Source organism: Garra rufa, chromosome 24, assembly GCF_049309525.1.
Source record: "Garra rufa chromosome 24, GarRuf1.0, whole genome shotgun sequence".
NCBI classification, from domain to species: Eukaryota; Metazoa; Chordata; class Actinopteri; order Cypriniformes; family Cyprinidae; genus Garra; species Garra rufa.
In genome coordinates, this window is record NC_133384.1 from 31403005 (window position 1) to 31475093 (window position 72089).

Consider the following 72089-nt stretch of genomic DNA (forward strand, 5'->3'; position numbering starts at 1 on the left):
GAACTTTATCATTTTAAATTGCTTCCTGACGAAAACGAAAGAACTGCACTCCATTAGTTCATTCTAAGTAACCTAAGCAGGTAGCAAAAATCTATTCAAGCGATGGCAGAAAACAACTTATTCATTGGACAGCAGGGCACTGTGTACACAAATACATCCGACAGGAAGTGCGGACAGCAGCGGTAAACATCAGCCGTGGCCTGGATTTACTGTACTAATGTCAGATGGAGAAAAAAATACCCCGATGCGCTCTGAAGTGACAGGCTTGATTCGCATGGATTGCGTGGATTTATTTTGTTTCCTCCTTTTGTCCATGACAACTCCCATTATTTTAGGATCACTAACCGAGACGTAGTCAAATCCCAGTGATTCAAAACAAATTGCCCTGGATCAGCCACATTATTTTAGAATGGCTCATCTCTGCAGTACGATTCCTGCGGGATGAGTCGGATTACATCCACCCTCCTTTCTGCTCCCTGTATGGTAATTGTGCTGTAATTTGTTGAGGTAAAATGTCTCAAACTATGATCATCAGATTCAAATTAGGGAAATCAAATTCACTATCATCAATCACACGAATATTCTCCAGAAGGACTGACAAGATAAGGCTCAACAGCATAACCATGGCTTTTTAAACAGTCTGGGTTTTAGAAGCAGGCTTAATTTCTCATTCATTTGCTATTTAATAATTTTGGAAATTTTCTGTATTCTGTAACAGTTATAACCCTTGAACCAAATCAGAGATGAACCACAACATTTGATTTTGAAGATTCAAAACTGTGTTTCGAAGGAAAACAGTGTAATACTTAACAAGGGAACGACTTAAAAGTGGTGTGATCAGTGTTGCCCAGTCCATGGTTTTCCCCACGGAATTGGGCTACTTTAACATTATTGATGTGGATTGTGTTTCATATCCGTGGGTTGAAATGACCAGAGTAATGTAAGATTAAGTTGCTGGAATGCGAATTTTACTACTTTTGAGTAGCATTTGGGAGGGTTTTTGTTGTGAAAACCTGGCTCAAATTTGTCTGTTTTAACAGTTACTTGGGTTACTTTAAAATTATGATGGGTTGTTTTTTCATGTTCGCGAGTAGAAACGACCCCAATAACGTAATAAGATGCTGGAATGTGAATTTTACTAGTTTTGAGTAGCAATTGGATGGGTTTTGTTGTGAATATCTGGCAACCCTTGTTGTGAACAAATATGTCATTTCAGCGGTTTGGATGTTAAGCAATTTAAAACAAGTAATCACTAATATGTTTTTTATTTAGGTAGCTAACTAACAATAGCTTATTTTACTAAGATCTAAAATACCAGAAAGGAGCCATCCATCAGCATTCCCATTCATCTCAATGGCAGTCGCCATGACACAAGTCAAGTCAAGTCAAGTCGAGCTTTATTGTCATTCCGCTACATGTGTGGACATACAGTGGAACGAAATGTCGTGTCTCGCAGGACCACGGTGCTACATAAATGAACAAACATAAACATACAACACTTTTTAAACCTATATATAGCTTACTGAAGCTGTAATCTAACTATACATAAACTATAAATAATTAACTATACACGCAACCCAAGACAAGGCTATACAAGTACTTTACATAAAACTATACAATATTTGTGCAAGATATTATATTTGTGTGACACAACTTGGTTGCCGTCATTTTTGCATCTATCATTGCTGCTGGAATGCGAATTTTACTAGGGGAACCTAGCCCAAAACAAACAAACAAAAAAATTTGTATATTACCTAGCAGAAAGTGATTTTTACCAGGGTACCACCCACCGAAACATGACTGGGATATTTTTGAATAGCAATTGGGCGGGATTTGTTGTGAAAACCTGGCAAACCTGGTTGTGACTATTCAAATATGTCTGTTTTTAGTGGTTTTAATGTTAAGTAATTTCAAACAAGTTAATCACTAATTTGTAATTTATTTAGGTAGCTAGCTTACATTATTATTACATAAGTTTTGCATGAATTATTGCCACTGGAATGTGAATTTTACCAGAGGAACCTAGCCCAAAAAAAAAAATTATTTTACCCACTGAAAAGCGATTTTTACCGGGGAACCACCACCGGATTGCGTTTGGTTTAGTTTTGAGTAGCATTTGGTTGGGTTTTGGCAAAAAATGTGTATTTTAGCCCTGAGAAAGCATTTTTTACCAATTAACCCCTATTTTGGGTTGATCATTTTTTGGATCAATCATCGCAGCTGAAATGCGGATTTTACCAGGGGGACCTAGGCAAAAAATGTGTATTTTACCCACCGGAAAGCGTTTTTTACAGGGGAACCCCTCACCGAAATGCAATTGGGCTACTTTGGAGTAGCAATTAGTCGGGTTTTGTTGTGAAAACCTGGCAACCTTAAGTGTGATGGACTAAATATGTCTGTTTTTAGTGGTTTTAATGTAAAGTAATTTCAAACAAGAAATCACTAATATGTATTTTATTTAGGTAGGTAGGTATTTTATTTATAATTTTCACCACTACTCACTACAGTCTTCAGTGCCACATGACCCTTCAGAAATCATTCTACTATGCTGCTCAAGAAACACTAAAACCATCTGATTATTATTAATGTTACCTACTTATCAAGCCAACATTTTTGACAAACTTTTCTTTTCTAGTTAAAAAAAAAAAAAGACAAACAACAGTTGTACAGTTGGTCCTCAATTTTTTTTTTACAGGTCCACCAACTGAAATCTTTGAGAACCACTCCACTATACGAAATAAGCAATGAGTTTCAGTACAGGCTCCATTTCACCCATTCATGCAGCTTTAATTACTGAACATTATCAGTTCTAATACTGCTGCTGTACTGCATAAAAATGCATGAGATGTTACTGGCACAGGCGGGAATATGATCATTCTGCTCACGTTACCTTTCAGCTATTACCAATTATTTCTGCTGAATAAACACTGTGTCAAGGGAGGAGCCACAAGGTGCATTTTCCTACAAATTAGTCAGGAAAGGACCTGTCCCCCTTCACACGAGCGACAGCGTAATCGATATTCTTCACTTATTTTAATGTCTAAAGCACAGCTACGGGGACAAAGAGCCAGTTTGGTATTCAGCATTAACTGCTCAGAGTTGCAGTTCTGTAAGTTTTGGATGTCAAGTGAAATGCCAATGCAGGAAGTGCAGGCCGTGGCAGATTGTGCAGATTAGAAGACTTTCATGAAGATATTCATCCCAGACAGGGCTGTTTTTTTTTTTTAGACAAACTAGGCGGTTGCCTGTTAAGAAGACACCAAGAAGGGAAACAGTCCACCTACAGGGCATCACAATGGCCAGAAACAGCCGGGAATTCAGGTCTTAGGTCTGGTCTTGAATGTGTGTGTTGAAGCTCGGTAAGAAGGTTGTTGACTGACTGCGGTAAACCTAGAGAGGAAACAGAAAAAGTGATCTGAGCGTCTTTTTGGAGATCTAAGAACAAACTTTTAATTTTTCAGAAGCACAATTCATCACAGTGCATTACTCAAGCCGTTTGTGAGGGAAAATGTTGTGTAATGTATTATTAGTGATGTGGAGTATTTATATAGCAGTCCTCTATTGTTACTTGCTCTGTAATGCAGAATGTACTGCAGTGCATGACCTTGTCTAGTTCTTACAAACACCTTACAGAACCCCTAACCCAAGTCACCCCACACTGTTTGTACTACTTCAGAGAGTGTTTTTACTCTCAATCAATTTTCACCTGGCAGACGAAAAATGCAAAAAAAAACAAAAAAACTAGAATATCATAGAGACTTGCAAGCAAGCTCTTTAGCAACTACTACTGTCTGTGTCTGTCTATCTATCTATCTATCTATCTATCTATCTGTGTATCATTCGTCTGTCTGTCTATCCATCCATCCATCTATTTTTTGTCTATCCATCTATCTTTTGTCTATCATTCATCTGTCTGTCTGTCTGTCTGTCTGTCTGTCTGTCTGTCCATCTATCTTTTGTCTATCATTCATCTGTCTGTCCATCTATCTTTTGTCTATCATTCATTTGTCTGTCTGTCTGTCTGTCTATCCATCCATCCATCCATCATCTATCTGTCTGTCTGTCTGTCTGTCCGTCCATCCATCTATTGTTCATCTGTCTGTCTGTCTGTCTGTCTATTGTTCATCTGTCTGTCTGTCTGTCTGTCTGTCTGTCTGTCTGTCTGTCTGTCTGTCTGTCTGTCTGTCTGTCTGTCCATCTATCTGTCTGTCGTTCTTCTGTCTGTCTATTATTCATCTGTCTGTCCATCTATCCATCTGTCTGTTCATCTATCTGTCTGTCTGTCTGTCTGTCTGTCTGTCTGTCTGTCTGTCTGTCTGTCTGTCTGTCTGTCTATCTGTCTGTCTGTTGTTCTTTTGTCTGTCCATCAGTCCATCTATCTATCTATCTATCTATCTATCTATCTATCTATCTATCTATCTATCTATCTGTCTGTCTGTCTGTCTGTCTATTGTTCATCTGTCTGTCCATCTGTCTGTCTGTCCATCAATCTATCTGTCTGTCTATTGTTCATCTGTCTGTCCATCTATCCATCTGTCTGTCTATTGTTCATCTGTCTGTCCATCTATCCATCTGTCTGTTCATCTATCTGTCTGTCTGTCTGTCTGTCTGTCTGTTGTTCTTTTGTCTGTCCATCTATCTATCTATCTATCTATCTATCTATCTATCTATCTGTCTGTCTGTCTATTGTTCATCTGTCTGTCCATCTATCTATCTTTATATTGTTCATCTGTCTGTCCATCTGTCTGTCTATCTGTCTGTCCATCTATCTGTCTATTGTTCATCTGTCTGTCCATCTATCCATCTGTCTGTCCATCTATCCGTCTGTCTGTCTGTCGTTCATTTGTCTGTCCATCTATCCATCTGTCTGTTCATCTATCTGTCTGTCTGTCTGTCTGTCTGTCTATCTATCTGTCTGTCTGTCTGTCCATCTATCCATTTGTCTCTTCATCTATCTGTCTGTCTCTGTCCATCCATCCATCGATCCATCCATCCGTCTATCTGTCTGTCCGTCTATCTATTGTTCATCTGTCTGTCTGTCCATCTATCTATCTGTCTGTCCATCTATCTATCTGTCTGTCTCTGTCCATCCATCGATCCATCCATCCGTCTATCTGTCTGTCCGTCTATCTATTGTTCATCTGTCTGTCTGTCCATCTATCTATCTGTCTGTCTATTGTTCATCTGTCTGTCTGTCCATATATCCATCTGTCTGTTCATCTATCTGTCTGTCTCTGTCCATCCATCCATCCATCCATCCATCCATCCATCCATCCGTCTATCTGTCTGTCCGTCTATCTATTGTTCATCTGTCTGTCTGTCCATATATCCATCTGTCTGTTCATCTATCTGTCTGTCTGTCTGTCTGTCTGTCTGTCTGTCTATCTATCTGTCTGTCTATTGTTCATCTGTCTGTCTGTCTGTCTGTCTGTCCATCCATCCATCGATCGATCCATCCGTCTATCTATTGTTCGTCTGTCTGTCTGTCTGTCTGTCTGTCTGTCTGTCTGTCTGTCTGTCTATTGTTCATCTGTCTGTCTGTCCATCTGTCTGTCTGTCCATCCATCGATCCATCCATCCGTCTATCTATTGTTCATCTGTCTGTCTGTCCATGTCTGTCTGTCCGTCCGTCCATCCATCGATCCATCCATCCGTCTATCTGTCTGTTCATCTATCTGTCTGTCTTTCTGTCTGTCTGTCTATCTATCTGTCTGTCCATCTGTCCATCCATCCATCCATCCGTCTATCTGTCCATCCATCCATCCATCCGTCTATCTGTCTGTCCATCTATCTATCTGTCTGTCTATTGTTCATCTGTCTGTCCGTCTATCTGTCTCTCCATCCATCCATCCATCCATCCGTCCGTCCGTCCATCTAGCATCTATTGTTCATCTGTCTGTCTGTCTGTCTGTCTGTCCGTCTGTCTGGCTATCTGTCGGTCTATTGTTCATCTGTCTGTCTGTCTGTCTGTCTATCTATCTGTCTGTCCATCCATCCGTCTATCTGTCTGTCCATCTATCTATTGTTCATCTGTCTGTCCGTCTGGCTATCTGTCGGTCTATTGTTCATCTGTCTGTCTGTCTGTCTGTCTATCTATCTGTCTGTCCATCCATCCGTCTATCTGTCTGTCCATCTATCTATTGTTCATCTGTCTGTCCGTCTATCTGTCTCTCCATCCATCCATCCGTCCGTCCGTCCATCTAGCATCTATTGTTCATCTGTCTGTCTGTCTGTCTGTCTGTCTGTCTGTCTGTCTGTCTGTCTGTCCGTCTGTCTGTCTGTCTGGCTATCTGTCGGTCTATTGTTCATCTGTCTGTCTGTCCATCTATCCATCTGTCTGTTCATCTGTCTGTCTCTGTCCATCCATCCATCCATCCATCCATCCGTCTATCCGTCTATCTATTGTTCATCTGTCTGTCCGTCTATCTGTCTCTCCATCCATCCATCCGTCCGTCCGTCCATCTAGCATCTATTGTTCATCTGTCTGTCTGTCCGTCCGTCCGTCCGTCCGTCCGTCCGTCCGTCCGTCCGTCCGTCCGTCTGTCTGGCTATCATTTATCAATTGTCTGTCTGTCTGTCTGTCTGTCTGTCTTTTGCTCACCTATTTATCATTTGTCTATCTATTGTACATCTGTCTGTCTATCTATCATTTGTCTCTGTCTATTGTTCATCTATCTATCTATCTACTGTTCATCTGTCTGTCTGTCTAGCTATCATTTATCAATTATCTGTCTGTCTGTCTGTCTATCTTTTGCTCACCTATTTATCATTTGTCTATCGTACATCTGTCTGTCTGTCTGTCTGTCTATCGCTCATCTGTCTGTCTATCACTCATCGGTCTCTCTACTTATCTTTTGACTATCAATCGTCTGTCTATTTATTTTTTAATCTATCTATCTATCTATCTATCTATCTATCTATCTATCTATCTATGCAACCACACAGCAACTAGCCACTCAGAACACAAACGTTTCACAAGGCAATGACCCCCTTTTTCTTTTCAGAAAATGTTCAGATCTAGTTTCCTATAAGAGTTTGTCCTCATAAATATTTCAACTCACACATTTTTTAAATTCCTGTGGCTTTGATCAACAATTTTTTATATCATCAAAGCCATAAAAATTATTATTAAATTACAGCACACACCAGGCACCCTGAAACCCCAGTTTCACTGGCTCCGTCTCACCTACTTTCCCTCTCCACCATTATTCATGTAGGTAGGTGTTAATTTAGGTCTTATGTAAAGTGTTGCAGTGAGACTCAGGAGGTTCGGTTTTATTCCAAGGCATTAACCCAAAGCTTTAGCAGTATAATGTGAATTAGCATTTCATACAACTTTTTCATTGAGCATTACAATAATTACTGGTACAAGCCGTATTCTGAAATATTAGCAAAATTATACTGCATTATTAAGAACCAAGACTTGCATTGTACAACATTCACAATGCACATCATGAGAGTTAAAATGATGATGACGGGTTCTTTCATTCACAAAACGACCGTTTAAAAGTTCAAAGTTGCCAGCTCACAATTTCGCCACCTAATTTCAAATCGGCACGCTCACAAATTGATTATTTTAACATCAAGAGAAACTCTTCCTCGTATAAAACCACGGTACTTAATGAACAGATTCTTATTTGCCCACTGGGTGTCTTCTGACACTCTCTGAAAGAGTGCTCATTATTGACTCATTAATGAAAATCTTAATTAAGAACATCATTCACGGCACTGCCATTCAAATGTGTGCTTGTCTGTTATGAGAACGCCTAAATCTTCGTTTAACTTCTAGTTAAATGAAGGCAGTGCATGATGAACATTTATACATCTCAATGAAGTGGTAATTGGCTGTTTGTGTCTCAGAAAATGTACCCGCTGCAACTAATCACAGACACACATAAGAATCGCTCAGCGTAGCAAATTTGCAGTCTATTGTCTTTCTGTGCATACTGTTGGCATTTTTTGTGCATTATGGACTTCTGCCATATAAACTAATTTCAACCACTCCTGGTTACTTTCTCAGAGCATCATAGATGTATCACAATCAAAGGCATATAATTATAACAGGACACTTATCATTAATACAGACAATTTGCATAATCACATAATGCTCTGTGTCATTTTCATATAGGATAATTATTATGATCATTACTGCAAGTCTACTTCTTACTATGGCTCATACTGATAAATCCCAACAGCTAAATAAGAATGAAAATATCTGAAATCAAATTAGAACAATATTTGTACATTTTCTCAACCACCTAGTAATGACACACCACTCCTCAACAAACCACACAATTTGACATATAATTCATGTTTGTAGCCCAAATGGTGTGGGACGAGTCACGCAATAAAGTTTAATAGGCTTAAGGATTTGATTCAAACTTCTCCAGACAGAACAGGTGTTTTCAGTTATGATGTTATGACTTAAGAAATTCAAGTGATCACTAATTAAACAGAGAGAGGAGAAGAGAGATGCACATATGCTCGCTCATACCCAGCAAGTCTGGCAGCTCACCTTTGCCATCTTCTGGTTAAAAATAATAATGGAAAAGCAGTTGGAGATTAAGACTGTAGTATCCAAGACAATTTTCAATTATCTGATCTGACATTTCGCCACATAAACAGACAATTTTTTCAGTTTGAAATTAAACAAGTTCTACAATGACCCGGGGTGATATTTGTAAAGGAGAGGGTTTTTATCAGTAAGTCTATTTCACAGCTGACCTGTCTTCCCTGAAAATCAAAAAGCTCTCTATAGCCAATAAATTGGTGGCTTGAGCTTTTCGAGCTCCAGATAAAATGCTGAAAACTATAATTTTCCAAGCGCTGTAGGCACAAATCTCACTAATAATCAAACAACCCACGTTTCCACGATTCAACCCTCCCATCTCAAAGTGTTTGAAGTCATTCACAAGCCATTTTACTTTCAAAGAGTGAAACAAATGGGATATTTACTGAGGAGAAAGTATGTTTTAGACAAATACCATATGAGTGCATTTTTGTTTTTCATATTGTTTTTCTATGTAAACCTGCTAGATGGACGTGTTTGACTGTTGTGCTCGTGTCTCACTCTGGCATCTACTGTTGTTTGCCAAATTATGCTGTCAAAATCATGCCGTTTCAGAAGAAATCAGCTTGAGGCCAAAATATTTTAGAATATTTGCATATTTTGCATCACATCTAAGTTCATCACACACATGCTGACTAACAGAAAGCTGCTTGGTTTGAATGATTTCTAAAAATCTTGGGTTATTTTTTTAACTCAAATGCTGGGTTGAGCTTTTTGGGTCAATTTTTTTGGGGGGTTATTTTTTCAGTGTTTGGGTAGTTGTTGTATTACTCAGATCCTTGGTCAGAAGTAACCCAGCGGTTGAATTATTTATCGCAGGAATTTTACATTGAGAGAGTAGTTCTAAGTGCCATCAAATTGATTCATTTGTTCGGTCAATGATTTGACCAAAATTTCTGCCTGTGAAGTTTCCACTAACAAAAAAGTCCATCACCATGTACAAAACCATCCTTCTAGCAACACATCAAACCATGCAACATTACAGTAATATTATTATTAAGATTAATGTTAAGTCATCTATAACTAAGACAAGATGGCAGCAGCTTTGTTTGTTTGAAACGAGAAAGAGTGAGTCAATAGAAGTTTGTTTCTACCACAGAATAAAAAAAAAAAATGTTAGAATTTAAAAAGTTAATTTGTGACTTAAGAATTCAAAGATGTGCGAATTTATATTTAGCAATTTTGAGAAGCTCAAAACTGTAAGATGTTAAACCCTAGCCTGGGTTTTCGCCCGCATTTTATTCACGTTGTTGACGTTGTCATGACGTGGTCTGGCATTATCCAGGCTAGTTAAACCCTGTATTACCATTAATACAGGCCTAAACTAACAATGACAAAAAAAAAGAATTGCAATATTTAAATTTAGAATTCTGATGAAAAAAAGTAGCATTTATGGGTTTATAACTTGAAATCGCGAGTCCCAACAGTTAAACTGCTCAGTGTTCTTCACAGTTAGTGTTCTTCAGGTCCTCCAGGTCCGACAAGTTTATTGGCTTTTCAGCATTTTTGTGTATTTGAACCCTTTCCAACAATGACTGTATGATGTTGAGATCCATTTTTCACACTGAGGACAACTGAGGGACTCATATGCAATGATAACAGAAGGTTCAAACACTCACTGATGCTCCAAAAGGAAACATGATGCATTAAGAGCTTGGGGGTGAAAACTTTTGGAATTTGAAGACCAGGGTAAATCTAACTTATTTTGTCTTCTGGGAAATATCTCCAGTAGCTTCTTAAGGACAGTACTAAATGAAAAAAACATGATATTTAGGCAAATTAAGAAAAATTAACACACCCTCGTTCTTTTCAAAAGTTTACACGCCTGGCTCTTAATGCTTAGTTTTCCCTTCTGAAGCATCAGTAAGCATTTGAACCTTCTGTAACAGTTGCATGTGAGTCCCTTAGTTGTCCTCAGTGTGAAAATATAGATTTCAAAAATCACACAGTCACACCTGATTAAAAAAAAAATACCATGCATTTTGTATGATTCCTCTTATTTTGGTATAATAATTAACATTTTGCAGATTCTGCAAGGTGTATATAAACGTTTGAATTCAACTGTAATTCAAGGAGTCCTGTAATAGACAATTAACTGTAATTTGTGAAACAACAGCAATCTTTATATTAAAACATATGATTAAGGTAAGATCAGACAAACATTCTAGTATGAAATCTTTTTCATATGTCTACGATAATGCTTTGAAAATGAACGAGGGAAGTGTCGGTGCTGCAGGCAGTCAGGATTTACACTTCCCATAAAGGAGAGGCGTGGAGCGAGACGTTTTCTGTGGCCTGTGTACAGTATCCTGTCTTATCTCCACCTCTCAAACTGCTCTCTCAGGATTCCTATGACCGTAAAGCAGCTCTCCTGCGTGAATTGAAGTGCCTTAATGCCTGCAATGGCATTTTAAAGCCATTTCAGGGAGACCGTGAATTTGCCATCATATGGGTTGAGACATTACGATGGCAGATCTGGCCGTAGCTAAAACTGACATTAATGCAGAATGGAGCACATTATTTGGATGTTTGTTTCAGTCGTATAAGGTCTAAGGTAAATGCTTTTAGATGCGTTTATTGATTTCTCACTCTGAGAACATTTAAGGCTTTCAGATCTACTCAGTTGTGCTGTTTTGTCTTCGCAAAGCATCTTAGACGAGTTTGAAAACATAAACAGGTGAAATTTCATTTTCTTTTCCTTTTTTCCCCCCCCCATTTACAAGAATAATATTGTTTATCCGCCAGCTATTTTAGTACATGCCATTTAAAGAAAAAAGGCAAATAAACAAAAGAAACCATTTCGGCTGAAATATTCAGAGCTCTAGAGAAACAGCTCTGAATTAAACATGCAAAATTATGCATGACAATGTAATTTTTGAAATGACATGTATGAAAAAATGTTAAATAGGAAAGGAAAGAAAAGCAATTTTCGCTATCACAGCTCATATCTGCACCTCTTTATCACTGTTGGCTAGAAAAAAAAGAAATTTGCTTATAACTAGAAGAGAACATCCAGTGACGAACTTTACCTAATCTTGCCGTGCCTGCACAATGAATATTGAAATGACGTTCAGCCCAAAGGCTATTTTGCTTGGAAAATTAAATTATTACATGCTTGCCAATGTAGCCCGAAGCTGTGACAACTTAGATTGGTCTAGATCAGTGGCTCTCAACCTTTATAACTCCAAGGTCTTCCTTTGTCAAAGTCGATTTTCGAAGGCCCCCTACACAAACCGTGATATTTTTTCTTATGTAGTTTTGCTGAAAATAATGAAAAAAGGCCTCTTTTTTGAAGTGGTTTTGCCAACAGAATGTAGGCATGTCAGTACATTAAAATAATTGATTATATTATAAGGAAAGGAAAAACAGACCTAAGAAAGCTGTAACGCAGTGGAAGGTCTGTTTTTTTTTTTTTTTTTTTTACTGTGGACATTCTTCACAATTTATTCCTGTGATTTCAAAGCTGAATTTTTAGCATCATTACTCCATTCACACGATCCTTCAGAAATTTCAGGTTTCTTTGATGAATAGAACGTTCAGAAGAACAGCATTTATCTGAAACAGAAATCTTTTGTAACATTATAAACATCTTTATCATCACTTTTGATAAATGTAAAGCATTCTTGCAAAATAAAAGTATTAAAAGCTTTTTATTTCAGATAAATGCTGATCTTTGGATCTTTCTTTTAATCAAAGAATCCTGAAAAAATGTACTCCATTTTAAATATTGATGATAATTAAAACATTTAGCATTTTACAATGATTTCTGAAGGATCATGTGACACTGAAGAGTAATGATGCTGAAAATTCAGCTTTGATTACAGGAATAAATTACATTTTAAAATATATTCAAATAGAAAATAGTTACTTTAAATAGTAAAAATATTTCACTTTAAAAAACTTGACTGATAGACACACACATACGTTTTATAAACATTATATAATATTTTTGTTATGAAAGTAGTCTCTTATGCTCACTAAGGGTTATAATCAATTAACCTTAATATCTTAAAATGTTCCTTTAATAAAATTGCATAATATTAAACATAATTTTAAGACATTTTACATCAATCTAGAAAGTTAACAGAGTAAACCTAGTGGTAATACACATACACTTCTTGTTGGAGATAAAAAATAAGTGATGAAAAGAAAAAATAGGACAAACATACAAAGGAGTGTGATCAGCCTAAAGAAATCCAAACTCTGAAATAAAATATTTTGTTTGGTAATTCTAGTTTCAATATTGCTAGAAAGGCAGATGGAAGGAAAGTGATTTTTAAGTTAGAGCATCTTTGTGTCTTTCTGATGACAAAAATTAAATGTTTCCATTACAGAATGAATCAAATGTGTGGTTGCCATGGATACGGAAGCTGTGGAATTCTGTATTCTGCAGCCATCTAGTGGCTGTATATGAGTGGGATCCAAAAATGAACATGAATATGCTACTGGGGCATGTTGTCACACCATATGGAGTAAGTTGTCACAATGGAACCTGATTATTAAACAATTATTAAACATATTTATACATGTACACGTGTTTAATAATCAATACTATACACTGTCGTTCAAAAGTTTGGGATCAGTAAGACTTATGTTCCTATGCTCATCAAGACTGCATTTATGTGATCAAAAATACTAAAAAAAACAATAATACAGCAAAGTGCTATTACAATATAAAATTATGTTTTTTATTTTAACATACATAAAAATATTTATTTTTTCTTGCGATGCAAAACTGAATTTTCATCAGCCATTATTTCTCTCTTCAGTGTCACATGATCATTCAGAAATCATTTTAATATGCTGATTTATTATTATTTTTTTCCAGAACCTGAAATACTTTTTTCAGGATTCTTTGATGAATAAAAGTTTAAAGCAACAGCATTTATTCAAAACAGAAATATTTTCGAACAATATAAGTCTTTGCTATCACTTTTTATCAATTTGACACATCCTTGCTGAATAAAATTAATAATTTCTTTAAAAAAAAAAGAAGAAGAAATATTTACTGACGCCAAACTTTTGAACAGTAGTGTAGTGTATATTGTTAAAAATGATTTGTATTTTAAATAAATGCTGTTATTTTTAACTTTTTCCTGAATCAAAGGTTCAAAATAAAAATTATAATAAAGATCTAGAAAGATTTCTGAAGGATCATTGTGACACTGAAGACTGGAGTAATGATGCTGAAAAAATCAGCTTTGATCACAGAAAAAAAATTGATTTTTAATGTATATTAAAATAGAAGCATGTTATTTTACATGGTAATTATATTTCAAAGTATTACATTTTTCTGTATTTTTGATCAAATAAACACAGCCTTGATGAATATTAGAAACCTCTTTAAAATACATTAAAAATCTTACCGATCCCCAACTTTTGACAGCAGTGTATATATAGCAAATAGTAATATAGTAAAATAAAAAATGTGATCATGTGCTCAAATTAAAATATTATGATGATTAAAAACAACACTATAAAAAGGTCTATAAAAATAAATAAAAACAAACAACATATTTGTTTCAGTCCAATGCATCTAACCAATGAACCTGTGAGCATAAAATCAGAAGTGAAAGAGGTATTTGCATGAGCAGGGTGGAGAGATTCTCCCAGAATAGAACAGCACTGGTGCCAGATGTTCACTGCCCCAAAGGGAGCACGATTTTACATTCATAAATAAATGATGCATGCGACTCCTACCTGTCATAGGGGACTCAGATATGGCTTCATTCCCAGGGGAGACCAGGACCTACTGGGAAGAATGAGGATTGCCTGGCTTGTGGGATTTCGTCATGTGATAGTCTGCAGACAAACAGCTCTCCTGTCTGCCAGCATTACTCGAGCCAGTTTAGGATGGTTTTGCAGCTGTATGAACCATTCTGCTCACTTTCTTCAGCCCTCAGTCACCTCTGACACACACATATGGAGGAGAAAAGCAGAATATAGATCAGTTTTATTTTATTTTGAACTGACTTAAAAAATGAACACTGCAAAACAATAATTGGAAGGACATCAAGGCAATTTTAAGCAAATGGAAACAGGGCGCACAAAATATTTGTGTGAGATTATAATATGCTCACAATTAAAGGATAAAATAGTATATTTCTGAAGAAAATTATATATGTTTATTCAAACTATCATCAATGGATGTTAAATGTACCCTAAATTGTTAAATGACATATATTTAGTATATTTCAGTTAACTACACTGCCGTTCAAAAGTCTGAGATCAGTAAGATTTTAATGATTTTTAAAGAGATCTCCTATGCTCAAAGTAAAACAATAAAATAATAATAATCTTATGAAATTATATTGCAAATTATTTGCTAACAGTTTTGTATTTTAAAATAGTTTCAAATGTAATTTATTTCTTTGATGCAAAGCTGAATTTTCAGCATCATTACTCCAGTCTTCAGTGTCACACGATCCTTTTGTAACATGCCAAAAATCATTAAGATATTTAGTAAAGATCATGTTCTATGAAGATATTTTGTACATTTCCTACTGTAAATATATCAAAACTTATTTTTTGATTAGTAATATGCATTGCTAAGAACTTCATCTGAACAACTTTAAAAGCTATTTTCTCAATATTTTTTTGTACCCTCAGATTGTATATCGACCAAATATTGTCATATCCTAACAAACCATACATCAATGGGAAGCTTATTTATTATTAATGTGTAAACCTATCACATATTTAAATAAAATGTTTTAAAAAATGTACACATAAAATTAGACCAAAAAATTATGCATGTATAGTACAACTTGAATTACTGGTTTCATTTTACAGCAATACTAAAAACATTCTTTTTACAGATTTAACAAAAAAAAAATGATCTTAGGTCATTATCCTTCATACTACTATTTTATGACCTAATATTGTGCACTTTTAAACAAGTTAGCAAAACATGATTATATATAGATTTATATTTTATAGATAGATAAGATAGATAAGATAGATAGATAGACAGATAGATAGACAGACAGACAGACAGACATACACATACATACATATATATATATATATATATACACATACATACATATATATATATATATATATATATATATATATATATATATATATATATACTAACTTTGTGTTGTTTCAAGTGAAGATTATTTTTATGGGAACAGCACAATTTGCATTATCATTTCAGTGGAGCGATACTCTCAGCTATATAATCCTGTGACTTTAACCTCATGACTATGACATGTTTTTGTCCATCAAATCGCAACAAAAATGGCATTTTTCATCTTTCTCACCATCTTTTTTGTCACTGGATCTTTCTGTTCAAGGTAACTTTCAGCTTTAATCTCTTAATGGATTTACTCTGCTCTTCTTTTGTTATATGTTAATGTTTTTGTACTTTGTGTCTTAATAATTGTATTATCATTAATCATTAACAGACTCCAGTCAAGTGACTGCGAGAGTTACTCAAAGCCCTTCGAAGAAGACTCTTGAATCAGGACAATCAGTTACAATAACATGTACAACCAATCTTGATGTTGGTAACTGGTGTAGTAGTAAATATTGTCTTAGCTGGTACCTCAAGAAACCGGGAGATGCTCCTAAACTCCTCATCTATGAAGGAGATATCCGATATTCTACCACCCCATCTCGATTTAGTGGAAGTGGATCTGGTCAAAATTTCCAGCTGGTCATCAATGGAGCCCAGAATGAAGATAGCGGAGAGTATTACTGCTTTGGTGATTTAGGTGGTCATAGATTCACACAGTGATAAAGACCCATACAAAAACCTTCTTCAAGAACCTGCTTTAATAAACTGCAGATTGTGTAAGAGGAAGTGAAACAGGTTAGCAACACACAAACACAGAAATAGTGAAGCAGATATTTTATAGGAAACGTCATGTTTCAGTGGATTAGAAATAAAACGACAATAAAAACTGTTTTATCAAACGGTACCAAGAAAAGAATAGTACTAAAAATGTCACTGACCCCAAAAAAAGATAGTTGTGTGGGTTTTTCCCCTTCAAGAAAATTAAAGGTTAACCTGTGGTGCATTGGTTCTTTAGGAACCGACTCAGGGATCTGATTATAATTGAATCTGCTATATGACCGACACTTACAATACTGATGTGTACTGGGCATCCTTTATCTATAATCCTCCCACAGAGCCGGCCCAAGGCATAAGCGAACTAAGCGGCTGCTTAGGGCCCCGTGGCCACCAGGGGGCCCCCAAGAGTACATGAAAATACATCGTTTTTTAATTTTTTTTATTTATATATCTATAATATTTCAACGGATATCATATTGGTAATGAAAACCATTTTTATTTCAATTAAAAACTACAACGCAATATTATTTTAACTGGCTGCTGCAGGATGCATGCACAGTTGGAGTATGACAGCCATACGATGCCTGACTGAGGTAACTTTAATTAATCGAAGCAGCAGCGTCACTGCAGCAAAACAATTAATAACGTCACCAAAAAGGACATATCTTTCTGCTGCAGAGAAAAGAAAATGGAAGAAATCAGAGGAAGAGAAAAAACAGCAAGATAAAGGTATATTTAAAAAAAGAGTATAAACTAAATGAGGCTAAATTGCAAGCTAACGTTAGCTGGCTAAGTTAGTTAATTAAGCAAACAAGAAAGTTAATGTTTAAATTAACATCCGCAAATTTAAGCTTTGCAATATTAATATATAATAATACAACATATTACTTAGCTGGATTAAGATTCAAGTTTTTGCATTCTGTGTAAAAATAACTTTCCTAGGGTATATTTTGGTAATAAAAATAAGCTTCTGTTTCATAAACTTGGTGCTAATAATAAAAATAAGCTTCTGTTTTATAACTTTGGTACTGATAACAGTTTAACATTACTTACATTGGCCTACGTTTGGGGTCTGTGTTATTATATCATTATGTCTTAATGTTTTAGGTGTACAGATGGCTTGCTGCCATATATATTTTTCATAAAAAATACCCTGTTTGTATATGACTAATTTGTAGTTCTTTGGCATTTAGCTTTATATTTTATTATTTATTATATTTTTTATTTTATTTGTAGTTGATTGTATTGCACTTTTTACATGTTGCAAAAGTTTCTGACCAAAAGTAAAGTGGTTAATGTTAGCCTAATATTTTATTATTAATTTAATTTGTAGTTGATTCTATTGCACTTTTTACATGTTGCAAAAAATAATAATAATTAAAGTAGTTAAAGTGTTTACAGTAAGAGCATTGACTACTAGCTTATTTTGCTACACAAGTATGCCAACTGGTACTGCAAGACTTTGAATGTTAAAGTGCAAATTAACACCTGACTACTCTTGTGGGTTTGCTATTGTTACAATTAAAGATCATAGCAAGGGTAAAAACATGAAGTAAGTAAGCAACACAGCTACAAAAAAATTTAATTTATATTGGGTGTGTTAGATTTATAGTGTGCGAATAATAAAGGATTGACAATAATTAGTCATAGTGGTGGCACAGAGGGGCCCCCAAATAAAATTCTGCTTAGGGCCCCCTGAAGGCTTGGGCCGACCCTGTCCTCCCAAATTGCTACTCAAAACTTGCTCAATTGTGTTTCGAATAGGCGCCCACCATTAAAAATCGCGTTACAGAGGGTAAAATAGGCGTGTTTTTTACGCAGGGTTTACCTTGTACAATTCGCGTTCCAGGAACTAAATATGAAGTTATTGGGGTCGCTTCAACCCGCGGACATGAAAAACAATTCGCAACAACAGAGTTAAAGTAGCACAATTCCGTATGAAAACTGCAGTGCAGACTTGGCAACACTGAATAGCACGCACTTCACGGGTCAGACGAAAGCCCGCATTTTTAACAGCTGCGTTGTGACGCAAATTGTATACAATGAAGCAAGCGATTTCCCTAAAAATCATGAAGAATAGCAAGCAGTGTTGAGGAAAGTTATTTTTAAAGTAATGCATTACAACAGGGGTGCCCAACCCTGTTCCTGGAGATCTACTATCCTGCAAAGTTCAGCTCGAACCCTGAAGAATCACACCTGAACCAACTAATTAATCTCTTAAGTAGCACTTGATAATTAAAGACAGCTGTATTGGAGCAGGGCTGGAACAAAAATCTGCAGGTAGGTAGATCTCCAGGAGCAGGGTTGAGCAGCCCTGCATTACAATATTGAGTTACTCCCTAAAAAAGTAACTAATTATGTTAGTTACTTTTTATGGAAACTTGGAAAGTATTGTGTTATGTTACTTTTTAAATCTGGACAGGGCGTGCTTGTTTTTTAATAATAAAAAAAAGTTCTAGTTTTTGCAAATGTAAAATCCTTTTCTCACCAAAGGCCTCAGGCTTAGAGAAAAGTAAATGTACCTCTGTACAGTAGACAATAAAAAAAAAACAAATGTTAGATTATCTTGAGTAATTTTTGCGTATTACTATGGATGAATTGGAACATCGAAGGTCGGCAGCAAAGAAATCGGTTAATAAAATAGGATTAAATGCATAAAGCAAATTTGTATTACTTAACATATTTAATCATTTCAGGTTTGCGTTGAATTTCACTGTTTTTGTTCATTTTGAGGAATACTGTATCTGTTTTTAATCTGAGTGAGATTAATTAATGCATGTTTACATTTATTCTAGAACTAAAGTAATTACTCTTGATTTCTCTCAACATTGGGAGAGCTTTTAATCAGTAAATGGGGGGGGGGGGGTAACTGGGTTACTTATTTGAAAAACTCAGATATTTTTGTGTCAACAAAAAAGTAATGAGTTACTTTACTAGTTACTTGGAAAAAGTAATATTATTATGTATAATATACTTATACTTATACATATACTTGTAATGCGTTACCCTCAACACTGGTCGCAAGATGGGTTTTCCCATACCCGCTGTGCACCTTTTCTTCCTGTAAAAGCAGACACTGCCATTTGTAAATTTTATGGGTCTGGCTTCAGGTCTCATCCACATCCAGCTATTTTGTTCAAAACAGCTGGCTTTGCTGCTTCATATTGCAAATTTGTGTCTTACCATATTATTTTAATGTATCACCTTAATTATGAGCACACTGGTTTGTAGTGCAAACAGTTTTACTGTTAACTGCACGTTGTTATTCGTCTCCTTATTTCCCAATAGAGGGCTTGCACGATTTTGTATAACGATTTGGTCACTTAACGTTACATGGATGAGCGGCCATATTAGCGATACTCGAATGTAAACAACAACATGGATTGCATGATTAATGTACTACTGAATACGTTGTTCTACTAATTTATGCTGTCTAAACCACAGAAAAAACACGTGGAGCTGCTAAATCATTTAGAGAAGGACTTAGTAAGCAGGAAAGGGCACAATATTTTGACAAACTAAAGTAAATAGGTGGTAAAGATACGTACGAGCAGTATTAATTAAGATAATAGCCTAATATTTCACCTACCTGACTGGAAATGATAAGAACAAAAACAAATGTTGTCAAGATTCTTGGCCTGGAAATCCTGGTTCAGTTTGGCCAACCACACTCTTCTCCTTGAACTTTTGGCAGTCTGTAGTACTCCAAAAGTTTTTCCCAGTCCGACCGATTAGTACAGCCCAAAACATGACAATTATTGACCATTTTCAGCAGCAATAATCAGCTAAATATAATAGTTTAATTTGGTTTACTGGCATTGTTGATGTTCGTTGCCGCAAATGTGGCCGTTTGATAACACGTCATGAAAACAATAAACAATTTAGAATATTTTAAACAAGTCTTTAGCATATTAATTAATAATCATAAGACATAAAACAGTGATAACATTTTAGAAAGCCTGAAAATAAATTCAGTCATTTTAATAGAGACAGTTTAACTTTATTCACTTAAGTAAATGCTCATGACAAAGGACTTCTTAGTGTATCCCACAGAAATGTACATCTTAATGCATTCCACAAAAGTCATCACCGAAACCATGTAGTCAGTTGGTTAGCTGGTTGACTAACCAGTATCCATCTCATTTCTCACATGTGTGATCTGTATAAAATGTGGTTTGTTACTGTTTTATTTTCAATTAGTGTTATTAGACTCCAGCAAACAGCGATGTTTATATAAGGCAATACATTCCTGTATATGCGAAACACTCCAGCTGCATATTAAGACATTCTTGTGATAGCTGACAGGGACGCACATTCATTTGACTGGCCTTAACCACATACGATACATTTGGAAGATAGCATTTGACAAGCTAAACGACAGATAACTCTCAAGAAAATGTACATCATAATTGACCCTTCAATCCAATCATGCCATAGCAACGCTAAGTTTAGTATTTCCTCGGGACAGTAACATCATCTACGCAAGTAAGTCAGTGTTAATGCTTCTACCTATGCTACCTCAGATTAAAAAAATGTGTCCAAATGCAAATCATAACACAAATAGGCATTTACAATATAAGAGCATTAGCATTAGTGTAAACTGTTTTAATGGCAAGGCAACAGTTTGAAGAGAAACTTAAGCATAACGTATGTTTATATACTTGCGTAGAGTATGTTTCTGGCCTAGAACTGTGTTTAAGCCACAAAACAATTGGCAATATTGAACTTTAGCAAATTAGTTTTTTCTAAACATCTTTTGAGCTCTACCAAGCAGACACCTCCAACACCACATATGCAGAATTGCCCTTAAGCATCCCATGGGATTGTGGGAAGGACGGTTCCTACAGTGACACCTGGAGATGCTGGACGGAGACTCAGGGAGGTTTCTGGTGCCTCCTAACCTGGCCAATATTGCCATTTAGACCTTAATTTCAACCATCCGTGCTAACTGACAAACTGGATCATTCGTTTCCATTGTCCTTCTTCTGTTGGCAGGCCTCCCTCTCAGGTTCCACTGGCATGTAAATGTCCATCGCCATGGCAACAGACCATTGTCATTCATATGGTTGTTATGGCACTAGCGGACCCACGGTGTCGGTTCAAAGCGTCCTCCAGAAACGCCACTATCTTGTCGCCATCCTCCTGTGAAAAGGAATATAGCAAAATACGGGCATAGAACAAGAAGTTGAACAAGAAGTTGTTGACCATATTAAAAATAAGAATTCTGCAGTATGTAAAGTGAATCAGTCTGGTTTTAGTCTCACCTCACTGATGAAAGAATGATGGATAAGTTCGTTGACCAAATCTCTGGAACTGTCATCTGAAATGTCCACATACACATAGGATTTAGTACATGATATTTTACCAATCCCAGAAAACTGTAACTTCAAATTATAGTCATTATAGTTGAACACTGATTAGCATGTTTGAATATTTGAAAACTAATTTCAAAGCTACATCATTAGTTGAAAGTTTTTGAACAGTAAGATTTTTAATGTTTTTAAAGAAATAATGTTAATGTTTTTTCTACTCACCAAGCCTGTATTCATTTGATCCAAAGTACAGCAAAAATGGCAAAATTGCAAAATATATTGCTATTTAAAAAAACTGTTTCTATTTTAATATATTTTAAAATGTGTTTTAATAGCTTAATTTTTAGCATCATTACCCCAGTCACATGATTCATCGGAAATATTTTTTTTATTATGTTGTAAACAGCTGAGTAGATTTTTTTTTTCAGGTTTCTTTGATGAAAAGAAAGATTAGAAGAACAGCATTTATCTGAAATTGAAATCTTTTGTAACATTATAAATGTCTTTAACATCACTTTTGATCAATTCAAAGCATCCTTGCTAAATAAAAGTATTAATTTCTATTATTATTATTATTATTATTATGTTAGTTAACAGCTCAGTAGAATTTTTTCAGATTTCTTTGATGAATAGAAAGTTCAGAAGTTTCATCTTTGGATCTTTCTATTCATTAATGAATCCTGAATGTACTCAACTGTTTGTAAATATTATTAATAATAATAATAATAAAATGTTTCTTGAGCAGCAAATCAGCATATTAGAATGATTTCAGAAGAATCATGTGACACTGAAGACTGGAATGATGATGCTAAAAATTCAGCTTTGATCACAGAAATAAATTATATTTGAAAATATATTCAAATAGAAAGTGGTTATTTTAAATAGTAAAAATATTTCACACTATAACTGATTTTTCTGTATTTTGGATCGAATAAATGCAGGCTTGGAGAGCAGAAGAGACTTCTTTAAAAAAACATTAAAAAATCCTACTCTTCAAAAACTTTTGACTGGTAGTTTAATACAATACATAATTTTTGTTCCAAACCAGTGTTGTTTGAATATACTATTATAAAATTTAGTAATATGTATATAAAAAAAAAATGACAAAAGCACCACAGAATTACTAAAACTTAAGTGCAATCATTTATTATTTCATTTTATTTTTATTTAGCTTTTATTTAGTTGTATTTTGGTTTTAGAACTGTTTAGTAAAAAAAATAAGTGAGGTCCCAAAGCAACATTTCTTCATCTAATATTTATATTTTATTTTATTCCAGCTTTATTTCATGTGCTAAAAAATTCAATAAATCAAATTTAATAGTTTTAGTTAACAACATCAACAATAAGTATTACTAAGTTCTGAGTCACAAAGCACTAAGGTTTAACTTAGTTTGAATTAAAAAAAATTGTATGAATTATACCTTCACTGAAATATCACAATTTAAATTTCAAATTTTATGGCACCCTACAATGCAGTATTGTTTGAGTGGCATTGTTTTAGCCACCATTGCACTTACATGGTGAAGAGATGAAAATATTTGGAAAATATAATTGAAAAAAAAAGATACACTTACGTGGCATAATATCACAGCTGAGCTGCCGATGAAGTTTATCATCCAGTTTCAAGAAAAGAGTGAGCTGTGAAAACAGATTTCAATTTAATTGCCTCTGATTCAAAATATGTTGCCTTTAACATGAGTACAATAGTCTAGATTATCATTAATAACAATTAAAACAAATGTAGATAAATCAAAAGACACAAAGGACTAAACTGAGAATCCCAATCCCATTCTAATACCATTGTGTCACTGATGAAGAGCAATCTTAAAGAGATAGTTCACCCAAAAATAAAAATTACTCACCCTCATGTCATTCCCAAACCGTTGATGAACTTCGTTCATCTTCAGAACACAAATCAAGACATTTTAGATGAAATCCGAGAGCTTTCTGACCCTTCACAGCAAATGATTTCTTCTCTCCTCTGGGAGTCTGCTGCCATTAATGAGAGTACCATGACAGCTTGCATCAGATATATCTTAATTTGTGTTCTGAAGATGAACAAAGGTCTTACATGTTTGGACACGAGGATGGGTAATTATTAACAGAATTTTCATTTTAGAGTGAACTAACTCTTTAAGTGAATCTTTCTGAGATATTAATTGCTATTCAAGCAAAATAGCCTGTGTACTAAACTGTGACCAACTCACATGGGTTTTAGTGGTTTCTTCATTAGACTCCAGGTTACAATGCATCTGCACCACCTAGAACAATAACAATTTAAGATTAAACAGGAAATAACTTGAACTGCACTTAACTATCTTAAATGTGTATTGATGAGAACACACACCTTCCTGGTTTCAGCTTCTTGTGGCTCAGGCGTGGGGGTCTTCACTGCCTCCACCTGTTCTTGGGACATGGAGATGGCACGAGGAACAGGATGGGGTCGAACAGATGCGAAATTCATCAGTGGGTAAATGCCATTCCTGAATGGGAAATGCAAGTAAACATTATAAACTACAAAACCACAGCCTACTTTTTACCATTATTACTTTTATCTGGCAATACTTACTTCACATCCTCCAGAAACTTATCCAGCTCCAGAGGAGAAACATGAGAATACCTGCAGGACAGTAGAAAGCAAACAAAATAATTTATCAAACTTACATCACTGTACTATATTACATATCATATCATATATCAAATCATGTCAGATCAGATGTCATAGTACTATTATAATATGTGACCCTGCCTGGACCACAAAACCAGTCATAAGGTTAAATTTTACAAAACTGAGATATATACATCATATAAAAGCTCAATAAATAAGCTTTCTATTGATGTATAGTTTGTTAGGATAGGACAATATTTGGCCGAGATACAACTATTTGAAAATCTGGAATCTGAGGGTGCAAAAAAATCCAAATACTGAGAAAATCACCTTTAAAGTTGTCCAAATTAAGTTCTTAACAATGCATATTACTAATCAAAAATTACATTTTGATAGGTTTACAGTAGGAATTTTACAAAAAATCTTAATGTAACATGATCTTTACTTAATTTCCTAATGTTTTTTGACATAAAAGAAAAATCAATAATTTTGACCCATACAATGTATTTTTGGCCATTGCTACAAATATACCCCAGCGACTTAAGACTGGTTTTGTGGTCCAGGGTCACATATTGTTTAAAAGTTAACATTTTTCAAAGAAGCCTCTTATGCTTACCAAGCCTGCAATTATTTGAACAAAAAATACAGTAAAAAAATAAATATTATTGCAATTTAAAATAACAGTTTTCTATTTGAATATATTTTAAAATGTAATTTATTCCTGTGACGCAAAGCTGAATTTTCAGTATCATTACTCCAGTCTTCATTGTCACATGATCCTTCAGAAATCATTTTAATATGCTGACTTGTTACGCAAGAAACATTTATTATTATCAGTGATGAAAACCCAAGTTGAAGTTTACCCAAAAATTACATTTGTTAGGATTCTTTGATGAATAGAAAGTTAAAAAGGGCAGAATATATTTGAAATAGAAATATGAATTGTTTGTTGTAATTGTTTTTACTTTCTATTTGGATGCTTGCTTCATACAATTGTTTATTTTATTTTATTTTTTTATAACAAATAAAATCTTAGTAACCCGAACTTTAGAACAATAGTGTAAGATGTGAGGGTGAGACTTACTTGAGCTGAACGCGAGGACGATCTTTGAGAATAATCTCTGCCATGACTCCATTTGGGTCGAATGATTTGGTCTTTTCCTCCACACAGTTCTCTGGAAGCATGTCTTTAAAGCCAGATAAATAAATTGTATTATTTTAATAGTAATAAAAATCAATTTTAAAAATCCCAATATGTGTCATTTATGTAATCCTTCACAAGAAATTATCATAAATAAAATGATTTTTTTATTACATGGCTTGAAATACTTGATTGTGATTGGTCAGTTAGAACACACAAATATTATTTTGTACACTGACTGCTAAATTGCACAACTGTTCCAACACATCAATCTAATAAAATAATTCTAACTCAAACCAATCTTTCTGTCCAGTAATGTATAGTCACAGACCATTCATTATCTTTGAGAGAGAAGAAAGAAAGATAATTTTTTTCTGTGCAGTTAGAATCAATACATTCTTATTTTTCATCTATTTTGAAGCATGCTTACACTGGTTATTGATGAGGCAGTGTGCAGCGAGCAGCTTCAGGGAGTGCACTTCAAACAGCACACGGTGAAACAGCAGGTCATGCGCCGTCGGCCGGAGTCTGGGATTGTGACGCACACACATCTGGGTGAACTCCTAAATATGAAAGAACACTGTGTTATTTTCGTGTGAAAGTTGTGAACACAACAAAGATTACTGGAGTATGCTTTAGAAGAACATACTATTTGTGTATCTGGACAACAAAACCAGTCTTAGGTAGCACGGGTATATTTGTAGCAATAGCCAAAAATACACTGTATGGGTCAAAACTATTAATTTTCCTTTTGTGCCAAAAATCATTAGGGTATTAAGTAAAGATCATTTGTGACCACAAAACCAGTCATAAGGTTAAATTTGACAAAACTGAGATTTATACATCATATGAAAGCTCAATAAATAAGCTTTCTATTGATGTATGGTTTGTTAGGATAGGACAATATTTGGCTGAGATACATCTATTGGAAATCAGAAATCTGAGGATGCAAAAAAATCAAAATACTGAGAAAATCACCTTTAAAGTTGCCCAAATTAGGTTCATAACAATGCATATTACAAACCAAAAATTACATTTTGATATGTACAGTAGGAATTTTACAAAAAATCTTCATGGAACATGAACTTTACTTAATTTCTTAATGATTTTTGGCATAAAAGAAAAATCCAAAATTTTGACCCATGCAATGTATTTTTGGCTATTGCTACAAATATACCCCAGCGACATAAGACTGGTTTTGTGGTCCAGGGTCACATTTTCCATGAAGATAAGATATGTAATATGCATTGCTAGGAACTTAATTTGGACAATTTTAAAGGCGATTTTCTCAGTATTTAAATTTTTTTTTGGAACCTAAGCTTATTTATTTAACTTTCAGATGATGTATAAATCACAATTTAAAAAAAAAAGACCATTATGACTGGTTTTGTGGTCCAGGGTCACATTTTAGTTTTTTTTCTAATTCAAAATTTCATGTTTAATTTAATGTGTTACTTGCTGATTCTTTGTAACTGTTTATAAAATTCACTAGCAATTTCAGAGTGATTTTTTTAAACCTTTTTTTTTTTAGATTTTCTTTTCTTTTCATTTTAGTTAAAGTTTTAGTAATTTTTTGTAAAAAAAAATATCTAGTTTTTAAACTGTCTTAGTAACAATATTTAAGTGCAATGAGAAAAATAAGATTTTTTTTGACAAGGCTAGTTGACAAGGCCAGTTTTACAGAATTCATCAGAATTAAAAGAAGTTTTTTTATATTTTACTTAAGTAAATTTTATTTTATTTCACATAATGAAAATGTTTTCTTTATAGTTTTAGTTTCAGTTAATGATAATAACCCCACTGAGTCAGTAACAGGAAAATTCAGGTTTAATATAAAAGGAAAAAATTGTACATTTTCTAAAGAAAATATACCATGGACTCCCCCTTCTGGGAACACTGCGTAAGAGCAGATGATAAGAGTGGGTCAAACTCTCATAAAAATGCATTTCTTTTATGCAATTTTAATAAAGAAATGTGGTTTCAGACATTTTCATTAACAATCTATATGTGACACTTTGTAGCAATAGCCAAAAATACATTGCATGGGTCAGAATGATTGATTTTTATTTATGCCAAAAATCATTAGGATATTTAGTAAAGATTGCGTTCCATGAAGGTATTTTGTAAATTTCTTACCTTAAATGTATCAAAACATATTTTTGATTAGTAATATGCATTGCTAAGAACTTCTTTTGGACAACTTTAAAAGTTTAGTTCAATGATTTTCTCAGATTCCAGATTTTCCCATAGTTGTATCTCGACCAAATGTTATCCTATACGGAAAGCTTATTTATTCAGCTTTCAGATGATGTATAAATCTCAATTTCAAAAAAAAAATATACCCTTATGACTGGTTTTGTGGTCCAGGGTCACATTAATTTTAATCCTAGAAAGACTGCTATAGCATATTTGATACACAAATGTTTACATTTTCTATAGAAAGTATGAGTGACTAGATCTAATATGGGTTCCTTCTTAACTCTAAGTCTGTGGTATCGTGTTCGTTTACCTGCTTTATCATCTGCCAAGTGAAAATCATACGTCTGACTGCTTAGAAGAGCATTTATCATGTTTATTAAACAACCCAAGCATGCACACATACCCTCATAAGTGGGTCTTCTAATGACTGGCCCGCATTGGATATGGCCTCTTTGGACACAACTGAATCTCCATTTGCCTGGATCTCCAACACAGCCATCTAAATGATAAAGGATAGTTTATATATTATTTCATAAGGGACTTGTCACAATTCAGTGCAGTAAAGACCTGCATGTTATATATAACACTGCAAGGCCATGCTTTGTTGTTATCTCACCTCCAAAGCACAAATCCCAAAGGAAAAGATGTCAATGGCATAGTCATCTTCACATGCTGAGAATAGAGAAGAAAATATACAATTTATAATCCCAAAAATACTTGTACGTCCGGTCTACACAAATATCGAGTGGAAAATACAGTGAAGATGTGGTCAGACTCACAGCCATACTCCGGACTGAAGAAGTGCAGGTTTCTCTTATCATCTCGATGTTGGTGTAGTTTACCATGGACACCCCCTTCTGGAAACACTAGGTAAAAGCACATGATCAGTGTGGGTCAAAGTCTCTAAATTAGAGACTACATTTCTTTCATGCAATTTTGAAAATAAAGGTGGGAACAAACTATACATGTATGTGACCCTGAATCACTGTCTCTGTCTTAAGTAGCACTGGTATATTTGTAACAATAACCAAAAATACACCGTATGAGTCAAAATTACAGATTTTTCTTTTATGCCAAAAATCATGAGGATATTAAGTAAAGATCATGTTCTATGAAGATATTTTGTACATTTCCTACCATAAATATATATAAACTATTATGAATTAGTAGTATGCATTGATAAGAATTTCATTTGGACAACTTTAAAAAGTGATTTTCTCAATATTTAGAAATTACTATTATTATTTATTTTATTTTTTTTGGCACCCTCAGATTCCAGATTTTCAAATAGTTGTATCTCGGCCAAACATTACATCAGTGGACAGCTTATTTATTCAGATCATGTACAAATCTTAAAAAATTAACCCTTTTGTATGCTTTTGCGGTCAAGGGTTACATAATTTCTTTAACCCTATAAAGCCTACTGTGTATCATGCACACAATCTACAACATGCCTTCTGTCAGCTGATTGATAGTTTATCTGATTGACTTTTTATATAATTTTAATAACATCCTCCTTCAGGTTGTGGTTCACATTTCTTTGCTGTGAAATTTTTAATCATTTTTAAACATGAAAGTACATTTTACATTATTTGTAATACTTCAAAACTAATTCTAACAGAAGCTTTAGTTGATTATCCATACATTACATTATAAGACATATTTTTGGAAGATAATATATTTATATTCATTTTATGTAAGTAGTCTGCTATACCATAAAGATCTCATTAATTTACATTACAAGCTATTGAAATGTCTTTTTTAACCATATAAAATTTACTTTTTGACCATATAAATATCAACAACTGTACTAAATTTGTCTATTTTTGATCAATTTGGGCATCTGAATTAAATGTCTAAAAGTTCATTAAACTGTGCAAAATAAATAAATGAAATACAGCTGCAAGCGGTGATTATTGGGGTTCAAGCGCTTTAAGGCATTTAACCACATATGAACAAATATATTATTTAGCAATCATGATTTGAAAAATTATTTTTGGCAAATCCAGTTAATTTACCATAAAAATATAATGTTTATGACTGTTATAGCATGGTCCAATCTTATTAAAACTTTGCATGCTTGTTTAGAATCACCTGTTGCATGTGTTCAGCAGGATTTGTGAAGTTTTGAGTTTTCCTTTAGGCTTTATAGGACTTTTGGTCAATTTAGACAGGCCCCTTTTCTAAACATTATAACTTAAAGGTTAAATTTCAACATTTTTTGATAATTATTGACCTAGAGAGTTCAGATCAGATTGAGCAAAAAACCTAGGATTACTTTGCAAAAGGTTTTTTTTACATCTTCTCAGCATTTAACAAACAATTTGATTGACAGCAGTGGTTCTAGAGACAAAGTTGTCAGGAATTAGGAGTTTTATCGTATGATATGAATATTGCATGTATGTGTGAAATACCACACAATGCAATTGTTTATCGAAAAATTAGATATTAAACATTTTCATGTTTTTTTTTTAACTCATAGCGCCACCAAGTGGCCAAGCTCTGCAATTTTTGTCTTCAGAATAAGCTCTAACATATGTGTTCTAAATTTAGTGAAGATATCTCATTCCATTCGGGAGTTATATTTTTTTTATAATTATTGATACTCACTCTACAGAGAATATTTCTGCACTGGTTTGGTTCCGATCAGGTGAAAACCTAGGACTAGTAGGTTTTTAAAAAAAATCCAAAATACCTCAATATTTCGCTTTTAGACTACGCGTTTTAACCCCTAATAAAAAAAAAATCTGATTTCTTAAATCTGAGTTGCTTATAAAGTGGTAAATTTGTACATATTGCATATTAAGTGAAGTGTTAAAGTGGCTCTTACCATTTACAAAAAGTCGATGCCAAACTACAAAGGGGAAAAAAAAACAGAATTGAAAGAAGACAATGGATGATGATTACACAGATTTTATTTCATTACCTTCATTTTTGTGAGCATAAGTGCTCCATAAATACTGATTTACCTTTCAGTCTGGACACATTTGTTTTTTATAGGCTCTAAATGTTTGCATAAACCTTTTTTCATAATTCTTTTAAACAATAAATGCACATAAATAGCTTTCTCAGTCAAAACTGAGAGTGAAAAGTCGATTACAGGAGAAATAAAAAAGCTGAAAGTGCGGGGCGGAAATATACCTGATCCAATTTTAATGAGGCCATTGTGTTGAATGAAGATGGTGTCGCATGTGATGTTGCCGTGAATTATGGGAGGGTCACAGGAGTGCAGGTAACTGATGAGTGGAAGAAGTTGCATGCTTGTTAACACATTTCTATGTCCAAAAACACACACAACCTTAACCACAAGCACACACACACAGAAAAACAGGAGTGTGTCACCTGAGGGCAGACAGGATCTGCGTGCACCAGCGTTTCCAGGCCTGAAATACAGTAATGCATCACATAAACTCAAAAATCACAGCACTGCACAGTAATAATCATGTGCATCATATATTTAGACATCAGTCTGGGGTTAAAAATGCTTATGAAAGACTGACCTTGACATTCATGGTCTTGTGGTTTTTCTTGGTCTTTTTAAGGAACTGTTTCAAGCTGCCAGACGACATGTACTCTGTGATGAATACAACCTGTGACGGATATAAAAAGAAAAGCTATTTCTATATAATGGCCACTTCAGCTTTATACCAAAAAATAACTGTTATTTTAGAAAAAAAATAATTTTAGACTTTTTAAGCTCACACTTCACATATCTGCAAGTTTATGTAGCCATATCTGATGTGTTTTCTGTTTAGACTTAGCGTTCAGCTTACTTAGTATGAATTGTTAAAGGAACACTACGCTTTTTTTGGAAATAGGCTCATTCTCCAACTCCCCCCCGAGTTAATAAGTTGAGTTTTACCATTTTGAAATGCATTCAGCCGTTCTCCTGTTCTGGCGATATCACTTTTAGCATAGCTTAGCATAGAATCATTGAATCAACAAACTTCCTTGACTATTACGCTGGAATGGGAGTGTAGTTCCTAATCTTATCGGCCTAGAAAATCACAGCTTTACATTTTCCGCTGGTATTAGTACACAATATAACTACAGAAGAGTCAAGTTTTAAATAGGACAAATATTGAAACTGATTGGTCATTTTTAAACGCAATGCTATTGGTCTAATAGGATTCAATGATCTATGCTAAGCTATGCTAAAAGTGATATCGCCAGAACAGGAGAACGGCTGAATGGATTTCAAAATGGTAAAACTCAACTTATTAACTCAGGGGGAGCTGGAGAATGAGCCTATTTCCAAAAAAAGTGGAGTGTTCCTTTAAGACATTTGTTCTCAACTCTGGCCCTCGAGGTCCATTTTCCTGCAGAGTTTAGCTCAAACCCTAATCAAACACACCTGAACAAGCTAATCAAGCTCTTCATCATTACTAGAAAGTTACAGGCAGGTGAGTTTGATCAAGGTTGGAGGTAAACTCTGCAGAAAAGTGGACCTTGAGGGCCAGAGTTGAGAACCTCTGCTTTAAGAGATGTAGTTATTAAGTTGGCTTGAGAAAAATGTTAACAATATGCTAATCATGCGAATAATTTGCTAATCATGCTAGAAACAGGCTACTAATGCTAACATAATCCTATGCTGCGTCCCAATTCGCATACTATCCTTCCTAAATAGTATTCGAAAATAGAATTAGTATGTCCCAAATCGTAGTATGTTTAAAAAAAGTATTCCAAAGATTCCCGGATGGTCTACTACTTAACTTCGGAATTCGAAGTGCGGATCAATGCACACTCTAACGGCTGATATTACCCACAACACATTGCGCGGTGAACGAGGATTCGATTAGAACTACAAACACGCATAAAAAGTGTTTAAAAACTACAAACATGGAGGATATGCACGACCAACGGACAGGTAGAGAAAGGGGTTTGAGTGATAAATAATCAGTGTGTAACCTGATCAAAAATATTTTTTAAATGTTATCCCTGTTATATTTAATGTGCAGCAACATTATGAACTTTTATAATGATAGGTTTGGTCATTAACGTTTAAATGCATAAATATGCAAACACGAGCAGAGTTCTTGGCACGAAAGACTCGTGAAAGAACGTGCCTCTTCATTTCTCTCTAATACGGTAGGAAATGTAATTAAACAAAATGTAGATAATGTTAACTGTGATGATTGACAGGGCAGTTTAAACAGTGACAGGATTCAGGTAACTAAGCAACAGAGCATCCGTTAAAAAAGCAGTTATGACGAAGTAGTATGTCCCGAAGCTTGCCTACTATTCTGCTACATACTCAAAAGTATGTACTTTTTCTTCACAAAATGAGTACATACTTTTAGTGCGTAGTATAAGTAGGCGAATTGGGACACAGCACTGCCCTCCAAAGGCAAAGCGCAGTAACTACACATTTGGTCAAATTGAGTTAAGGCTTAAAATGGACTTTGTAGCAACTGTTTTGTCTTGTGGCAAAGTCTCCTAGTTAAATTGTGTCCCGTTTCAGAGATGAGAGTTTCAACATGTTTGACTTGCTGGTGTAAAAACTTTAAAGGCATTTTTCTCAGTTTCAGTGTTGGCATAGTTACTGTGCTTTGCCTTTGGAGGGCAGAGCACTAGTGGCATTCTAATCATGCTAGCAACATGCTAGTAACAGGCTAATCATGTTAGAAACATTCTAACGACATGCTAATCAGGCTAGAAACATGTTAACAACATGTTAATCATGCTAGTAATGCTAACATCATGCTAGCAACATTCTAATAATGCTAGTAACATGATAATCATTTTAGAAACATGCTAACATGTTAATCATGCTGAAAACAGGCTAGCATTATGTGGATGATGCTAACAACATGCTAGCAATGCGCTATCAACATGCTAATCATGCTAGTAACATGCTAATAACTTGTTAATCATGTTAAAACATGCTAATCATGTTAACAACATGATAATTAGGCTAGAAACATGCTGACAACATGCTAATCATGTTACAAACATGCTAGAAACATGTTAATCATTCTAGAAACATGCTAATAATGCTAGTAACATGCTTATAACTTGTTAATCATGTTAAAACATGCTAATTAGGCTACAAAAATGCTGACAACATGCTAAGCATGTTAAAAAAACATGCTAACAACATGTTAATCAGGGTAGCTACAGGTTGGTAACATGCTAATCATGCTAGTAACATGCTAATAACTTGTTAATCATGTTAAAACATGCTAATCACGTTAATAACATAATAATTAGGCTAGAAACATGCTGACAACATGCTAATAATGCTAGTAACATGCTTATAACTTGTTAAACATTCTAGAAACATGCTAATCACGTTAACAACATGATAATTAGGCTAGAAACATGCTGACAACATGCTAATCATGTTACAAACATGCTAGAAACATGTTAATCATTCTAGAAACATGCTAATAATGCTAGTAACATGCTTATAACTTGTTAATCATGCTAAGACATGCTAATTAGGCTACAACATGTTAATCAGGGTAGCTAAAGGTTAGTAACATGCTAATCATTTTAAAAACATGCTAACAACATGCTAATTATGCTACAAACATGCCAGTGCCTTGCTAATCAAGTTATAAACATGCTAGTAACATGTTAATGATGCTAACAAAATGCTAGAAACACGCTATTGACGTTAATCATGTTACAAACATCCTAGAAACATGCTGGCAACATGCTAGTAACTTGTTAATCATGCCAGCTACATGATATTAGCATGTTAAATAGGTTAGAAACATCCTAGCAACATGCTATCTATCCATTTATCCATCCATCCATCTTACAGACTATTGCCTTCAAAACATTCAAGCTTTAAAACTACATTAAACTGAAAACCATAACATTTCTACAGTTTCCAATACTTAAACCTTTTTCACACTTTCTGATCAGGCTTTTTCAAGCCAACTTGTGCTGTGTCTTGACAAACTTTTATCTAGTTTTACATTGTCACTACAATGGACATATTATACATACAGTGCCTTGGAAAAGTATTCATTTTTTTCACATTTTGTTTTGTTTGTTTATGTGAAACTGCTCTAAATTAGTTTCCCCCACATCAATTTGCACTCCATACACCATAATAATGACAAAGCAAAAATCAGATTTGCAAATTTTACAAATTTATTAAAAATAAAACACTGAAATAAGTAGATTGCATAAGTATTCATACCCTTAACTCAGTACATAGTTGAAGCACCTTTACAGCCTTTTTGGGTATGATGTGACAAGCTTTGCACATCTGCATTTGGCAATTATCTGCCGTTCTTTGCCTCACCTTTTCACCTCTCAAGCTCTGTCAGTTTGGATGGGGGCTGGCTCACATTTTCTAGAGTCCTAGTTGTTCCACTCGTCTTCCATTATGGATAATGGAGGCTACATGCTTCTGTGAACCTTCAATGCAGCAGATTTTTTTCTGAACTCTTCCCTAGATCATTGCCTTAACGCAAGTCTGTCACTGAGCTCTACAGGCAGTTATCTTGACCTCAGGACTTTGCTCTGATATGCATTTTCAGCTGTTAGACCTTTTCTGAGAGGTGTGTGCCTTTCTAAATCAGACTCATTCAAATGAATTTGCCACAGTTTAACTCCACTCCAAGTGTAGTAACATATAGAAGCAATGTGAATGCTCCTGAGCTAAATTTCGAGTGTCCCAGAAAAGGGTATGAATACTTATGCAACGGGATCTTTTCAGTTTTTTATTTCTAATAAATTTGCAAAGTTGTTACAAACCTGTTTTGTGCTTTGTCATTATGGTGTATGAGATGTAGATTGATATGGGGAAAAAAGGTAATTTAAAGCAGTTTAACATAATGCTGCAACAAAACGTGAAAAAAATGAAGGGGTATGAATACTTTTGCAAGGCACTGCATGTGTGTGTTTGTGTGTGTGTACCTGGTATTCATCATGTTATGGGGACCAAATGTCCCCACAAGGATAGTAATACCAGTAGATTTTGACCTTGTGGGGACATTTCTTAGGTCCCCATGAGGAAACAGGCTTATAAATCATGCATAAGGAGTTTTTATGAGGAAGTAAAAGTGTGCACAATCTCCTGTGAGGGCTAGGTTTAGGTGTAGGGCCATAGAAAATACGGTTTGTACAGTATGAAAACCATTACGCCTGTGGAATGTCCCCATAAAACATGTAAACCCAACATGTGTGTGTGTGTGTTACCCGAGCATGACTGTCTCCGATATCCAGCCAATATTTGTGAAATTTGACGATGTTTGGATGATCCACCTGCATCAGGTTCTCAAACATCTCCTTCATTTTGTCCTACATGAATACAAGACACACAAATACACAAAATCAAACACGTTACTCATTTTCGCTATCAGGGTTTTGAATGGTAATGTAAACAGAAATGGTCTGTTTGAGACTTCACCTCCACTGTCTTGAAGACTTTCTTGTCTTGAAAGAGAACCTCGTTCCAGACCACCTCAACACCCTCCTCAGTGTCCATGGCCAGAGAGGCGCTCTCCACTCCAGGAACATTGCCCTGACTCACCTGCAGGGGGAGACAAACAATCACTTTTAACCTCCACAATCCATTTCATTTGTCTTACCAGTTCATTTCACTTCGAATATTTCTCAAGTACCCTAAAAAGTCATCATAACCTCTTATGAGTACTGGAATCAAATGTTTTGAGAATGATGTGTCATTAGGATATTAAGTAAAGATCATGTTCCATGAAGATATTTTGTAAATTTCTTACCGTAAATATGTAATGTACATGTGCATTGCTAAGAACTTCATTTGGGCAACTTAAAAGGTGATTTAATTTTTTTAATGAAAAATGCAATTAAATTCATTTGACATTTATTGATCACAATGTGTTTGGACATACTTTTTTTGTTTTTGTTTTTGTTGTTTTTAATCAGAAGACTTTAATAATAATTTACAATAAATTCTATAATATATTTAAAAAAAAAAATACAACATGCTCTTTATGCATTTTTTAAATTAACTTTGAGTAAAAAAGTATGTCAAAAATTTTTTATTTTTAATAAATTATTTACAATTTTATAAAAATTAATATATATTTTTAATAAATTTGAATATATTTTTGTTAATTAAATTAAATTAAATCATATAAATCAGCATCAGCCATTAAACAACATTTATTGACCACTATTTGTTTGGACATCCATTTCTTTCATTAACCTCTTTTCAAATCAATATTTGAAAGTTGCGTTAGGGTAAGGAACTTAAAGACTTTAACAATCATTTATAAATAATTAAAAAAATTTATCTTCAAAAAATATAACATGTTGTTTTAAAATATTTTAAAATTAATTTTGAGTAAAAAATAAAAATATGTAAAATTTGTTTTATTTTTAATAATGTATTTTATCTGTATTCAAAATTGATTTATATTTATAACGTATTTTAATATATAACATTTTATTTAATATTTTTTTTTACCAGTTTAGTTTACATCTTATCTAAATTAAGTTAGGCTAAATCATTTAATTTAATTTAATTTAATTTAATTTCAGCCATTAAAAACTGACATTTATTAACCACTGTTTGTTTGGACATCAATTTCTTTTAATAACCTCTTTTCAAATTTAAATTAGAAAGTATAATTTATCTAACTGATTCAAAAATTATTTGAAATGTATTTTTAACAATTCTATATTTAAAAAAATAAATATACGTTTTTAAAGATTTTTATAAATTTTATTTACATCTTATTTGTTTAATTTAATTTAATTAGACATTAAAAACTGACATGACTCTTTCTTTTACGCTCTTTTCAAATCAAGAAGTATAAACAATCTACTTTGAAAAAATATAACATGTTGTTTTTAAATATTTTAAAATTAATTTTGAGTAAAACTTGTGTCAAATTAATTTTATTTTTAATAAATGATTTTATATTTTATACAACACAATTATTTGTAATGTACTTTAATATATAACATTAGATTATCACATTATCACATTACATTAATCAACATCATCAAACCATTTTGACCACTATTTCTTTTCACATCCATTTCATTTATTAACCTCTTTTCAAATCAAAATTTGAAAGTATAATTTATCTAATTTAATTCAAAGGCACATTTTGTGATTTGCAGAGAGAAAATGTTACATTTGAATTTGGATTAGAGCCTGTGAGAGAGAAAGAGACAGAGAGAGAGAAATTAGACATGATGCCAGAGAAACTGAGGATCATGCTGAGAGGGGGATAATGACTAAAGAGACGAGACGAAAGAGAGAGACAGCAAATCGTGAGGACGAGTACACACGTCTTTGCCGAGTCATGCATGTCTCACACATAAGCTTTGCCTGTGCATGTGAGCAGACAAATATACAATATGTGGCCATCTGCAAGTGTCTACACTTGTATGACTAATAAATACATTCATCTGCTTTGTTTAGACACAGCTAGGCTTTTAATAATAAACATTTCCAGCCTCAACACACAATCCACTGTCACATAATATGATAGGGGTATTTAAATTCAAATCAAGGTCGAGACTTGGATGGAAATACATGTATGTTGCAATCCTGAGCCAAAAAAACAAACAAAAAACGGTCACCTATCTTAGATGTTTTACGGTACACATGTTTCTGGTTGGCACTCTGAGCCAAGCTGTTTGTAGAGATATGGACTGGGAACAAAAGTGTCTTTTGCATGCACATAGCAGAACCTCTGGGTATCTTAACAGACCATATGCATGAATTCAGAGTCATTTTATTTATTCAAGATATTAGGTTTATTAATATGCAGAGGATGATGCATATTTGTATTCTAGAAACAGGTGATCAAATACGTCCCTCTCAGCTACATACACTTGTTTTGCTCAATAATGTGATTACGTGGAGGAACTGCAGCATTCAGATACAGAGCCACTGAGTCATCAACTGGGAATCTAGCCCAGCACTAGTCAAAAGACCAGCATATATCAGCCTCACTAAATAAATAAGGCTACTGACGTGCTGTAGTTTTCTGGAGGTGGTGATCAAGATGTTGTGGGTTTAACCCTTTGGAACCAGGCAGAATCACTAAACTTGTAGCTCAAAGAGCTGCTTTGTCATTTGTTATTAACCTTAAATGCCTTTTGGGTGCAACTGGGCTGATCCTAAACCACCATGAAAGGACCTACAGCACTAACCGCCAGTCTGAGCCCTGATTTGTATGGATTACCCACAATCCTTTGCTCTTGTTTGCATGTATGGCATGTTGCCCGCAATAGGGTTTCATCTCACATGCTCACAGGAGCTGGTGGGTTTAAAGGGGTCATCAGATGCCCATTTTTCAAGTTCATATGATTCTTTAGGGTAGGGGTGGGCGATATGACCTAAAATTAATATCACGGTATTTTCATCTTTTGAACGGTGACGGTATAATATCACGGTATTACTTTTTTTGGTACATTTTGGGAGGAGTAGCCTGTCCTGTCCCTTTAGTATGTGAATAAAGTTAATATTTTTATAATATAATAAGTAAATGGTAGGTATCCTTTTCAAAAAGAGACATGGGAGAGTATGCATTCTTAACATATTTATTTTGCAAAAAACCTAAAGATCTTACTTAACAGTGTCCAACAAAACAAAAATGATTTTTTATTGAAATTTAATTTCTGCAATATTATATTCAAAACCTTTAAATAACTGGGGGAAATCAACCCATGGCAACAGTTTAAAAGTAGACCAATTCTGTGGGGAAAATCGCGGACTTGGCAACCCTGCATCCAACACGAGCTGCTGGAGTTAAAGGTTGTATCAGCGATTTCTAGCCTAAAACATAAAGTGTCAATTTCAGCTGACCTTTCTTCACGATCCGCTCGCTGCTTGCCCCATAAATTGTCTGTGAAAAAAACGCGTCTCTCTGGTCAGCCTAGGGTCCGAGATATGCCAACAAAACAATCGGCACTACCAACCTTTCCACAGATAAACAAACAGTGTTCCAACCAATCAGCGTCAGGGGTTTGGTGTGAGGGAGGGCGGAGCGAAAGTCCACAACACCAAACCCCTGACGCTGATTGGTTGGAACACTGTTTGTTTATCAGTGTTTGTCGTGGCGCAATGTCACACCGGTGCTGACTATGACACCGGTGTACCGCCCAGCCCTACTTTAGGGTCTTAATGAAAAGTCTCTAATACACTTTGGTTAAAAATTCTCAATAGTAGTATAAGAAAAGCACCCTTTTACCTTTTATCAACTCAGCTAATTTTATTGCATGGACCTTTAAATGCAAATTAGCTCTGCTCGCCCCGCCCCTCTCCACTGGGGGATTATGAGCCGTAATGTTTATTTTAGCCACGTTTATTGGCAAAACTTGCCAACAAGCACATAATTAAGAAAGGCCATTAGCAAAGATGCATAAAAAAACCCTATACTCACTTCTGCTGTGGGTGAAGCTGCATCAGGAGTGATTTGCACGAACATAGACGCATATAATAAATCGGGATCGGCGCTTTCCTTTTTAAAAAGGAAAGTAACGAAAATCCTCTGCGTCTTCAGCGGTCTAAGGAAAGGTGCTCATGTCAATCAACCATCGTGGGAATGGCCTCTGTCACACCAACAAGAAGCTGAGAATGACCTGATTTTAAAAAGCGGATATTACTTTTAAAGTTAAAAAAAATACCACTGGGTGGATTTTTATCATTGTAGGGGGGTTGTGTACACAAACTACCAACACACATTAATGTTCAAACAACATGTGAAGTGAGTTTTGCATCCGATGACCCGTTTTATGCATGTTGGATTGCAACAGCAGCAGTAGAGGATTTACAGAAACTTTGATGAAGTCTTTAAAAGCCAAACAGACATTAAAATAAATGCAATTAGCAGAAAGCTCCACTATGCAAAACACTAAATAAATCATCATTTGTACAGCAGCCAAATTCACAATTAAACAGAAATGGCAAGCTGCTTTTTCAAGAAGCTGTCATTGCTAAAACAGACGTCATGCACAAAAAGAATAAAGATAATTGTTGGAGTGTATGAGAAAAGTTCTCTATTGTGCTGTTCTTCAATACAACTGTATAATTTTAGCTGTAATTATACCTGTTGTCTTTAACACATTAGCCCACACAAATCTATTCTTAGAGTAATAAAGGCATTAAGTCTTTATATTCTCACTGTTTCAGTTTGTTTCTGCACTAACATTTTTAATGCAGTACAGTATTTGATAAAGATTTATAAGGAGCTAAGTAAAGCAAAATAAACAGAAACAGACATCAAAGATGTGCATTAGTTTATAAAAAAGCAGTGTGAAAAGATTATTTATTGCACTGAGATCTTTTATCTGTTTGTATCACTCCACTCGTTTCACACAGGGATTTTCAGTGATTGTTTCTGTGGTTACATTTACAATTACAAATGACTATTTTACAAGTGAGTCAATGGATTCATTCATTCAACTGATTTGTTTAGAAACACTGTTTCACTCAGGAATGAAACCAGTGCCTGTCATTAAGAGCGAGTCATTGAATCGTGTCCTGCCACATTAAAGAGCAAGACAAACACATTATTCCAAGACACATTGTTTGTATTTTGCTATAAAACTGACTCAAATTTACTATAAAACTACAATTTTGTAAGCTGAGACTTTGTTTTATATTAAAAGTACTAAAAGCACAAAGCTTATTGCTATTATTAGGTGGCTAGAACACTACAAATAGGCCTAATGAATGCAATCAAAGACATGAAATATTATTTCCAAGCATACTGTCCCTGCACACATATTCAAATCAATTCCGGTGGCCTGGCAACTTCTCCCGGTGCTCCCAATCCTGGCCATTTGCATTCGCGAGTCCTATACTCTCAAAATATTATAATTTTAATTGCTACAATTTAATTCTTGTAATTTCAACATTATTCTTGTAATTTTGACTTTAATTTTGAAACATTTCAACTTTATTCTTATAATTTTGACTTTATTCTCGTAATTTCGACATTATTCTCGTAATTTTGCCTTTATTCTCAAAACATTTCAAATTTATTCTCTAATTTCGACTTCATTCACAAAACATTTTACTTTATTCTCAAAACATTTTGACATTATTCTCGTAATTTTGACTTTATTCTCGAAACATTTCAACATTATTCTCATAATTTTTTCTTTACTCTGAAAACATTTCAAATTTATTCTCTAATTTCGACTTCATTCACAAAACATTTGGACTTTATTCTCATAATTTTTACTTTATTCTCGTAATTTTGACTTTATTCTCAAAACATTTTGACTTTATTCTTGAAACCTTTGGACATTATTCTTGTAATTTTGACTTTATTCTCATAATTTTGACTTTATTCTCAAAACATTTTGACTTTATTCTCGAAACATTTCAACATTATTCTCATAATTTTTCCTTTACTCTGAAAACATTTCAAATTTATTCTCTAATTTCGACTTCATTCTCAAAACATTTTGACTTTATTCTCATAATTTTGACTTTATTCTTAAAACATTTTGACTTTATTCTCGAAACCTTTGGACATTATTCTCGCAATTTGGACTTTATTCTCGTAATTTTGACTTTATTCTTGTAATTTCAACTTTATTCTCATAACTTCGACTTTATTCTGCTAACTTTGACTTTATTCTCGTAATTTCCACTTTAACCTCAAAACATTTTGACTTTATTCTCTAATTTTAACTTTATTCTCGCAATATTTTGACTTTATTCTCAAAACATTTTGACTTTATTCTCGAAACCTTTGGACATTATTCTCGCAATTTGGACTTTATTCTCGTAATTTTGACTTTATTCTCATAACTTCGACTTTATTCTGCTAACTTTGACTTTATTCTCGTAATTTCCACTTTAACCTCAAAACATTTTGACTTTATTCTCTAATTTTAACTTTATTCTCGCAATATTTTGACTTTATTCTCAAAATATATCGACTTTATTCTCAAAATATTGCAATTTTAATCTTGTAATTTTAGATTTTTTTCTATTTCAACATGGCACTAAAACACTGTTGTATATTTAACTGTTGTATAAAAGAAAAATCACAATCACATGCCGGCTTTTAATCTGAATGTTAGCATCACTTTTCCCATAAGAGTGGTTGCAGCCATTCATTTTAAGGGTCTGCCTTCCGGTCTCATCTGTGTCTATTTTCAGCTGTACAAAACAGCTTGTTTTGCTGCTTGATATTGCAAATTGGTGTGCCTTAACATGTTATTGTAATTTATTATATTAATTATGAACACTCTGTGTTTGTAGTGCAAATAGTTTTACGTTTATTGCATGTTGTTATTCTTCTCGTTATTTCCCTATAGCGGCTAATGAACTGGAAGCCTAGCCCATAGGCTTACTTGCGTGTTGAAGAAAAAGGTAAATTTAAGTAGATATATCATATTCTTAGATATCTGTACTAGTTGCAAGTCTCTGGTATCACAGGGTCTTTCTACTAACACAAGAGAATTTAAACTCAAATATTTAATGTACATTTCTTTAGGTATCTGTTAAACAGCTACAGTATGTAAGAAGTTGCAAACTTTTTTTCTGCTTAGTTTTAAGGTCATAATCATTCTGTCTGGGCTTATTCTGCAATAATAACTGTCTGACTATACATTATCCTTTACATAATTGCACACCTCAATGTATCATCAAGGTAAGAATGTTTCTTTATCCACTTTTTCTGTAGCTGTGGCAAACATGCATTTTACCTTTCATTTTCAGCTTTAAAATTCACAGATGGATGAAGTTAAAAATAGCTCAGTGTAATCTCACATTCACAGCTCCTGTCATGCAGGCCATTTTCCATCTTTGTCACGTCTGATGTGTGTGTGTGTGTGTGTGTGTGTGTGTGTGTGTGTGTGTGTGTGTGTGTGTGTGTGTGTGTGTGAAAAGGTGATAAAGCTTGTGGATGAGGGACAGTGTCCTCACAATGACCTCTATATCCAGACACTAAGCTCCAACTGGGTCTGTCCTGCTTTCAACAGAAAAACAGCCCTGGGCTCGTCCCTGAACCCGAGAGGTTAGTCTGGGTTAAATCAGGATCATGCGTGACTTGATTTGAACCTAATCACAGACCAAAAATATAGCATATGTGCAGCATTTCCTTTTTATGATATAAGCCTTTAGTGAATTTTAAAATTAAATGTGACCCTGGACTACAAGCAGCACGGGTATATTTGTAGCAATAGCCAAAAATACATTGTATGGGTCAAAATTATAATTTCTTCTTTTATGCCAAAAATCATTAGGACATTAAGTAAAGATTATGCTCTGTGAAGATATTTAGAAAATTTCCTACCTTAAATATGTAAATATATATATGTAATTTTTGATTAGTAATATGCATTACTAAGAACTTCATTTAGACAACTTTAAAGGTTTTGATTTGATTTTCTCAATATTTAGATTTTTTTTTTTTTGGATCCTCAGATTCCAGATTTTCAAATAGTTGCATCTCAGCCAAATATTGTCCTATCCTAACAAGCAAACTAAAAAAAAAATACCCTTATGACTTGTTTTGCCGTCTAGGGTCACAAATGACTACAGGGTTAAGTTTACAGAAGCTTAAATTGAAATTAAAATGCATTTTTGTAACAAGCATTTCTTTCCTCATGTTAAACTGTACAGTAATATATCAGTAAAAAAATAATCACCAGCTGGAAGTTGTAAACCTCTCACCATAACTCCTTGCTCCAGTGACCTCCAAGGTCACTCTGTCTAATGTCACAGGAAATGTGACTGTATTTTACCAGGCTTTATACAGGGTATATGCAGGAATCCTAAAAGTAATTTCAATACCTTTTTAAGACTTTTTAAAGACCTTCTCAGAATATTTTAAGACCTCATCGCCACTTCAAGTTCTAATCAGTATCCAACCTTTAACTCAGTAGTTCTCAAACTTTTTACAGTGGCGTACCCCCTGGGCCGCATCAGCAGCAGCGCCGAGGAGAGCGCAACTGCGCAGTGCGCAGTCTGCGCACCTTTTAGATAGCGCGTCAAGAACCGGGTCGACCGGATAGTCGGTACCACCGGTACTAAAGAAAACCTGGAACCGTAACATTTAATTTTTTTTAGTACCGACTTGGTACCGAAGTACCGGGACTTTTGACAACACTACTGTGGATTGACTGTTTTGAAACTCATATGGTAGTTACATAGCCCCTAGACCTCAGTTATCACAAAAAAGCCAGGAAATTTCGATTTTGACAATATGGGACCTTTAAGATTTTTTAATACCGTTTAAGGGCCTTAATTTTCTCATAATTGATTTATCAACTTTTAATACTTTTTAAGACCCCGTGGACACCCTGTTATAGACCAGCCACTTGATAAAAAGAGTTTTAAAACAATGGAAGAATTGTTCTGAATTAAAAGAAAGCAGCGCTGTTGTTCCAGGAGTTGCAGAAGTCTTGCAAATCCTGAGGCATGCTTGGCATGTGTTTATTTTCTCGATTGGAGAGGTGTTGAAGGGGCATTTGGACTGTGTTTGCACCTCAAGCATGCACAGGTACATCAACATCGTCTAATAATGAGTCTCTGGTGAAATGCACGGGAGTGAGATATGCTGTAATACAAAAAAATAGACTACTATATTCACAAACTATTTTGAAACAAGCAAGGAAACTGAAAATAGTCAATATCATAGTCTAGCAAGAGTATAAAACAACTTACACTGAACAGATTTGATTGTAGACATTATGCAAGACTCAAAGGTCGATGTGTCTGCGTTCAAAGCTAGCAGGCCAATATCTGACAGAACTCACATTTTGAGAAATATTGACTAGTCTGCTTTAACCACTCATTAGAGAAACAGTACTGCAGTGTTATTGCATTAAACACTACAAGAATTCAATAAAATGCAATTAGATTGTCATTGTTATTGACTCTGCATTGCAATACTGAGTGGAGGGAGTTTTAGGGTATTCTCTTCTTTTTAGACAAACAAATTGAAAGCAATTAGTGGATTAGCATGTTAAATATTGGGAATATCACAAAGCTTTTATTCTAATATACTGTCAACTTTCACGTTCAGTCAGTGATTATCTTATGTTTATCTGGACTGTACATAACCCCAGTGAACAAGAGATTAGGGTTGAATTCTTTGAACTCGACCATCAACAAATCAAGCAATGATTAATCAAACTGTCAAAGTTATGGTCATCATAAAAGATTAAAATAAAAAAAATTGTACTTTATTGAAACCAGACACTAGGTATTAAAATTGGATAGAAAAAAATCTATAAATAAATAAAAAAGTTTAATTTGTACATAGATTTTTTTATATTTCTAAATTTTCAAAATTTCAAAAAAAATTTCCCCTAAAAATTTTAATTTAATAATACCTTGTTAAAAATTGCTTTTTGAAAGTTTATAATTGTTTCTACGTTATTAATCGCTAGACTAAATATTGTATTTTCAATTTTAACTCCTTTATCAATATATCTTGATCATGATAAATTGATTAATTGAATTTATTGATTTATTGTTTTACAGATTTCTCCAATACGTGACCCTGGACCACAAAACCAGTCATAAGGGTCAATTTTTTGAAATTGAGATTTATACATCACACGAAAGCTGAATAAATAAGCTTTCTATTGATGTATGGTTTGATAGGTGTTGTAGGAAAGGATCAAATTTGGTTGAGACACAACTATTTGAAAATCTGTGGTTCAACATACTGAGAAAATTGCCTTTAAAGGTGTTCAAATGAAGTTCTTAGCAATGCACATTACTTATCAAAAGTTAAGTTTTGATATATTAACGGTAGGAAATTTACAAAATATCTTAATGCAACATGAACTTTACTTAATATCATACTGATTTTTGTTATAAAAGAAAAATAATACATAATTTTGATCATTTTGACCCATACAATCCATTTGTTTTTCTTTTGCTACAAATATACCTGTACTACTTAAGACTGGTTTTGTGGTCCAGGGTCACATGTCACATATGTAGAACCATCTAAAAGGTCTGTAACATAAAATCCATGGAATTTTCCTTTGAATTCAGAGCAACACATTCTAGGAAAAAGAGATCATTCAAAACATTTGAAAGCTGAATTTGGAAAGTAAATAAAGTCAGGCTGAGGTGTTAGGAAATATATAGCAGCCAACTGAAAGCGTGTTGTGGCCAAGAATTAGTAATTATAATGATGTGAAGCCATCCCAGCAGTCATTAAAGGCATCTGCAGCTGCGTTATTCCTAAAAGAAGCATTAATATGTTCTGGCAAAACATACCTTTAATAAAAAGCTCTATAAAGAGACTAATCACTACCCAGTGCATTACATAACCAAACATGTGAAAAAGAGAAAACATGCTATTTGTACAAACTGCTTGTTTATTCGGGGTTACAGTGGAGTGAAAATCCTTTTGGATGGAAAGTTCAATTACCCATCCAAGCCTAAGATTTCCAGGTAAATGAGTTTGTATGAGGTTACAAGAGAATAAGTTGCCTATAATACCAGTGGGAAATAGTTAAGGTCATGAAATGTACTTCTGAAACTACTGATATTGTGAAGACTTCACAATATTTGATCATATGCTTTAGTATTAGGAGCAGGGGCGGCTGGCCCATGGTGGGCGATAGTGCATCGCCCTCCTTGAGCCACACGAAAAAAGAGAGGAGAAAAAGACTCTTATTTTGCTAGTCCTAGTCTGCATACTACTGTACAATCAACAGCCTGAATGTCACTTTCCAACCTAAAACCCCGCCCCCTTGGGGCGATCTCAGTCAGATTGAAAATCGCCCCAGCCGGTCTCATAGAGTTATATTGTGAGATTTTTTTTTTCAAATTTTGAACCCTACAATGCATTTCAATGGGCACCGGGAGGGCTCGCCCCAACGTGATTTCGTAATACGCACTGATGCGTGCTCGAAGATGTACAGCACGCACGCGTGTAGCGAGACGTCTGAATGCATTGGCCATGCTTTCAATGGAGAGGGAACTTGTCAGGAACATGCCTGATTTTAATGAGAGGGTAATTGATCACTTTGCCTGCTTAAAAGAGAGGCGAGCAAAATTTCAATACAAGTGATGTGTGTTATTAAATGGTGAATTGTTTATGTTATCACGGTCGTAGCCAGCTATGAGGTCACCGTGGTCCGGACCTCGGTCATTTTTTATATTCAAAAATAAAATGTCAAGCTCTTTGAATGATTATTTAGCCGTTTAAACCACCTCATATCACATGAGTGTTTGCAATTCATGTTGCTGCGAGAAGCTAGCGCAGTGAAAGGGGCTTGAGAACGCGTTGAGTGAGAGCGCGGGTGCAGCCTCCGTTTGTTGCCAGATCCACCTATTATACTTGTTTTTTGACTCGTTTGTCCAATTTAGTGTGACACTTTGGGACGTTTATAAAGTGGAAAGTTGAACGTTAGTTTTATGTCAGTGTCATTATTCTAATGTTATTTTTATAACTTGTTATAAAATAAAAATTCCCTCAGCTAAAAAAAACGAACTTTCCATGTAAAACATTATACTGAATAAAAAATCTTTCACAATCATCTACATGTCTGTCTATTTTGAAGTTTAGGCTATATGTAGTGCATTTGTGGGTGTTATTATAGCACAATTCTTAACACCTCAGTAATTTTCAAACCCTGGTTACGGCCTTGTATGTTATATGTTGTATTCTCCAAATGTTGAATTTTAAATAGTTGTATTGATTGCATATTGGCAGCCAAATTTATACTGAATCTGTTCTGGAAAGATTTGATTAATTACAGTTTTAATATGAGAAATAAAAAGTCTTTAATTGTAAAGCAGTATGGCTTTTTTTTTTTTTTTTTTTACTCTTAGAGGGCTAACTAGTTGATGACAATGTGTCTCTTGATGGCCATGGTGGAAGTGTTTCAGTGTATTTGAGACCATTGCGATAAATTTAATATAGCTATTCAAAATACTGTACAGTTTGTACAATTCATGCCTGATGTTGCCATCTAGGAACAGGGAAACCAAATCAAACAATGTAATGTAATGCTGTAAAGTTGGCTATCTGAATTTTATCATAATTTTACCCATTAAAGCGGTTATCTTTGCCAAAATCAGAACAGTTGCCCCCCCAGAGATATTTGTCAGGAGCCGCCACTGATTAGGAGTGCAGATAAATAAAGACACTGTAAACGTGTTTCTGACGTTACATTTCCTCCACTTCCCTGGAGGAACTCAGACAATGAAAACAATCCAAGTGCATAAGTCTGTAAATTTCCTGCTGCGGGCCGCAAAAATACAAACATGTCCTCAACAGATATTCGTGAAGGAAAACACTGACAGTCTGCTCTCATGATGTAGAAATAACTGTAACTGAAATGTTTATTCTTAGTATTGCTGTTTGAAAGCTTGTTTCTGGCCCAGGATAAGGAAAAATAAAAAGGTATTTGCATTTTATATCACAATTCTGACATTTTTATCTACAATTTTCAGTTTAATATAAAACTCACAATTGTGAGGGGAAAAATAAAAAATGTTGAGAATGAAAGTCGCTAATATTTTTTTACATTTCTGAATCTGTAGTGGAAACAAAACAGACTGTAATGTAAACACAGAAATGAAAAAAAGTCTGAATTGTAAGATAAAAAGTTGGAATTTTTAATTTCGTGGCAGAAACGAAATTGTGAGATAAGAAGTCAGAATTGTGAGATGTAAACTCAGAATTCTGAGGAAAAAATATAGAATTTTGAGAAAAATTGCATTATAAAAACTTAGAATTATGAGAAAAAAATCAGAACTACTAGATGTAAACTCAGAATTCCAAAGAAAAAGTCAGAATTATGAGAAAAAGTCAGAATTGGGAAATGTAAACTCTTTTTACATCTTGGAAAAATTGCAAGATGTAAATTCAGAATTTCAAGGAAAAGCCCACAATTGCAAGACATAATTCAGATTTCCAAAGAAAAAGTTAGAATTCTGAGAAAAAGTTAGAATAACAAGATGTAAACTCAGAATTCTACGAAAAGTCAGAATTACAAGATGTAAACTCAGAATTCTAAGAAAAAGTCAGAATTGCGAGATGTAAACTCGAAATTACCAGGAAAAAGTCAGATCTCGGAAAATTCCAAGGAAAACGTCAGAATTTTGAGATGTACACTCAGTATTGCAAGATGTACAACTCAGGATTTCGAGGGGAAAAACAGAATTGCAAGATAAACTCTGAAATTCGGAATTCTGAGAAAACGTAAGTAAAGTAAGAAAAACATAAAATCTAAACTCTAAATTCCAATGATAAAATCAGAATTGCGAGATGTAAACTCAGAATTCTGATGAAAAAGTCAGAATCAAAAAGAAAAAAAGTTAGAATTACAAGACGTAAACTCTGAATTCAAAAAAAAAAAGTCAGAATTATGAAATGTCAACTTAGAATTCCAAGGAAAAAGTCAGAATTCCAAAATGTAAACTCTGAATTCTGAGGAAACAGTCAAAATTGCGAGATCTAAACACAGAATTCCAAGGACAAAGTCAGAATTGCAAGCTGTAAACTTGGAATTCCCAGGAAAAAGTCAGAACTCTGAAAATTCCAAGGAAAAAGTCAGAATTGCGAGATGTAAACTTGGTATTATGAGTACAAAAGTCAGAATTGTGATATGTAAACACGGAATTGCCAGGAAAAAGTCAGAATTGTAAGATATAAACTCAGAATTCCAAGGACAAAGTCAGAATTGTGAGATGTAAACTTGGAATTCCAAGTACAAAAGTCTGAATTGTGAGCAACTCTTGACTTCAAAATGAATTTCTTTCAAATCATTTCTCAGTGGTAGAAAAAGCTACTGCTGGTTGCATGTCAAAGCATACAATAACACAATTACTTCCTGGTGATTTCTAATGCAAACTCTGCCATCTCTGTAATTGTGCTGTACGTTTAAGCACTTTAAGCTTTGAAAACTCCCTGGGTTTAATTCACTACTGGGAATGCCGATAAGAGACGTTTAAATTGCTATCTTCAATAGCATTAGCGGAGAAAGGGCTGATTCTTTAATTAACACCAGCTGAGAGCACTGCTTGTTCAGCTGACAGCTCCAGCGGGATCAGAGCTCATGGTGTGTGTTGGCGACAGTATCCACTCTTGTGCACCTGTCTGACTGATCTTGACCTTACAATATTTAAGTGCAATTTCATTCCCAGTTTCATGCAAGAATATGAAACTTTCACCATGGATTTAAAATTGCCTTCTAAACAAAAATCATGCTAGTTATATATATTTTCCACTAGTTGGCACTTACTGTGCTAGATATTATTATACAGAGGAGTCTAAATTGTACTATGGAATTTTTGAGTGCTATACACTCATCTACACTGCATCATATATGATGTATGTTGCTTCTGTAATGTCATGAAAGATCCATCAATACTAACAGAGTCAGACATCCTCATGCTAAGTATCCGGTCATGGCCGATTACTGCGCCAAGCAGCGTAATGAGAAAGCATCACTCCAGCAGACGAGATAATGTGCTATCAGAACATCTAAGTGCTGCTGCATTAGTGTGTCAGTGAGTTTCTAACACCACTGACAAGCTCCTCTAGCTTTAAACTAGTCCGACTGGGTCTAAACTGTCTGTCTATGCAGGAATTTGATCCTTCATAAATGTAGATGACAGCAAATGTTCTTTAGATCACTGATACAAGACTTAAAAATATCTTCATGATGGAAAATGTGCATTTCGGTGTGTGCAGAGCTCCATGCTCACGCCCAGTTGATCATTTAATAATTAAACAAGTTGTTTCATCATGCCTTGGTTTCTCCTGATGCTATACCTGAGCAAAACCCAGTGCATCTAGTATGCAGAAGTCTTTCTGAGAGACTTTTCCTCTTTCTTTTTTAGAATGAGGAAATTTGTCCTACTTTAAATGTGATTTTTTAGAAGCATCAAAGAAATCAAAGATGCTTTAAAATAAGTACTGTAATAAAATTTGATGCATCTATAAGCTCACTGTTGTGGAGAAACCCAGACAAGCTTTTCCATCAAAAATCTTACAAGTAAAATTAATCATACTTTTCCAGTAAAGTAGTAGTTCAACTACTGCAAGCAAAGCATGGTTTTTTATGACATCTGCTTGCCGATGAATGAAAAAAAAACAACACTGGGGAGTGTCAAAATAATGCACTCATCAATATAATTGATAAGAACGTGTGGAAGCTTGTGATAAACTTCAGTAAGTTCTTATGTTGTTATCAGCACTAAACTTTAGAGACAAAGAGTACATTTATTCTGACACTAATGAGGTGGAATTCCCATTCAATTTGTATGTGTTTTTGTGTTATTCTTTTAATTTTAACCAACGTTACATTTCAGTCTTCATGCAATATACACATTTGAATAAATATGAATTTGCTAATATTTAATTGAATTTATTTTTACTTGTTTCGTACTTGTATGTGTGTGTGTGTGTGTGTGTGTATGTATATATATATATATATATATATATATATATAATAAATTTAATATTTTCTTCTTTCTAAAACCATATTAAATCATTAAATAATGTATATTTAAAATGAAAAAAAAAGTATTTCAAATTTAAATGAACACATTAAAATTAAACCAGAAATGAAATATTTACTCATTTTTAATGTGTGTATGTGTATGTGTGTGTGTGTGTGTGTGTGTGTGTGAAATAAATTCAATTAAATATTTTGTTGTTTCTAAAACTTTATTAAATCATTAAATAATATATATTTATAATTTTATATATTTAATTTATATTTATGTATTTAAAAATAAATTAACACATAATTAGAAATTAAATTAAACTATAAATTACACAAATTAAATGAAATAAACAAAAAAGTACTCATATTTTAACCTAAATTATATTTCAGTCTTCATGCAATATAAAAAATCAGAATATGAATTATTCATATTATATATATATATATATATATATATATATATATATATATATATATATATATATATATAAAACACAATAAATTGCTAATTCATATTTATTCTGTTTTTTATATTGCATGAAGACTGAAATATAATTTATTGTATTTAAATATATATATATATATATATATATATATATATATATATATATATAAATTTAATTAATTTTATATTTATGTATTAAAAATGAAATAAATACATCATTCTAAATTAAGATTTAACCATAAATTATACAAATCAGGTAAAATTGTTACTCATATTTTAACCCAAATTATATTTATTTCAGTCTTCATGCAAAAAAAAAAATCTGAAAAAATCTGAATTTGCAAATGTTTTATTGTATTTATTTTTTTATTATTTTTTAATTGTGTATAAAATAAATTAAAATTATTTATTGTTTCTAAAACATTATTAAATCAATAAAATAATGCACTATGCAAACTATATATTTATATAGGTATGTATATTATGTATTTGAAAATTAAATTAACATAATTATTCATTTGAAATAAAACCTATATTACACACAATATTTTGAGTTAAATATTTTCTTCATTCTAAAAGCTTATTAAATCATTAAATATAGAAATTAAAAAATATTTTAACATACACAGACATATAAAAATATATATATATAATGTCTATGTAAAATATACATATAATATACATAGTCATACACTTATATATATATATACACTGTGTATATGAAGACACAAACTAAACAAAACATTCAAATACATATATTTCATGTACCTTTAATTTAATAAAAATTCTGCAAATTTAACAGTTAATTTCAGTCTCAAATTAACATTTCTGTCTTTCTAAAACCTAAACCATGACATCACTAAAATTATCCAATAATCATGTTAGCCTTGTCAGATGCATAACAAATACTGAGCTGCCTACATACACAGCATTTACAGCCATCATAACAAGCTTACCAAGGCATCAAGTTGCCAACACAGTAAACATTTCAGCTGCCTACATAGACAGCATTCTAGGTCATCATAGGGAGCTGTCTACATGAGTAAGCTGCATTCTTGGCCATCATTTTGAGATAAGTTGCCTCCATATATCCAAAAAAGAGATACCTAAGAGTGAGCCTACTAACTAAACATCACTTTTGTGCAGCGTAGTGACTACTTAAGGAGTAGTTCACTTTCAGAACAAAAATATACAGATAATGTACTCACCCCTTTGTCATGCAAGATTTTCCTTTCTTTCTTTCTTTAGTCATAAAGAAATTATGTTTTTTGAGGAAAACATTTCAGGAATGTTTCCCATATAGTGAACTTCTATGGTGCCCCCGAGTTTAAACTTCCAAAATGCAGCTTCAAAGGGCTATAAATGATCCCAGCCGAGGAAGAAGGGTCTTATCTAGCAAAATTCTCTCTCTCTCTCTCTCTCTATATAAAATATTTTCTAAAATATCTCTGTGTGTACTCTCTACACAGAGTACACACAGAGCTAGACAGGATGGTCATTTGAGGTTAAAAAGTATATAATTTTATTCATTTATTTATTTATTTAATAACCAATCATTTTGTTAGATAAGAACCTTCTTTCCTCAGCTGTGATTGTTTAGAGCCCTTTGAAACTGCATTTTGGAAGTTCAAACTCGGGGGCACCATAGAAGTCCACTATATGGAGAGAAATCCTGAAATGTGACCCTGGACCACAAAACCAGTCTTAAGTCGCTGGGGTATATTTGTAGCAATAGCCAAAAATACATTGTATGGGTCAAAATTATTGATTTTTCTTTTATGTCAAAAATCATTAGAAAATTAAATAAAGATCATGTTCCATGAAGATTTTTTGTAAAATTCCTACTTTAAATATATCAAAATGTAATTTTTGATTAGTAATATGCATTGTTAAGAACTTAATTTGGACAACTTTAAAGGTGATTTTCTCAGTATTTTGATTTTTTTGCACCCTTAGATTCCAGATTTTCCAATAGATGCATCTCAGCCAAATATTGTCCTATCCTAACAAACCATATATCAATAGAAAGCTTATTTATTGAGCTTTCATATGATGTATATATCTCAGTTTTGTAAAATTTTACCTTATGACTGGTTTTGTGGTCCAGGGTCACAAATGTTTTCCTCAAAAACCAAAATTTCCTTACGACTGAAGACAGAAAGACCTTTGTGGGGGTCTTAGTAGGTGCTCAAGAAGAATTTTTAACCCTCATAGTGGTGGGCTCAACACCTACCTAGACAGCGTTTTTGGCATCAGAGTGAGCCTAGACAGCATGGCAACATCGCCTACAGCGCCCTGCCTACTTCAGCATCTCAGTGAGCTGCCTACCTGGGCAGCTTTTCTGGGCACCGCGTCCAAAATATGCACATTAGCGATCGCCAGCTGATAATTTAGGCGGCTGGGAAGGTTAACGATAAACTCTGTGACTGATTGTCATGCGTGTCTGCACTAAGTACCTGCTCTTTTCGCTTCTGCCAGCGGCCGCATGGACTCTCCTCCACGATCTCACTCTCATCCTCGCTCTCTTCTTCTTTCTCCTCGGAACCGGAGTTTCTCTCCGGGACTGACATAGTCATTATATGTCACGGAATGACCGTCGCACAAACGCCGCTTGTCCGTTGCGAAGGAAACACCTCAAAACAGCGTTGAAATGACGCGCTGCTTTGTGGACGTCCACGCGAGATGACTCAATGTTCAATACGCCACAGACCAGGGACATTATTTTCTGTCAGCAACAATTGATGTCGGTTCCCTAAGCGCGTCGTTAATTTTAAATCCGATGTAATGGGGGAAAAAAAATAATATGGTTTCCATATTGAAAATAAGAGCCGTTAAAAATAAACGTCCTCTCATTCAGCAGTTTACCGCTTTAAAACGACACACACACATCGAGCGCAACTGTTGGCTCAGAGATTACCGTAATGATTGGAGAAAACACGACTACACAACATTCATCAGTGCTAAACCACGTTCACTTTATGAAATGATTCAGAGATACTCACAATCTATATTATATATATTCTTTTCTCTACATTTTTCCTCAGGTAAGAGTGGGCGCGGTCGTTTGTAAATTGTATACCCATATATGGGTTTGGCTTCCGGTCTTATCGGTGTCCAGCTTGATATTGCAAATTGCTGTGTTTTACCATTATTTTAATGAATTGTCTTATTTATGAACACACTGGTTTGTAGTTCAAATCGTTTTAACATTTACTGCATGTTGTTATTCTTCTCATTATTTCCCTATAGTGGCTAATGAACCCATAAGCTTAGGGGAGAGTGGGGACAGTTGCAACATTGCTTATTTCTCCAAGCAGGAATAAGATACAGTGATAATATTCATACTGCACATGCTTTATTGGCCCCTCATACTTCCTGGAAGAAATCAGTCACATGTGATCATTCCTTCTACCCAAAATCATTTTCTTGGTAAAAAAGTAATTCTTTTAAAGATTAGATTTTTGGTCATAGTGTCTAAGTTGTTTGTGTGACGAATTGTAAAAACATAACATTTTAATCTGTGCGTTCTTAGTTTCTAATAGGCATAGCTAGCATGTGCCAATGATATGTTGTCAAGCTTATATACCCATTTTTATCATGGCTATGATTGTAGGGACAGTTGCAACACACTGTTGCAACCATCCCGACATGCTGTCCCTTACCACAATATTGATTTAAAAGCTTGCCATAACATTACATAATTGTAAATTTATAATGATAATACTAATGAACCCCTTTAATAGTTAGTTATCTCCCCTTTTCTTAAGTGAATAGGTAAAAAATCTACTTGTTACTTAATGTTTTAAATTTATTATTCTTTGTTTTTTTTTACAGCCAATTTACCTTATTGAAGATCGTGACTGTGAACAAATAAAATAAAGAAATTGCAAAATTATATTTAAGAATGATTTAATACTTTATATGTCGTCAAATATTTTTCTGTTTGTTAGTATTTATAATAAAAACCTGACACAAAAATTTAACATTTTTGCGCACAAATTTTCAACTTAATCTTAAATATTAGCCAATATGCAATAATTTAAAAAGGAATTAAAAATATATTGATGAATAAAAAAAAAACAATCTAAATTGACAAAAACACAACAAAATCAGTAAAACGTTAGCTAAAACTACAAAACAATACAACAAATAAATACAAAATTTAAAATAAATAATTTAAAACTCTATAATAATAGCTAATTTAAAAAAAAACAATTCAACTCAATTTTAAATATGCAATTATATATATGTATTGTTTTGTAGTTTTAGCTAACGTTTTAGTGATTTTGTTGTAAAATACAACAAAATTTAGTAACTAACGCTACAAAACAATACAAAAACTAAATATAAAACTAATGTATATATTTAAAAACTATGGTTATTTATTCAACTACTGTACTTGTTGTCAAATATCTTTGTTAAAATTTATAATAAATATCTGACACATATACTGGAAATTTTTGTGCACAACATTTTTTAAATCTTATTCAATACGCAACAATTAAAAAATATTTAAAATAAATTATTTTTTTTAAACAAAATAAACTGACAAAAACAACAAAATTACTAAAATCTGAACTAAAACTACAAAAAATAACTACAAAAAATTATATAATAAAATATTTTAAAAACTATAATGTCTATAATAGTTAATAGATAATAGTAGCTTAATGTAAATGTCTTAACGTATAGTATCTTACTAAAATAACATTGTCACAGAGATTTATCTACTATACCTGTTGTCAAATATTTTACTATTTGTGAATATTTACAACAAAAAACAAAGCTGACAAAAATATTGGACATTTTTGCCACAAATCTTCAACTTAGTTTTAAATATATTATATAGCAATATTTAAAAAAAACAATAAAAAATATATTGATATTTAAAAAAAACATTAACTAAAACACTACAAATACATACATATATATATTATCATTATTATTTTTTTACTATAATGGTATGTAATAGTTAATAGATAATTGTATCTTAATGATGCTAAAATTTTTGCACTCTTGTCTACTGGAGATTTGAGAATTTTCAAGAATATATTTTGTGTCAATTATATTCACTCTAATAAAGCGAAGCCTGTTTGAGGACAAAGAGATAAAAAGTATCTCAACATAACCAGCAAAATTGGCTGAAATCACCTTCAGCATCTCTAACAGGCATATTTAAGTTCATTTTTAATGTGTCATACAGGTTTGCAGACAGGTGCTGTCCATGGTTCTGATCAACCCCTGACAGAGATAGATTCAATGTTACATTTCCTTTATAAGATTACTGTTATTCAACAGAAGCATCAAATTTCCTAGATGTGCACAATAAAGATAGCATTAGAATAGCTACACACAAACACACACATATGTATAGGTTATATATTTATTTTGGTCATATTTTAGAAATATTTGTATTTATACTTTCCCCATCCTGTTCTTTTCTAATCTTGAGGTCACTAATGCAACAGCAGCACACACAAACCCATTTTCTAATCGGCATCTAGAGCACAGTATGACCCTAAAGAGACAAACCCTGCATGATGCCAGCACATCGTTACAAAAGAGCAACAGTTCAGCCAAGGGCTAAACAAATGCTGTGCTAAAAAATGCACTTGTTATTGTTACATTTCATAAACCATGAACTGAACTGTCAAAGCACTTCTGGGTCAAAGCAGTCTCCTCTCATTAGCATTAATGAAGTGCTGAAAGACAGTTTGTGTCTAAATAAGGCCATATTTTGGCCTCAACTATAACCAGCTATTTTTTTTTCTTTTTTCTTTTTTCTTTAAAATCAGCTTTTTCCAACAAATCAACGATCAGTAATGAATACATTAAAAAATGATCAAAACACACACCTACTGTATACACCAGTCAAAGGTTTTTGAACAGTACATTGTAATGTAAAGTCTCTTCTTCTCCCCAAGCCTGCATTTATTTGATCTAAAGTACAGTATAAACGGTAAAATTGTGAAATATTTTTACAATTTAAAGTAACTGCTTTCTATTTGAATATATTTTAAAATGTAATTTATTTCTGTGATTTCAAAGCTGAATTTTTAGCTTCATTACTCCAGTCACATGATCCTTCAGAAATCATTCTAATATGCTGATTTGCTGCACAAAAAACATTTAGTATTAGTTATGTTAGATTATATGTTAGAAATATATAGAAAATTCAGAAGAACAGCATTTATCCAAAATAGTAATCTTTTGTTAAATTATAAATGTCTATATCATCTGATCAATGTAAAGCATCCTTGCTAAATAAAAATATTAATTTCTAAAAAAATTAATTAAAATTATACAGACTCCAAGCTTTCGAATGGAATAGTGTATAATGTTAAGAGGCTTTTTATTTCAGATAAATGCTGATTTTTGAATCTTGCTGTTCAAAAATCCTGAAAACAATGTACTCAACTGTTTTAAATATTAATAATAATAAGACAAAATGTTTCTTGAACAGCAAGTCAGAATATTAGAAGGGTTTCTGAAGGATCGTGTGACACTGAATATTTGAGTAATTATGCTGAAAATTCAGCTTTGCATCTCAAGGAATACATTACATTTTAAAATATGTTCAAATAGAAAGCAGTTATTTTAAATAGTAAAAATAAAAAAAATAAAAAATAAAAAATACTGCTTTTGCTGTACTGCTTTTGGATCAACTAAATGCAGGCTTGACGAGCAGAAGAGAAAATCTGTCCTAAAACTTTTAACCGGACCTTGCATACTGCAAAAAAGAAATCATATTCACAATTCACTCTATTTAAGAATTCTGTGTTTAATGATACATGATAAACAAATAGCATCACTCATAATATCCGACACTAATTTTAGATGCTCAAAGAATAAGAGTTAACAGAACAGTGCACATATATTCTGCAGGTTGACCTATAGCTATTAATGAATTCACACAATTATTAACAGTGATAATAAGGATATGTGATACGTTTCATCCTCTATGGTCTCTTTGCTGCCAGGAGAGATGGAGATCCATTAGCGTAGCTCATTTTGTTGCAGTGTTCAACTCTCGATTTCAACAAGTCCTGAAATAAGAAGAGCAGTTAATATTAAATAATTCCAAGAGGTTGAGAACAAATCTAACCCTGGATTACAAAACCAGTCATTGGAGTCATTTTTTTTTAATTGATTGAGATTCATACATCTGAACACTGAATAAATAAGCTTTCCATTGATGTATGGTTTGTTAGGATAGGACAATATTTGGTCGAGATACAACTGTGTGAAAATCTGAGGGTGCAAAAAAAATCTAAATATTGAGAAATCGACTTTAAAGTTGACCAAATGATTCCTTAGCAATGCATATTACTAATCAAAAATTAGTTTTGATACATTTATGGCAGGAAATATACAAAATATATTCATGGAACATGATCTTTATTGAATATCCTAATGATTTTTGGCTTAAAATAAAATTTTATAGTTTTATATACAAATATACCCCTGCTACTTACTACAATTAGAAACAAATACAAATATTAGAATTCTTTTTTTTTTACCATTTTAGGACAGTTTCCTTATAAAATCACAGAATAACATTAAATATCTGAAAAAATAAAATATACAAGTTCTTTTCCTAATGTTGGACAGTGAATCTGATTTTCTTTCATTGTGGTGGGATGACGGACCTGATTTCCTAGAAATGACATTGCAATATTGCACAACGCCATTTCTTTGAAAATTGGACTATTTCATCAAACGTGCCTGATTTTAGTTTCTCTTTAAGATGTACAAAAAAAAAATCAGGAATACTAAACCAAACAATCCAAAAAAGTTCAAATTTAGCTAGTTTTATGTCTATGGTAAAGTATATCCATGGATTTTGTGTAACATAGAAGAGCTCAGATCAACAACATATAACTGTATATCAAGTCTAAGAGTTCACAGACTGTTTGCAATGTTTACTTTGGAACAAATTCTACGTGATGTTTACATGCATTTGGGATGAATGACCTGTGTGAGCTGCGGTTTGTGAACACAGTGAACGTAAGGCTTCGGGTCGTTCTGGATCTCTCCAGCGTAGGTCTTATAGCAGATTCCACAGTCAATCAGAGGCTAAAAACAGACAAATGAGGAGCATTGTATCAATCAATCACTTTTTAGCTCAATTTGAGACTGTAAAGATGAAATGTAATTTAATTTAGTTTAATAATTATATATTTGACGTATACACCAATGCATTTTAGCTTTACATCATGCATTTTTATAAAGTAGTACAGAAGGAGCAATATAAGGCAATAAACTCGTGTGAAGTTAGAAATTCTGTAGCAACTTACTCTGTCATTTCTGAAAGCACATTTAGTCGGGTTTGCATTGAGAGTTCCTTTAGGGCATCTGGTGGGTTTAAGGTTGAAGTGATGGTAGAGAAAACTGACACCAAACCCGCCCTACAAGAAAAAAAATACAAAAAATAAAATAAATCATAAATCAGACATCAGTGCATCCCTTTGGTTAAATGTTTCTGTAACTCAGATATGAATATCACCCTCAAGTAACCCTCAAGTTGCAATTTGGTCATTTTGACCTGGAAAAAAATATTATTTTTGCTGAAAATGCTGGTTTAAGTTATATTGCATTGGACTTTTAGGATTTTCTTTTTTTTTTTTCACCTTTACTTTTATACTCCTTATCAAAAATGACTACAAATTGCTTATAAATGAGTAATAATTTTCAAACCTATCCACAAATAGTGCAGGACAATGATCAATCAGCTCCGAAAATAAATAGAAAACCTGTCCTAAGTGAAAGAAAACAAGTTGACCAAAGGATTGAATCCAAAAATTGGTGATAATATCACATTAATGTGAGATTTACAAGCTATTTTTAAAAGGCCGGTCATAATTTTAAGGCACATTAAAGATCTGCATTATATTAATGAACAAAATAAATCAGACTTCAGTGCATCCCTTTGTTTAAATGTTTTTGTAACTCAGATATGAATATCACCAAAGTAAAATGCATTTAACTTAACCCTCATGTTGCGATCTGGTCATTCTGACCTGAAAAATTAAAAAAAAAAAAAAATTCTGAAAATGCCAGTTTGTGTTATATAGCATTGGATTTTTTATGATTTTCTTATCTCACCTTGTTACTTCTCATCAAAAATGACTAAACTTTGCTTAAAATGAGTTGAGTGAAAAGTGCCAAAATTATCTTCAAATAATGCTTTTTTTTACTCAAAAACTGAGTTGCAAATCATTAAGGACTATGATCAATCAGCTCTAAAAATAAATACCAGTCATAAAGGCCAGTCATAATTTTAAGTGATCAAAAAGATAAACCAGACTCAGTCCACCCCTTTGGTTAAATGGTACTGGTTATTTTGACCTGGAAAAAACATTATTTTTGCTGAAAATGCTGGTTTAGGTTATATTGCATTGGACTTTTAGGATTTTCTTTTCTCACCTTGCTACTCCTTATCAAAAATGACTAAAAATGCTTAAAAATGAGTGAAAATTGTCAAAATTATTCACAAATAATGCTTTTTATTTACTCAAAAACTTGCAGATCTAGCAGAAGGACTATGATCAATCAGCTCCAAAAATAAATAAAAAACCTGTTCTAAATGAAAGAATACAAGTTGATCCAAAAGATTAAATTGGTGTTAATATTATTTACAAGAGATTTATAAAACTGTTAGTTCCATTCCTCAATTCTGATTGGTCAGCAGCGGTGTCGTATTCATGATACGGCACTGCTATGACCGCTTCACTCAACGGTTTTGTGTATCATTGAACCCCCTTAGCAACCACCCTTAGCAACGTAAACACAGCTGCAGCAATTAGGGACTACTTTTTACAGCGGAAGGCAGGTAATGATTTTACTTTATGAAAACATACAACTTAATATATATAAATTAATACCGCTTCGCTTCGCGTCGTGCCTAACAACGCCCTTCAGCCGTGATTTATTCACGATACAGCACGGCCTCTCGTACCTTATTGCTTAATTACAAGCTATTTTTAAAAGGCCGGTCATAATTTTAAGGCACATTAAAGCTCAGCATTATATCAGTGAACAAAAAGATAAATCAGACTTCAGTGCATCCCTTTGTTTAAATGTTTTTGTAACTCAGATATGAATATCACCAAAGTAAAATGCATTTAATTTAACCCTCATGTTGGGAGGGTTAAAATATCCTTATCAAAAATAACTAAATATTGCTTAGAAATTAGAATTTTTTGAGTGAAAATTGTAAAAAATAACCACAAATAATCCTCTTTTCACTCAAAATACTGAGGAGCAGATGAATAAGGACTATGAACAATCAGCTCAAAAAAATAAATAAAAATAAAATAAAAATAAAAAAAATACAGAAAACAAGTTGACCAAAAGATTGAATCCAAAATTTGGTGATAATATCACATTAATGTGAAATTTACAAGCTATTTAAATTTGAGTTTTTGAGTAAAAATTTGAAAAATTAACCACAAACAATGCTTTTTTCACTCAAAATACTGAGGAGCAGATCAATAAGGACTATGAACAATCAGCTCCAAAAAAAAAACAAGTTGACCAAAAGATTGAATCCAAAATTTGGTGGTAATAATCGCATTAATGTGAGATTTACAAGCTATTTTTAAAAGGCCGGTCATAATTTTATGGCACATTAAAGCTCAGCATTATTTCAATTAACAAAAACATAAATCAAACGTAACTCAGATATGAATATCACCAAAGTAAAATGCATTTAACTGTACCCTCATGTTGCTTTTTGATCATTTTGACCTGCAAGAATATTCTTCTTCCTGAAAATGCTGGTTATGTTATATCGCATTGGACTGAAACTTCCTAACACACAGGATTTTTTTTTAGGATTTTCTTTTTCCACCTTGTTACTCCTCATTAAAAATGACTAAAGTTGCTTAGAAATTTAAGCGTTTGAGTGAAAATTGGCATAATTATTCACAAATAATGCAGAACAATAAGGTATGATCGATCAGTTTTAAAAAAGAAATACAAGACCTGTGCTAAGTGAAAGAAACCGAGTTAACCAAAATATTAAATCCAAAATTTGATGAGAATATCACATTAATGACATTATTTACAAGATATTTAAAAAAAAAAAAGGCCAGCCCAAAGCACAACATAATGGTTAACAATGTAAAACATTGCAGTTTGAATCACAAAACTACTTCTAAAAAAGAAGGTAAGATACTTACATCAATGTCAGATTTGTCCAGACTCTTGAAGAACAGAAAAACGTTTTTGATTGTCTGGTGCGAGTTGAGTTGTTCCAAAGCCAGTTCAACACCTTTCCTGTGGTTTTCAGAAAGCTTGCTGAGATCCTCCTGCGCCTCCGCTGAGTCCAAAAAGACTCCGGCACTGATCAGGACGAGGAACAAAAACACAGCCATCTTTGCACAATCCAGAAAACTCCTCAAACTGACTTATCTTTAGATTATACAGAGGTACAAAGTGCAAAACTTCAAAAGAACGTAAACACTGATGGATGTGTTGAGTCTAAATCAGCGTAGCTGAGGGAGTGAGAGAATAGAGGGAGAGATTGCGCAATCAGGGGATGTTTTTGTGGGGTGAGTCTTCTTTTTGTCTGTGTGTTTTTGCTTTCACATACAGAGGGAATGTGAAATCAGGCAGTCTGAGCGAACGGACTGCCATCCAGTGGAGAACAAACACTAAAAACTGAAGATTAATGAAACAAAATACTAAATTATGGCAGTCAAAATCTTTAAACAATATGCTAGCTTGAGTTTAATGACAAACATAACTTAAATACAAGTCAGTGAACTCCGTACATGGGACTGGATGTGATCCAGCTTCACATACTGACTAGTTGGGTCATGAAATGATGAACAAAAGGTTGAAGAATTGCCTTCCCATAAGAGACTTCATTAGAGTTCTCTCACATAAGTTACTCACAATCAGGCCATTCAAGATGTAGATGAGTTTGTTTCTTCATCAGAACAGATTTGGAGAAATGTAGCATTACATCACTTGCTCACTAATGGATCCTCTGCAGTGAATGGGTGCCGTCAGAATAAGAGTCCAAACAGCTGATAAAAACATCACAATAATCCACAAGTAATCCACACCACTCCAAAAAGCAATGTGTTTGTAAGAAATAAAACTATTATTAAGACATTTTTAACGTCAAAGCATTGCTTCTGGCTATGTTCCCTTATTACACGGCTCTTTGGAATGCTTGATTCTGATTGGTCAGTTGAGACATTTGCAGGTTCGTTCTTTTCAAATAATCACCGCTCCAAAGTAATAACGCATAGCCGGTACTACTTGTATGTTTAAAATCCCTCCGTGCCAACAAAGATAACCGTTTGGCGCCATCTTGTGACAAACACTGGAAAACCGCAATTTACAATGGAAAATTTCAACATTAATCTATTTAAATTGTCTTACTAACGTACATAGTTTGAATGTTAGGTACTATATCGCTCCGCGGAAGGATAAAAATGTTAATTCAAAACAAATATGTCAATAAAAGGTTTCAAATTCATATTCATTCCCAGTTTTCTTCCTTATGTGGCAAGTAGCCGTGTAATAAGCGGGATAATGTACAGGCAGCCTGTAGTTATCGCGAAATAAGCCCCTTCAGTCACAGTGTGATACAAGACCCTCCGCTTGGCGTCGGGTCCTGATCACACTGTCGGGGCTTATTTCTGCGATAACTACCGGCTGCCTGTACATTATCCCTTACATAATCCATAATAAGCTTCCTCCAGTAAAAAAATCTAGGTACGGAACTTAATGTGTGCAGATTTCTCTCCTGATTCAGAGACAACTTTTTTTTTTCTGCCAAAAGCAGTATTATAGATAGAGCACTCGTACAGTGCCTTGCAAAAGTATTCATACCCTTCATTTTTTTTTTCACATTTTGTTTTGTTGCAGCATTATGTTAAACTGCTTTAAATTAATTTTTTCCACATCAATCTACATCTCATACATCATAATGACAAGCACAAAACAGGTTTGTAACAACTTTGAAAATGTATTAGAAATAAAACTGAAAAGATCCCGTTGCATAAGTATTCATACCCTTTTCTGGGACACTCGAAATTTAGCTCAGGAGCATTTATATTGCTTCTAGATGTTACTACACTTGGAGTGGAGATAAACTGTGGCAAATGAGTGTGATTTAGAAAGGCACACACCTCTCAGAAAAGGTCTAACAGCTGAAAATGCATATCAGAGCAAAAACCAAGTCCTGAGGTCAAGATAAACTGCCTGTAGAGCTCAGTGACAGACTTGTGTTAAGGCAATGATCTAGGGAAGAGTTCAGAAAAAAAATCTGCTGCATTGAAGGTTCACAGAAGCATGTAGCCTCCATTATCCATAATGGAAGACGACTGGAACAACTAGGACTCTAGAAAATGTGAGCCAGCCCCCATCCAAGCTGACAGAGCTTGAGAGGTGAAAAGGTGAGGCAAAGAACGGCAGATAATTGCCAAATGCAGATGTGCAAAGCTTGTCACATCATACCCAAAAAGACTTGAGACTGAAGGTGCTTCAACTATGTACTGAGTTAAGGGTATGAATACTTATGCATTGTACTTATTTCAGTGTTTTATTTTTAATACATTTGTAAAATTTGCAAATCTGGTTTTTGCTTTGTCATTATTATGGTGTATGGAGTGTAAATTGATGTGGGGAAAAACACATTTAAAGCAGTTTAACATAATGCTGCAACAAAACGTGAAAAAAATGTAGGGGTATGAACACTTTTGCAAGGCACTGTATATAAAGCTACGTTTGAAGTTAAAAATGTCTTAATAATGGATTTGTTTCATACAAACATGCAGCTTTTCACTTCACAAGACATTAATTGATGGATTGGAGTGGTGTGAATTACTTGTGGACAATTGTGATGTTTTTATCAGCTGTTTGGACTCTCATTCTGATGGCATCCATTTACTGCAAAGGATCCATTGGTGATATATAATTTTGAGCTACTAAACTACCATTAATTGATCTATGCAAGTACAAAGATCCAGGAAAATTCAATAACCTTTTTTAAACCAAAAAACAAAATCTTAGATCATTTATAGTGATATAATTTTATTATTTGGAAATCATCCGAAAACAAAACAAGCATTAGTATTGTTGTAAATTGCATTTATTAAGAAAGAAGTCTAGAAAATACAATGATTTTTAATGATATCACCTCATAAGATTCTCTTTTTTTAATGCAGAAATATATTTTGACCCTATTTATGAATCTTTCTTTTTGTTAGTTCATAAAAGCACTAGCTTTTGATTTTCCGAATGTATTTGCAAATGTAGAACTAGCAAATGCTGCATACATTGTTTATTGCTAGTTCATATTTACCAGTGAAACATAATTGTAAAGTGTTATCTTTTTAATGTTAGTGAGACAATATTAAAGCCTGTACAAAAAATTTAAAAGTTTATTTGAAGCTGCATATAAAGTCATTCTTATTGCAATGTCTTATAGTCATTTGTATGTTCTTTTGAATACATGTAGCTATAGATATAATTTGAATATTTACCTATACATGGTTTGTAGCTTTTAAGAATATACACTACCAGTCAAAAGTTTTTGAACAGTAAGATTTTTAATGTTTTTTTTTTCATCAAGCCTGCATTTATTTGATCCAAAATACAGCAAAACAGTAATATTTAGATTTTTTATCTCTTTCTATTTGAATATATTTTAAAATGTAATTAATTCCTGTGACGAAAGCTGATTTTTCAGCATAATTACTCCAGTCTTCAGTGTCACATGATCCTTCAGAACTCATTCTAATATGCTGATTTGCTGTTCAAGAATTATCAATAATAATAAAAATGCTTTCTGAAGGATCATGTGACTGGAGTAATGGTGCTTAAGGTTCAGCTTTGAAATCACAGGAATAAATTACATTTCAAAAAATATTCAAATAGAAAACAGCTATTTTAAATAACAAAAATATTTCAGGCTGTGCTTTGGATCAAATAAATGCAGGCTTGGCGAGCAGAAGAAACTTATTTTAAAAACAAAAAAATCTTACGTTTCAAAAATGATGAATGGCAAATCTATGGGAAATGCATGTATAAAAATGAAAAATAATAGGTTAGAAAAAGGTTAAGCTTACAGGGTCACAGTGATGCACACTTTTGATAATTAGTCACTTTAGCTCTTGTGAATAAAATATGCATAAAGATAGAGTGGATTTGGCACAGAAAGGGAACAATATGACATTTAAAGTCACTGACATTGTGCTCTTCAGAGCAAAAAAAAACAGCAGATGTCTTCTCCAGCCGCTCACGATACGACAGACAGCAGAGTGGGGGATCCGCTGCTATAGCCCATCTTATTACAGTGATCTACTCTCATTTTCTTAATGTCCTTGGGTTAAAAAAATAGACAGTGTTAGTTTATTACGAAAAACACAATCAAAATCTGTATATCCATTAGAATCTGAGCAAAAATACAGATGTTTAATATGCATTTGCTGAATGCACCTTATGTAAAATTCATTAGCCAATGTGCAACGGTAAACAAATTTTAAACTCAAATTTTGTTCAGAGCAAGTCTGTGAGAAGGACACACCTCAGTGAGAGCGGGTTTATGCACACAGCTCACATAAGGTATGGGATCGGCCTCAATCGCTCCAGCAAAGGTTTTATAGCAGATGGCACAGTCTATCAGAGGCTGGAGGAAGAAATAAGCACAAGTTTAATTACATTCCATAATAAGATACAATATGTTGCTCTTATGGCATTGCATGCATGTTATAGAAATGAACGCATACTTGTTTGTGCAATGCTCAACAAGCCTCAAGCTCTATTAATTATACAGGTATGTGCGAATTATTTTCTGTTACTTTATGAACTTCACCTACACGATCGTTCCTGAACCCACAAGTGGTTGTATCTGCTTTCTCAGTTCCTTTTTGGCACTTGGTGGCTTTCAGAAAAAAGTTATGGTAGATGTAGACAACATCAAACCCTGCCTATAGACAAACAGCAGGTATATTCATCAAATAAACAGACAAACGCAAGGTATTATCATTAGCTAACACTAAAACCATAAATAAACTGAAATAAAATATAAGAGATAAGAAAAGAAACTTAGTATGATGTCAGACAGAGTCACAACTTGAAGAAATCAGTCTGAGAGAAGAGAGAAACAAACAAATAGAAGGGCTTACGTCAATTTGCGACTTCTGGATGGTTTTAAAAAAGAGAAAATGATGCTGGACGCCATCGAAAGAGTTGACATTTTGCACCGCGAGCTCCACTCCTCTCTTGTAGGCGTCTGGGAGTTTGCTGAAGGAGGTTTGAGCCTCGGCGGAGCCCAGTAAGACTCCGGCGGCGAGCAGCAGAGCAAACAGCAGGAGAGGCATCTTCAACCAGTCTGAGCACGATCTCCCGCAGCAGGCGCTCAAAAACAGCCTCATTCCAGGAAGTCTGAACTGTTTTTGTGCCGTTGTTGGGTAACGGTGAATAATACGGCTGGTAGTGAGGTAAAAGAACTAGTTTGTTTGTTTAGTCGCTTTTATTTGTTCAGTTTCAGATATAAAATGATTTACCAAATCTGTAATGTTTAAAACACTGCAGATCAGTTGCACTGTACACATAAAAAAAAAAACTAAATAAATAAAATAATTTGACCTAAATGGGCCTTAGTTCTCTTTGCTCCTTGATATCGCAAATTGGTGCGTCTTAAAGGGATAGTTCATGATTTTCAAAAATGAAAATTTGATGTTTATCTGCTTACTGCCAAGGCATCCTAGCCTGGGTTTCCCCATCCTGCCTTGCGCAGCGCGATTTTATTCACGCTTCTAGTCTAGTCTGGAAACCATGGACCTAATTTTCACCTAAGATAGGGAACCAATCACAGAACGGGGAGGGAGCAGCAAGACGATGACGCCTTCTATGCGACTCACCGAAGCAGTTTGTTACTATGGATCCAGCATGGCAGCAGCCGCGAAGTTATCTTTTGTGTCTACACCGGACGCGAGCGGCGTGACCCGACGCGACAAATGACATTAGAACCTATTATGCGGTCTACACTGGATGCGGCGAGACATGGCAAATCCCGACAGTAATCTGCTGCCGCGTTCTATTTATGACGTGCTCACACAAAAGTTTAAATGATTTGCAACTAGGGGTGGGCGATATGGTAAAAATATCATATCACGATTTTTTCAAGAAATATCACGATTCACGATTTTATCCCGATTCTTTGTCATGTTGGTTTTACTTTTTTACAAGTTGTCTGAGTAGTACAGCTAAATTATTTTTTCTATTTTAAAACCAAAACCTTACAAGGTAACAAAATATAAAATAAAAAGAATGGCAAATATTTAAGCCAAAGTGGGCGAAGACAAAAAAATCTTTGTCATTATTTTCTTTGTATTTAAAAAATAAGAACAAAGATAAGCTACATGTTACAAATACACATACTATACAAATAAAACAAACAGTGCTTTAATTTTCAGGTACAGTCGGTGTATTTATCAGTAGCATTCAAGAAATTTAATTAACAAATATAAAAATAAAACACTATATACATTGTATACATAAATTATACATAGAAGCAACATTTAAAGCAACTTTATTGAAGTTCTTCAGTCAAGAGCAGTGAGTGATTTTCCTTTGTTTTGTTTTATTAGCGTATCATCACCCAAAAATGACAATTCTGTCATCATTTACTCACTCTCGCATTTTTTTAAGCATAAAACATGCTGAACATAAAACTTATTTTGAATAATGTGGGTAACCAAACAGTTGCTGGGTCCCCAGTTACTTCCATATATATTATTTATTTATTTTAAGTCAGCGGGGACCAGCTACTGTTACCCACATTCTTCAAAATATCTTCTTTTGTGTTAAGCACAAGAAAAAAATTAATATAGATTTAGGACATGTGAGTGACAACATTTTTGGGTGTACTGTCCCTTTAATGACAATCGGCAGCATGTTTAGTTCTGTCACAGAGCTGCACGCATCTATACAGGCGCGCATCCGTTTTTCTCTTAACTGTGTACTTTCACTTTAGACAACCAACTGTGTTTAAATGTAATCCTTGCGTGTTTTTGACAGTATAAGCAAATTAAGCGCCAAAGATAGCTCAGTTTAGTAATCAGGTGCTGTTTGACAGGCTTTTAGCGCACGTGCTTCAGGTTTACGCGCTCATGAAGCGCATGCCAGAACAGCGCGCGGACCAAATGGCGTTATTTTACCGGCAAGACTTTGAAGCACATTCAAATAATGTACTTTTGTGATCGCGAATATGAATAAGTGCAGTGTCCCGTGAGTGAATGTACAGTATATTAAGACGGAGGCACACTGTAGCACGATACTACGATATTTATTCAAAAGCAGATCGTGGAGACATTTTAATCGTCCACGATCAAAAATCGTCATATCGCACACCCCTATTTGCAACGGTCGCCTTGTCGCGTCCAGTGTAGACAGACTTCAGCTGTTGCGGCGCGGCAACTGTCGCGTCCGGTGTAGACACGGTGTAGTGTTCGTAGTAGTTTAGAACGCAAGTTTATTTTGAAAAAAGAGCAACTTTTGGCGTTCGCTCTACCTACGTCATCCGGTATAATTGAAACGATTGGCTATGATGAACTACGCACAGGCGCATTTGATAGACATTCGTAACGCCCAATAAACGGCTCTGGACATTCGTAAACCACGCCTCAAATACGAGAAAATGAACATGTGGTTCCCAGACCACGAATCATGACAAAGTCATAACGTGGTCTGGCGTTAGCCAGGCTAAAGGCATCCAAGATGTAGGTGACTTTGTTTCTTCAGTAGAACACAAATGAAGATTTTTAACTCAAACCGGTGCAGTCTGTTAGTCATATAATGGTAGTGGATGGGAACCAAACCTTTGAAAGAAAAAAACAAACAAACATGTAGACAAATCCAAATTACACCCTGCGGCTTGTGACGATACATTGATGTCCTAAGACATGAAACCATCAGTTTTTGCGAGAAACTGAACAGTATTTATATCATTTTTTACCTTTGATACACAGCAATGTCCTGAGCACGAGCTCAGCATTCGGTGCGTATGTGTACATGCTCTGGCGTGGTATACGCAAACGCCGGAAGGGAATATTCAACAGTCCTGGATGAGTTCGCGCAAGCAAACATAATCTTTTAGCTTTAAATCAGTTTAAACAATCTTTGGTCTGGCGCACAGGCTTACTCCCGCATTTGAAGAATAAGGTGGATAACAGGGTTCATACAGATACTGTAAAATGAAATTCCAGGACTTTTCAAGCACTACATTTTGTTTCTCAAAGACTTAAATCAGAGTCTCGATTATCTCATTAAAAACAGAAATAGATAAATAAAAATATACCAATACAAAATGGCAAAAATAAAGTGAATCACATGCAAAGTAGTACTACTAACTACACTTTTACTATAGTAAAGCCACAGTTAATTTTCTTAAGGGATTTTTATATACTTTGTTTTTGTAACTACTGCCTTAATGGTTTGATGTTTTGTCAGAAAATCTGAAAAAAAGATTTGCGACATCGATCCGAATTCCTGATATGAAAGAAATGATTTGCAACCCTCACCAAAGTCCCGATTGGTTCGCGATCCACGCTCTGAAGTTCCAATCTAAAGCAAAAGATTCACGAACCAGCTCCGAAGTTCCAATGTAATTCAAACAAGTCCCGATCCATGCTCTTAG

General features: G+C 33.9%; 2 protein-coding genes across 3 annotated transcripts; both read right to left on the bottom strand.

The window, feature by feature from the left end:
- Positions 1-20348: 20348 nt before the first annotated feature.
- On the bottom strand, positions 20349-55279 carry LOC141300498 (nuclear receptor-binding protein 2-like). Of its 2 annotated transcripts, none has more exons than XM_073830787.1 (18): positions 54883-55279; positions 35999-36121; positions 35788-35889; positions 31131-31220; positions 30973-31013; positions 30772-30866; positions 30461-30484; positions 28410-28487; positions 28247-28302; positions 28034-28129; positions 25862-25994; positions 25375-25477; positions 24252-24302; positions 24030-24165; positions 23890-23943; positions 23257-23320; positions 21635-21690; positions 20349-21512 (listed from the first exon to the last, which is right to left on the bottom strand). In XM_073830787.1, exons 1-18 carry the CDS (start codon positions 55000-55002, stop codon positions 21429-21431), a joined length of 1506 nt encoding a protein of 501 aa, XP_073686888.1. In that variant the 5' UTR covers positions 55003-55279; the 3' UTR covers positions 20349-21428. The 2 variants fall into 2 exon arrangements, with proteins under 2 accessions (XP_073686888.1, XP_073686887.1); XM_073830786.1 differs by having other exon boundaries at positions 28410-28496.
- Positions 55280-66518: 11239 nt separating this feature from the next.
- On the bottom strand, positions 66519-70661 carry LOC141300695 (uncharacterized). Its single transcript, XM_073830993.1, has 4 exons — positions 68575-70661; positions 68266-68376; positions 67974-68075; positions 66519-67769 (listed from the first exon to the last, which is right to left on the bottom strand). Exons 1-4 carry the CDS (start codon positions 68821-68823, stop codon positions 67686-67688), a joined length of 546 nt encoding a protein of 181 aa, XP_073687094.1. The 5' UTR covers positions 68824-70661; the 3' UTR covers positions 66519-67685.
- Positions 70662-72089: the final 1428 nt, after the last annotated feature.

Coding starts and splice junctions, on each gene's coding strand:
- LOC141300498 (XM_073830786.1), bottom strand. CDS start 55,002: ATGACTATGTCAGTCCCGGAGAGAAACTCCGGTTCCGAGGAGAAAGAA. Junction 28,497..30,460: donor GCATCGACTTTTTGTAAATG/GTAAGAGCCACT, acceptor GCTTTTACCTAG/TGTTTCCAGAAGGGGGTGTC. Junction 24,166..24,251: donor AAGTTTCTGGAGGATGTGAA/GTAAGTATTGCC, acceptor TTTCCCATTCAG/GAATGGCATTTACCCACTGA.
- LOC141300695 (XM_073830993.1), bottom strand. CDS start 68,823: ATGAGGCTGTTTTTGAGCGCCTGCTGCGGGAGATCGTGCTCAGACTGG. Junction 68,377..68,574: donor TCCAGAAGTCGCAAATTGAC/GTAAGCCCTTCT, acceptor GTTTGTCTATAG/GCAGGGTTTGATGTTGTCTA. Junction 68,076..68,265: donor GTGGGTTCAGGAACGATCGT/GTAGGTGAAGTT, acceptor TTCTTCCTCCAG/CCTCTGATAGACTGTGCCAT.